At 43.7% G+C, this 60,948-nt stretch overlaps 3 protein-coding genes across 3 annotated transcripts in view; all 3 read right to left on the reverse strand.

Annotated features, from left to right (window-relative positions):
- Positions 1-9,664, reverse strand: part of LOC120916445 (chemokine-like receptor 1) — a 17,114-nt gene extending 7,450 nt beyond the window's left edge. Inside the window, exon 1 of the mRNA XM_040327418.1 lies at positions 9,540-9,664. Coding sequence (XP_040183352.1) covers positions 9,540-9,613 — 74 coding nt within the window. The 5' untranslated portion in view covers positions 9,614-9,664. The remainder of the gene's footprint in view (positions 1-9,539) is intronic.
- A 13,473-nt stretch (positions 9,665-23,137) lies between these two features.
- LOC120916446 (chemokine-like receptor 1) lies at positions 23,138-35,652 on the reverse strand. The gene is made up of 2 exons (XM_040327419.1): positions 35,318-35,652; positions 23,138-25,251 (listed from the first exon to the last, which is right to left on the reverse strand). The coding sequence occupies exons 1-2, from the start codon at positions 35,389-35,391 to the stop codon at positions 24,135-24,137; spliced, it is 1,191 nt and encodes a 396-aa protein (XP_040183353.1). The 5' UTR covers positions 35,392-35,652; the 3' UTR covers positions 23,138-24,134.
- Positions 35,653-49,191: 13,539 nt separating this feature from the next.
- Positions 49,192-60,419, reverse strand: LOC120916447 (chemokine-like receptor 1). The gene is made up of 2 exons (XM_040327420.1): positions 60,118-60,419; positions 49,192-50,942 (listed from the first exon to the last, which is right to left on the reverse strand). The coding sequence occupies exon 2, from the start codon at positions 50,894-50,896 to the stop codon at positions 49,733-49,735; it is 1,164 nt and encodes a 387-aa protein (XP_040183354.1). The 5' UTR covers positions 50,897-50,942; positions 60,118-60,419; the 3' UTR covers positions 49,192-49,732.
- Between the last annotated feature and the right edge of the window lie 529 nt (positions 60,420-60,948).

Below are 60,948 nucleotides of genomic sequence, written 5' to 3' on the forward strand. Positions count from 1 at the left end.
TGAGTGGCGACAATCGCGCATTAACGAGCACGCGCGCGTTCCCGCCGCACACATTTGGCACATATGCGTGTGCATGAGAGGCGCGCCTGCGCACATGAATAGATGACTGGTTTTGATTCAGACCATTAGTATGTGTGCGCATGCCTGCACGCCGGAGCCTATTGGCAGGTCCCTGACAGGCCCCAACGGTGCGTGGGAATCCGGCAATTCTGTAGAAATCCTGCATTGCCTTCTGCCGCAGATGCTCATGGGTCGGTTTGATGATGTGCGTGTGAGGATTGCGGGGACAACCTGGTGCACGCATCTGCTCATGGTGGATTGTGACATCCCAGACAAGACTCCACTTGTACGTTTGAAAGATCCACTGGCGAGGAAATGCAGTGTTGCCAGTACCTTGACTAGTGGCTGCACTGCATGTGAGCGTTCTGTCTGGCTGGTGATTTCATCATGCAGGGCTTTGGCTAATTCCAGGATGGCATCAGGGCTGAATCTGAAGATGCGATACACCTCCGATTCCCCCATGCCAAAGACGTTCATGAGCGTTCGGTATATCCTCTCCTGTGCCCTCCTCTGTGCCTGTGGACGCAGTAGTGCTATGACCATGGCTGCCCCTGGCATGTTGGCATACAGATGTGTTGTCCTGCAAGTGTGGTTGCTAAGCTCGTCCGTAACGGTGCTGCTGCTGCAGCTGCTCTCCAGCTGACCTGTGCACGTCTGTTGCCGGGTTGCACCTCCTTTATGGGGAATAACTTTGCGCCGGACGTACAACTTACGCGCACCCCGCGTAGCATGCACCGGGCGCACGCACGTTCGTGAATCGCTGTATTTCTCTCATTTGCATATTTGAATGCCTAATCAATGGGAGAAGCAACATGCGTCCAGCCCATATTTGCGCCCACGCTACGCCGGCGTGTGCAAGATATGTCGGCGTAGGGTGGCCAGTTTTTAGGCGTATATTGGTTTGTGACTCTGGCGCACACATACGCCGGCGCACATTTGCACTTACAGTACGTTGGCCTAACGTGATTTACGTCGGCGTAAGTGCTTTGTGAATCTTATGCAGAATTATAAATATATTGGACTAGATTCAGCAAGAATTTACGCTGCGTAAATTCAAACCTGCGCCGGCGTATCTTCTTTCTGTATTCAGAAAGCAAGATACGCCGAAATTAGGCTAAGATCCGACTGGCGTAAGTCTCTTACGCCGTCGTATCTTAGGGTGCATATTTACGCTGGCCGCTAGGTGGCGCTTCCGTCATTTTCGGCGTAGAATATGCAAATGACCTAGATACGCCGATTCACAAACGTACGTGCGCCCGGCGGAATTTTTTACGTCGTTTGCGTAAGGCTTTTTCCGGCGTAATGTTGCTCCTGCTTCTATGAGGCGTACGCAATGTTAAGTATGGACGTCGTTCCCGCGTCAAATTTTGAATTTTTTACGTCGTTTGCGTAAGTCTTTCGCGAATAGGGCTGGACGTAATTTACGTTCACGTCGAAAGCAATGACGATTTGCGGCGGAATTTTGAGCATGCGCACTGGGATACAATCTAAAGTAGTGAGTGTACAGCTTGTATAACAGTGTAAATTTGCTGTCCCCTCAAATTAACTCAACACACAGACATTAATGTCTTAAACGCTGGCAACAAAAGTAAGTACACCCCATAAGTTAAAATTTCCAAATTGGGTCCAAAGTGTCAGAATGTTGTGTGGCCACCATTATTTTCCAGCACTGCCTTAACCCTCTTGGGCATGGAGTTTACCAGAGCTTCAAAGGTTGCCACTGGAGTCCTCTTCCACTCCTCCATGATGACATCACGGAGCTGGTGGATGTTGGAGACCTTGCGCTCCTCCACTTTCCGTTTGAGGATACCCCACATATGCTCAATAGGGTTTAGGTCTGGAGACACGCTTGGCCAGTCCATCACCTTTACCCTCAGCTTCTTTAGCAAGGCAGTGGTTGTCTTAGAGGTGTGTTTGGGGTCGTTATCATGTTGAAATACTGCCCTGCGGCCCAGTCTCTGAAGGGAGGGGATCATGCTCTGCTTCAGTATGTCACAGTACATGTTGGCCTTTATGGTTCCCTCAATGAACTGTAGCTCCCCAGTGCCAGCAGCACTCATGCAGACCCAGACCATGACACTCCCACCACCATGCATTACTGTAGGCAAGACACACTTGTCTTTGTACTTCTCATCTGGTTGCCGCCACACACACTTGACACCATCTGAACCAAATAAGTTTATCTTGGTCCCATCAGACCACAGGACATGGTTCTAGTAATTCATGTCCTTAGTCTGCTTGTCTTCAGCAAACTGTTTGTGGTCTTTCTTGTGCATCATCTTTAGAAGAGGCTTCCTTCTGGGATGACAGCCATGCAGACCAATGTGATGCAGTGTGTAACACTAACAAGTCACATGACTTGGGCCCAATTTGGACATTTTCACTTAGGGGTGTACTCACTTTTGTTGCCAGCGGTTTAGACATTAATGGCTGTAAGTTGAGGTTTTTTTATATTTATACAAGCTGTACACTCACTACTCTACATTTTAGCAACTTATTTATTCAGTGTTGTCACATGAAAAGATATACTAAAATATTTACAAAAATGTGAGGGGTGTACTCATTTTTGTGAGATACTGTATATGTGAGAAGGGAAAAGGAGGGATGGGGGATTATTGCAGTGCCAGCAAATAGGAACCAAACACAATAGATATACAAAAATAAAAAAAAGATTTATTGATTACAAAAGGATAAAAACTTTTTTTGGTTCAAACATATAGGCAGTACAATGGAAACGTGGGAGCAAAACAACGAGATACAGGCCATCGGTCAGGTCTTCCCAACTAGTTTCACCAAAACTTGGCTTCATCAGGGGATTTATGACATGACCATCTCAGTGAGTGGCTCTGAAGGGATGAAACAAAGGATTATTTATCAATTTATTCAAATCCATTAGATACATATACAAGGTTTATTTGACAATATTTAACATATATAGTTTGGCTGGGCATAGTGCGGGGCACTATGGGAATTGTAGACGCTTTACGCGCATGCGCGGCAGTGTCTCTGGTCCGCTCGCAGAGTGATGACGCCATTCACCGGCGCATTGATGGGGCTATAAGAAGCCTCTCCAAGCTAGCCATAGCGCAGCTATACAGGGACGCTGACACGTACAGCTAAACACCTCTTTGGGTAAGTTCCTCTCACCGAGCATATACTCACACTCTGTGCCATTACTGGCACTCTTTTGCTCATTCCAATATCTAACTATTCACTTTATTCCTTGCTAATTCCCATAATCCCTTTTTTTTCTCTTACAGCTGGGCAATTCATTTGCCAATCGCTGAATAGCCCTCAATTCATATTTGGGCTCTCTCATCTATCCAGTTCATCTGGAATTATTTTGTAAGTTTTTTCCACCATTTTTTAGTTACAAGGCTTCTTTCTTTTGAGCCTGCATTTGTGTCAATGAGTGTGTTAATCACACTTTTACATATTATCCTCTGATTGAGTATTGTTTTTTTTCTTCTATTTTTAGATATAATTGTACCCGTAACTATTTCAGCGTCCCTGCATTTTCAAATTCTTTTTATTTTAATTGCCATTTCCTCCAGGTAGGTTTTCACCACTCATCAGTGTTGCCTTATATATTATATTCAGTATAATGATTTCTATTTTTATGATTATTGGTGAAGGGCTTTCCCTTAATGTGACTATTTGTATTATTTCTCAATAGCCACGGCTGGGGACCTTAGGATCCCACCTGTTCTCAGGTGATTTTCCGGCTTGGTTCGCATAGGGAGCATTGGGTAGGTATCAATCTTTATCCTGCCCTACAGGGTTGTTTGTGCCACCATGCACTATATGGGGGGTTTTCTTTGGACCTTACTGTGGTGCCTTGGCCTTTGCTGCTCCGCTATATTTCCCAGCCAAATTATATATGTTAAATATTGTCGAATAAACCTTGTATATGTATCTAATGGATTTGAATAAATTGATAAATAATCCTTTGTTTCATCCCTTCAGAGCCACTCACTGAGATGGTCATGTTATAAATCCCCTGATGAAGCCAAGTTTTGGCGAAACTAGTCGGGAAGACCTGACCGATGGCCTGTGTCTCGTTGTTTTGCTCCCACGTGCTCCCACGTTTCCATTGTACTGCCTATATGTTTGAACCGAAAAACTTTTTTATCCTTTTGTAATCAATAAATCTTTTTTATTTTTGTATATCTATATCTATCTATCTATTGTGTTTGGTTTCTATTTGCTGGCACCGCAATAATCCCACACCCCTCCTTTTCCCTTTTCAATTCAATTAAGGGATGAGGTGCCGTATCCTCATTAGGACCATCGACCACTAACTACCCATTTTTGTATATGTGAGAACTGGCCTGGGAGTTAAGTGGTAAACAACATAGGCACTTATTTTAATATTATACCTGCAAACTGGGTCAGCCAGAAGTGATCTAAGAGAACTTAATTTTCTTACTAAAGTTCCACTTTAAGTATTACTTGGATTTACGAAAAGTGTTTCTAAGTAAATAATTTTAACAATAAATTTGTATTGAGTTTGAAAAATGGAACATAACAAAAACAAGTGACATACGACACAGATCAAATCTAGAGTTGACATATTCATTACATTCATGTAACAAGGAATCAATATATGAAGAAAGGTATAAAATGAGTATCATAACAGAAACAGCACCACAAGGTATATCCTGAGGGGTTATTTGGGAAGCATTGGAAGCCAATATTCCCAAGTTTTTTGTAATTTAGGGAAAGTGTTAGTGCCAAGCACCAGAGCTTTTTCATGTTCAAAGGTTAGGTTGGGGTACATGGGGAGTTCAGAGACATTAAAAGCATTGGTTGTGCGTCAGAGTCTGGTTATCAGAGTTTTGGTAGCTAATAAAATTAGCACAGTGACAGTGTAGAATTCCTTGGGGATGCGTTCTATACCCAGATATAATAAAGCTAATGCTGGGTCAGGTTTGGGAAGAAAACCTGTAGCTTGAGAAATTAACTGAAAAACCTTGTGCCAATAGCTTGTTAAGCTTTTGCATGACCATAGGATATGAAAATGGGTGCCAGTTTGGCCACAGTCCCTCCAAGGGGGGGATATATTGGGGGAGAAATTTGTCATGCGGCTGGGGGTCATATAACGTCTGGAGAGAATTTTCTGTGACGTTTCCCAGTGGTTGATACGGTGGGTTGTTTGTTGAGAGTAGGCAAAGCCATTGTTCCTCTGAGAATGATTGATGTAGTTCCCAAAGGCGCATTGGGGGTGTTTTGCACAAGGTAATTTTATTCTGCATGATAGAGTAGAACAGGGAAATTCCTCTTGATTTTTTGCTTGCTATTAACTAAAAACTTCCACACTGCAGAAGGGATGGATGAGTTCGGCTAAGGCCTCGTACACACGACCGAGAATCTCGTCGTAAATGAAAAGTCGTTTTCCTCGACGAGGTTCTTGTCAGGCTTGTCGAGAATCTTGTCAAGCTTTCTTTGCATACACACTGTCAAGACAAAATCTCGTCGTTCTCAAACGTGGTGACGTACAACACGTACAACGGCACTATAAAGGGGAAGATCGATTCTCACTGGCACAACCCTTGGGGCTGCTTTTGCTAATCTCATGTTACTGCGTGTTAAGTAACAGTTTGGTGAGAGACGATTTGTGCTTTTTAGTCTGTTACAGCGTGACGAATGTGCTATCTCCATTACGAACGCAACTTTTACCGAAGGTGCGCTCCCGTCTCATACTTTATTCTGAGCATGCGTGGGTTTCTAAGCATACACACGAACATGTTTCTCGTCGTAAACCAGCCCGACGAGAAACACAACAAGGAAATTGAGACTCCCGACAAGAAAAAAGAGAACATTCTCTTTTTTTCTCGTCGAGATCCACAACAGTTTTCTCGACGAAAAACATACACATGACCGTTTTTCTTGGTAAAAAAGCTCTGCCAGCATTTTTCTTGATGGATTTTGTCGAGGAAAACGGTTGTGTGTACGAGGCCTTAGAGTGTTGTTTTAGGAATGCTGCAGTCAGTATGTAGTTGAAAATGTTCCTAGATGGAATATGAAATTTAGATTGTATGTCTTGTGTTGGGCGTTGGCTAATATATACTCTACCCATTGGATTCCCTTTGAGGAGAGATAGGGGATTTGAAGTGTAGATATTGGCATGTGGGCCGAGATAAGTATTGATGTTGTCAAGCTTCCACCTAATGGAGCCTATTTGTAAACAAGGGTCTGTAAGTCAGAGAGGCAAGTGCTGTATTCACAAAGCACTTGCCTCCTAAGTTACGGCGGCGTAGCGTAAATGGGGCCGACGTAAGTGCGCCTAATTCAAATGAGGATGTGGGGGCGTGTTTTATGTAAATTATTGGTGACCCGGCATGATTGACGTTTTTTACGAAGGGCGCATGCGCCATCCGTGTACATATCCCAGTGTGCATTGCTCCAAAGTACGCCGCAAGGACGTATTGGTTTCAACGTGAACGTAAATTACGTCCAGCCCCATTCACGGACGACTTACGCAAACGACGTAAAATTTTCAAATTTCGACGCGGGAACGACGGCCATACTTAACATTGGCTACGCCACCTAGGGAGCAGCTTTATCTTTACGCAGCGTATCTCTTACGGAAACGGCGTATCTTTACTGCGACGGGCAAGCGTACGTTCGTGAATCGGCGTATCTAGTCATTTACATATTCTACACCGAAATCAACGGAAGCGCCACCTAGCGGCCAGCAGAAAAATTTCACCCTAAGATACGACGGCGCAGGCCATCGTATCTTAGCTAGGTTTAAGTGTATCTCAGTTTGAGCATACACTTAAACTTACGACGGGCTTAGATTCCGAGTTACGTCGGATTATCTACTGATATGCCGGCGTAACTCTTTGTGAATCCAGCCCAAGGGGTTTTAGGAGACTAGTAAAGAGGATGATGAAACACTTTTTTTTTTCTTTTCTTTTCTTGGTGGTTTGTGGAGCAATGTGACAGTTTCTAAAACCCTACTACACAATGTTGTCCTAGAGTATATTGAAATACCAAGAGCAAGAAATGTTTCCTAATCCATGTTTGTATGTTGATCATTACACCACATCATTACAAAGTGGATCGTTTATACATTTTATTTCTCTTGAAATGAGGCGTTGGTTTAATGAATAAAGCCAGGATCAATATTACACTGATGATCAGTCAAAAAGATGTTACTTTATGTTGGTGATAAAGGAAATATACCCTATACTAGTGGTGCCCAACCTTTTGAAGAGCAAGGGCCAATTAAGCAACTTGGTAACCAGTTGAGGGCCACAATGAGCGAGCAGGCAGATGGCAGGTCATGGCTACTCTATAGGCCCTCCAATACGCCCAGATGAAAGATGACAAATTCTCTTCTGTTTTTCAGATTGGAGGTAGGCGGGCGTAAACAGACATCTGTCACTCTATAGAGGTGAACTGAGGGTCCCATTTGGTCTGGCTGTTCGTGTGAAAAGGGCCTAAGACTTCTTTCACACTGATGTGCTGCGGTTTACCCACACCACGGGTGCAGCGTAGTGCACCTGTGTCTATCCTGCGGGTTAGCTGAACTTTGCCATAGACTCCACCTGTGGCAAAAGCCGGTGCTGTAGAGGAAGCATCGGTTTATGGGGCTCTGCTCCGCAGCCGCTTTCTTCCTCTACCACCAGCTTCATTCACAACACTGATGTTGTGGTATAGTGGGTCGGCAACCTACGATCTAGGCTTGCCAACCCACCATTCCAGAGCTGAAGGTCGCGGGCCAAATCAGAGGGCTCCGCGGGCCACATGTGGCCCCCGGGCCACTGGTTGGCCACCCCTGCCCTATACGTTGGACAACAAACGTTAAAAAAAACACCTCTTTTATATTAATGCCCATCAATAAATGTATCGATTATACCGGATATCAGTAAAAATGGGATTGGTCCAGTGATAGGTAGTGGAGTGCTGTTTTTTGCTACTAGAGTAACTCACACACCCCAATTAGCTGTGAGCCCCTTACAGGCAAAACAAATCGGAGAACAAGAGTTCCCATCATCCTGTGTGTTAGATGAACAAATGCAGGTCCAAATGGGCAAATTATCTGCTGAAAAGTAGTTGGTCCTTCTTAAAGTGGTTCTAAAGGCAGAAGGTTTTGCATTCTATGCATTAAGTTAAAAAAAACTTCTAGGTGCGTATAGCCCCCCCCCCCTTATACTTACCTGAGCTTCATCTCAATCCAGAGATGTGCATGAGAGCAGCGGCTCTCCCTCTCCTCATTGGCTCATACAGCAGCGGGGAGCCATTGGCTCCTGCTGCTATCAATCAATGCCAATGAGCCAATGAGGAGAGAACGGAAGGCAGGGCTGAGCCACGCCCTTTGTGCAAATAGACAATATCCATTTACAGGCTTGCTATTGGGGGCACTCAGTGGGGGGAAGGAGCCAGGACCACTGGCAGGGGACCCAAAAAGAAGAGGATCAGGCTGTTCTGTGCAAAACTATTACACAGAGCAGGTAAGTATAACATGTTTGGTTATTTTTGTTTTTATTATAGTCCAACCTTTAGAATCACTTTAAGCTCAGGTAAACGGAGTGGAGGAACCACTGACAGCCACGATTTCAACAAGGGTCAGTCACTTTATTGAAAGCATATCTAAAGCCAAAACTAGTTTTAGGTCAGTATAGAATAGAGAAAGGAAATCTGTACAAAGTAAGACAAAATCCTCTGTTGGATAGTTGTCACTGGAAACAGGTATCCTCATTGGACAATGGGGTTGATTTACTAAAATTGGAGAGTACAAAATCTAGTGGAGCTGTACATGGAAACCAATCATCTTCTAACTCTAAGCTTGTTCAATTAAGCTTTAACAAAAAAAAAACTAAAAGCTGATTGGATATTATCACTAGATTTTGCACTCTCCAAATCTTGTAAATCGACCCCAATATCTTCTCTAGTCCTCTGTAGGTAACTGTAAAAATGTGGATTTCCCGACATGGTCTGTTTCAATGACAATGGTCACCAGGAGAAGCTGAAAACGTGAATCTCCCTAGCAGTGACAGATAGCAATAAAGAAATTTCAACATATTTCCACACTTTACAAAACTTAAAAACATTTGGACTTCAGATTTACTTTAAAAATCTAAACCTGTCCATTACAACTCGAGTCGAGAGCCCCAAACACATGGGCTGCTATGGAGGTCGCTATGCTCACAAATCACCTATTCACTGCTTTGCCTGATTAACAAACTGGGGTTGCTTTACTAAAACTAGAGAGTGCAAAATCTGGTGCAGCTGTGCATGGTAACCAATCAGCTTCCAGGCTTTTTTTGTCAAAGCTTAATTGAACAAGCTGAAGTTAGAAGCTGATTGGCTACCATGTACAGCTGCACCAGATTTTTCCCTTTTCAGTTTTAGTAAATATACCCCACGAGTCATGTGCCACTAATAACTATTCTGTTGAGAACCTCCATTGTTTTTTTTTTTTACACAAAACTATAAATATACTGTATATATGTGTATCAGTTACTTACTTAAACTTTCCTAGTCCTGATGTTCCTCTCTGAATCCCTCTATGAATGTCATCGCTTCTGCTGTTGAGACACATGTATATATGCAGATGGGTTTGACATTGCTTGTTAAGTAAGTTCCTGTAACATCCTCTTTCAGATATTTTTATCACTGATGTAGAATTATCGGTAGTGAAGCCTCATCTATGTCACATAGTGCATTGCCCTGTCTGCCGGGAAGGTGGAAAACCTACATGTACCTTTAAATAAAAGAATCAGCAATTGGTGCAAATTGTATGAAGGACACCAATTCAAGGGTCCTAGTAGATGATAGGCGCAGCAATGCCATACAATGCCAAGCTGCTACAAGCAAAGCCAGCAGAATATTAGCATGCATCAAAAAGGGGATTCACTGCAGAGATAAAAGGATAATTCTCCCACGCTACAAGACTCTGGTTTGGCCACATCTTGGGTATGCCACCCAGTTCTGGGCACCAGTCCTCAGTAAAGATGTGCTGGAACTGGAGAGGGTCCAGAGAAGAGCAAAAAAGCTAATAAAGGGACTGGAGGACCTTAGCTAATGTATGGGGAAAGACTACAAGCATTGAACTTATTCTCTCTGGACATGAGTGAATTGAGAGGGGATATGATAGTGATGTAAAAAAAATGCACTGGTGACCCTAGCATAGGGAAAAAACATTTCAGGGGTTTAAATTTAAACTGCATAGAGGGTTCATTACTGTCAGAGTGGTAGGAATCTGGAATTCTCTTCCACAAGCCGTGGTATCAGCGGGAAGCATCGCAGTTTAAAAAAAAACGATTAGTTGGGCATCTTCACGATCGCAACATACAGGGATACAGGATTTATGTATCATAAACCCATACACACACTGCAGGCTGAAATTGATGGACTGGTGTCATGTAATGCTATGATTGGTCCTGAGTGCCGTGATCCACTGTGCCCTCAGAGGGTGCACCAGTGCACATGTGCTCAGCGACGTACGAGGGCATCACTGACCCAGTCGCAGTAAAAGTATGGTGGCAAGTGGTGAAAGAACCTCTGCTGCTATGTATAATTTTGGAAGAACTGATGACAACAACAGTTATGTGCAGTAACCCAGTGTCAAACTTTACCTATGTGCAGAAGCTTCCTGCACTAAAGACTGGTCACTGTTGCTCTCTCTACTTGTGCAGAGTGACTGGTCTTGTCCCCGCCCCCTCCTGTAGATTTCTGCAAGCAGTCCATAGTGGGTGGCGCGTGATGGACCCCTCCCACAGATCTGCACAGCACAGTGAGGATGTCACTGCTAACCGCATATCGGCCCGACATCAGTGCTTCAATTTGACAGCTCCACTCTCACTGCGCCCGCACGTCCCCAGCTTGCCCACCAATCACTGGATGTTTACACTGCTGAGGTATGTATCCCTGAGGCATTGGGACTCAGAGCTAGAAATTCTAAATGATAAATATGAGACCCTGGGCTTTTTAGGGACCCACTCAGGGCTATAGCCCCTGTCAGCCCCCCCTCCTGACACCACTGCGTGAAGGTCACGGCTGCGGCGGCAGCTCCCCCCCCCCACCGCCTCCGCCGTTGCTTCTCCTCCCAGCCAATCAGGTCTTTGGACTCCCAGCCAATGGGGTGTTAGGACTCCTGGCCAATGGGGTCTTAGGACCTGATTTGGCTTGCTTAGAGGTAGTGGATTAAATAATGTTGGCCATCAGATGGAAAAAAATAGCTCTGAAATGGAGGTGAGTATTACAGCAAAATCTGTTTCATTTATTTATTTATTTATTTATTATATCTGCCAATTAATTATTCACTTTATTATTTTTGATAGGAAGATTTTGTGTTGATATCTAAAAACCTTAGAAAACATTATAAATTGAGGTTGATTTTCTAAAACTGGAGCGTGCAAAATCTGGTGCTGCTGTGCATGAAAGTCAATTAGCTTCTAACTTTTTAAGCTTTGACAAATACTTGGAAGCTGATTGGTTTCTATGCAGAGCTGCAACAGATTTTGCACTTTCCAGTTTGAGTAAATCAATGCCTAGGTGATGACATCATTAGGCAATTTCCATTGACTCCTGGGATACCGGCGTCAGCTATCCCAATAGTCTTTGGCAAGCCTAATGAAATCTTGCAGTGTTTGAATGCGACATTACAGCCTGCAATCCACTGCGCTGCACGGTGTCATTACTGCACAGATGTGAGATCGGGAGGTGCATGCTGGGTAGCCAGTTGCACCGAATCTGGAAAAAAGACACAAGAGGGCTTCAGATGCCCACATCATAGATGGGCACTTGCCAGTTTCCGAGATCAGGGAAATTTTTAAAGATTTAAATCTAACCAGCATGAATACTGTTCTAACAGTATTCCAATTTAAATGTGCAAGTAATGACAGTCACAGGGAAGCTTTTTAATACATTTATTATGGGGACTGGAGCTCCGCTTTAAAAACTGTATCAGACCTTTTCTTTATTAGTACTGGTATTATTTGTATGCAGGTTGATAAGAGAAAACATGAAACTGGTCATTTTATTTTTCACTTTCTTACTTTGGTGTGAATGATAATCAATCACAGGTATGAAAATAGTAGGAAAATTTCTCGACCTGGTCAAGAGGGGAGCTGTACATTGACCAATGAAAAGGACAGATGGAGTCTACAACTACAAAGTTTGAGCGCAATCTTGTGTTAGATTTGGGCGAAGGGATTAAATTAGCTTTGTCTGTGAGGAAATGGTTTTATCAAAGGTAGTGGCTGATTCATTGCTTAGTTCTATGCTGTAAATAAACAGTGGACTACGTCAAAACTCATCCCGAAAGTTACCCATACCCAACAAAGTGTCTGACGTTTGATTAAAATTTGGTTGAAAGACCTACAGCCATGTTCACAGAGTGTTATCTGCCCAAGAACAATGAGTGGGGAGAGTCACTATATGGCCAAAATGTGGACACTTGACCATCAAATTATATATAGTCAAAGATATGTGAGCACCCCTGCACACTGCATTTAGGTGTTTTCAGTGACACTGTTCTGTTCATACTAAAATATACAAAAACATTGTAGACATTTGTATGATTTCAACCTTGTTATAACAGTTGGGGAATGCCATTTGCTGTTCAAGCATTACTGTTTCCCTGTGTACAAAGCCAGCTTTATCAAGACATGGTAAGAGGAATTTGACGTGGATAAACTTGAATGATCTGCACAGAGCCCTGACCTCAACCCTACTGAACACTATTGAGGTCAACTGGAACACCAGTTGTGAGCCAGGTCTTCTTATCCAACTGTAGCGCCTGTGTACTTTTCAGTACAGGTGCTATTTCAAATTTAGTGGGATGAGAGAGTTACTTGCTTTCATCCATGTCGATTTTTCTAAATTTGGCTGTTGCCAGCCCTGAACTGTTCCCTGGGTCATTCTGTGCCCAGGGATGTAGTTCCATCTCTGGATGGCAGGTGGCGCCAGAGAGGTCCAGGCGGAGGCACCTTTTGTCCAGCAGCCAATCAAAGGGGTGTTTCCCTCGCGGGGCATGCTGGGGGAGGGTATTTCTGTGGCAGACGCTGTTTTTCGGGGGGTTTTCGCAGGTTCCTGGTTCCAGGTGCGGCACCCACCTTTAGGGTGTGCGCACATCACGGGCCCCGGCGATATGGCCTACCAGGCTGGGGCACACGTGCTACATGGAGTTCCTGACTCTGGGCCCTCATGGCCCTGAGCAACTTGTCAGAATCATTGACTTATCTCGGCATAGAGCCTACATATACCGTCAGAATGTTTATTCTGAACTATAAGATTATTGTATCTATGAAAATATGTAATTCTGTGCTTTGGGAGATATACAATTTTCCTACAATACAAGATATCAAAATTATTTTATCCATGCTATTTTGAGGACAAGCAACACAACTGAATATTTAAAATATATATATTTATTAACTAAAGATATAGTGCAAAATTAAAATCAGGTACAATTCGTATTACAATAAATAATTGGTATGCTTCTACGATCAGAAATAAACGAGGTTGAATGTTCAGATAATATTTACATTCTATGACAAGGTATATTCATAGCTCTTATTTAAATCATCCTGTCGTATTTAAAACCTTTTAGCTCTTAGTGACATAACCTTGACATTGTATTATCTCTTCTCAATCCCAAACAGATCTTTTGCTACTGCTTCTTAAAACACAAAGACAAGATGTCCTGTGGACAGTTCTTGGTAATTTGGCCAAGAATGGGCTAGATTCAGATAGCCCGCCGTAAGTTTGTGCAGACGCAGCGTATCTCAGATACGCTACGCCGCCGTAACTTAGTGAGGCTGGGGCTGGATTCACAAAGAACCTGCGCCCTAAGTTATGGCGGCGTAGCGTAAATCTGCCAGCGTAAGCGCGCCGAATTCAAATTGAGAAGAGGTGGGCGTGTTTTATGTAAATGACGTCTCTAACGAACGGCGCATGCGCCGTCCGTGAACGTATCCCAGTGCGCATGCTCCTAATCACGCCGCAAATAGTCAATGCTTTCGACGTGAACGTAATTTACGCAAAGCCCTATTCGCGAACGACTTACGCAAACGACGTAAACGACACAAAATTTGACGCTGTCCCGACGTCCATACTTAACATTGGTTACTCCTCATATAGCAGGAATAACCTTACGCCGGAAAAAGCCTGTGTTTCTGTGTCTTACTATTCCCATACTGAAATCTCTCTCAACGGGGGGCCACCAGAACAAACACACTGGGACTGCCTAAAGTCAATCAGCGCCAGTCTGCACCCCTACAGGGCTCTGATTTTCTTTTACTAAATCACAATGCATTTCTGCTACAGTTCTGCAGAAATCTGCTTTGCAAAACACTGTTGCCTGGTAGGAAGTTTGTTCTCAAAGCCAGAGTCCAGTGAGCACGGGGAAAGTGACCCCCCTGGTCTTCCAGTTGGATGGTATTATAGAGTCAAGTGAGCATGGGGAAAGTGACCCCCTAGTCTTCCAGTTGGATGGTATCATAGAGTCCAGTGAGCATGGGGAATGTGATCCCCCTTGTTTTCTAGTTTGATGGTATCGTGTCCCTTTATCTGCTGAATCACAGTTGTGCTTTGCTCCACATTTATTTCCTGGTGTCGGTATAGAGTTTGCCAGGATGGATTTTTAGATTCCAGTATCTTTTCAGAACCACCTTATCAGAAATTTGTATACTGTTTATGTGATTCAGTTGTCCTTGGGCTTTATAGTGTTTGTATCGGGCATTATGCCTATGAGCAGAATTTTACTAGTGGGCTGGGTGCTTCTCATCTCTGGCCTTAAATTCCCTTATTGGCATGTTGGTTTTGTTTGAAGGTAAAAAAGTATCTAATGGTTTTGGCGCAAATTTATTATTTCAACTTAAAATGTTAGCTTGTGGCAGGTGGAATTAGTTTTAGATGAACATTTTCTAGTTATCTACAGATGCAACAGAATATATTGAATGTGGTAATTTCCGGTCTGGCAAATAATGTTCAGCGTTTTGATCAGAATATTGTATTTTCATGGTATCCCTAAGAATATTGTTCACTTGGGCTCTTCCCTGTTGTTGTGGCTTTGGCACTTTGGAGCAAGCAGTTCAGCCGCCAGAGCCTCTTATTGATGCATGTTAGAATAGAGTTTTTATGCAATTAATTGTCTAAGATATATGGTTCTTCCTAGTCTTCATTTAAGGTTTAGGTTAAAGTAAGGGTAGCCAAACATTTAATAGTAGATGCTTTGTTTTGCTATGTTTTCAGTGTTTCAGGACAACGGTTACCTAGGGTGACCACGTGTCCCGGATTGCCCGGGACAGTCCTGCATTTTGCAGGTCTGTCCCGGGCACATTCATTCCAGGACAATACAGTGTCCTGGAATGAAACTGACACAGCCACCCCCCAAGCCAAACTAATGCCCCCAAAAAAGGCTGCCACATCACCACTTTACTCACTGACAGTACTTGTCCTGGCCGGGAATGCCTGGAGGAGCACGATCCCCGCCCCCTGCTTGTGATTGGAAAAATCCTAAATCCTGCCTCTTGTGTCCAATCACTGTGCTGTGTTTCGTTACAGCACAAGCTGATTTTTGGGAAGGGGGTGTCCCTGAATGGTATTTTGGAAATGTGGTCACCCTACGGTTACCCCAGCAGTGAGCAATGGCCTACAATGTCCTTAAAACCATTTTTTTGCTTGCAGTTATATCCAACATAATATTCCATTCCCTTGCTGAAACAACCTGCATTATCTATGCAACTGGTTGCTTCTCTTTAGAGGACTCTGCAGAACTTGTTTGGCCTTCATATGACATGTATCAAAGTGGTTGTTTCCACACTCTTTCACCAAAACAAGTAGAAGTTTGAGACATGATGACTTTGCATATAATTCTCGCTTTTGGTTAGGAGTTCTTAAAAGGATTTTAGAAGCAATGTTTATATGCTGCTATTGGGTCACAAATTGCATTCAACATGTCATGTAATTTTGCTACTGCTATGAAATCAATTTGTTTGTCTGCATATAAAACACATTAGAACTGCTTTCCCACTCAGTTCAGTCTGGTTAGTTGAGGTAAGCTGTTAACTTGCTGGACAAAAGAGTTTGCAGAATTAGATTAGCAAAACAAGACATTTCCATTGCCCAGTAGAGCTGATTCAGCAATTTCCACTATTCGCAAAGCATTCCTTTTTTTTTCACATATGAATGGCTCTCCTTTATCAGAATCATAATTTAAATCTGTCCCTAAAAGATGTTTATGGTGCAGGATATGCAGCCTCTGCATAGGGAGTACATCAGGATGTGGATGGGCGCCCTGCTCTTTATGTCCATCCTGCTCTTTGCATTTATTACGCAAGTCCCCGCCAAAAAAAAAAAAAAATAATAATAATAATAATAGTATGAATAAGTTGACATTCATATGTTGTCTGGTGTAGAGGATTTAATTGTCCTCCTGTTTAAAATCCAGTTCTCTTGCAGGGTATATGGGGTATGTATGTGGAATAGTTCGATGATCATATTCCCTAGTTGCAAGTGTGAGCTGTGTTGGATATCCTTCTTGTTCACCTGAAAGGGATGAAAAATCTTAGACCTTCTAAAAAATAAATACAAATGGGAACTGTCCTGTCTATAAATAAGTGGTTTTCTAGGCCTGGGCTTCAGTTCATGGTACAGTTACCATAAAATTGATTGATATGCTAATTTACTGTATACTCATTATTAGTGACTTCATTTTATCCCTATTGTGATCTGGAGAGTTACATCAGAGGTCTAGCAGTATTTGTCATAGTGCCCAATTGTCCCTCCTTTGGGACCAGATTCCCTCTGTCCCTCATATAGCTTTAGTTGTCCCTCTTTTTAGTCTGATATGTACAGAAGTCATGCTGCACTAAACTTTGTATCCAGCCTCTATATTACTGCATTTGTTATTTTGAAAAATCATTATAATGGAAAAGTAGAGGTAAGTAAAAAGCACATGTATTGTTTAGCCAATCATTTTCTGCATATTAGATCCTTGAGGTCCCTGTAACCGGGGACATGTCCTTTGCTACTTACTGTGCAGAAGAGTGCCCCTAAATATAATTTTAGAAATTTGGGAGGTATGTTTTTGGTACATTTTTTTCATCAATGGTAAGGGCATTCAATGCTAGATTGTGAAGAGTGATTTTTTTAGGCCGCGGTGGTGGGGCCAGGTTGGTAACCTGGCTTTTGGGTAATGTCGCCCACTTTGTGGGTGGACATTGGTTGGTAAACTGGTATTTGGTTGGTATAATATATTGCTGCTTGAGTCTAAGGCCCTGTACACACGGTCGGACAAAACCGATGAGAATGGACCGAGGTTCAGTTTCATCGGTCCAAACCGACGGTGTGTATAGCCCATCGTTCTGTTTTCCATCGGTCCAAAATTTTAAAACATGTTTCAAAACCGAACCGATGGACCGCTGCCCGATCGGACCAAACCGATGGTTAGTACAGAAAAGCATCGGTTCAAAACCCACGCATGCTCAGAATCAAGTCGACACAGGCTTGGAAGCATTGAACTTTGTTTTATTCAGCACGTCGTGTGTTTGACGTCACCGCGTTCTGACCCGATCGGTTTTTGTAACAATGGTGTGTACACACATCAGGCCACTTCAGCGGTGAACCGATGAAAACGGTTGGTCGGATCATTCTCATCGGTTTTGTCCGACCGTGTGTATGTGGCCTTAGTGACTAAGCATGTTGGTCTGTTAATGGTTAACAGTGATTCTGTTTGGTATTAAAGGTTAAAGTTCATTTTGATAATTAAAATAGTTTTAAACCCATTAAAGGGGCCGTGGCCTAAACTTCTCCACAATCCTTGTTGTGTTTTTTGTTTTATATTTTAGGTATGTTCTTATGGTATGATGGGTGTTAATGGGGTGTACAATCCCATAGAAACAGGAAATCTGTACAAAGTAACACACAATCCTCTGTTGGATATCTGTCACTGGAAAAGGGTATACTCATTGGACAATGAGGTTTAGTATATCGACCCCAATGTCTTCTCTAGTCCTCTGTAGGTAACTGTAAAAATGTGGATTTCCCGACATGGTCTGTTCAAATGACAACGGTCACCAGGAGAAGCTGAGAAGGTGAATCTCCCCATCAGTGACAGTTAGCAATAAATACTCAACAGGAATTTCAACATTTCCCCACATTTTACAAAACTTAAAAACATTTGGACTTTTAAAAATCTAAACCTGCCCATTACAACTCGAGTCGAGAGCCTCAAACACATGAGCAGCTATGGAGGTGGCTATGCTCACAAATCACCTATTCACTGCTTTGCCTGATTAACAAACTGGGGTTGCTTTACTAAAACCTGGTGTGCAAAAATGGTGCAGCTGTGCCTGGTGGCCAATCAGCTTCCAGGTTTTATTTGTCAAAGCTTAATTGAACAAGCTGGAGTTGGAAGATGATTGGCTGCCTTGCACAGCTGCACCAGTTTTTGCACTTTCCAGTCTTAGGCTGGGTTCACACTACTACACTACTTTCATCCTACTTTGCTCTGCTACATTGGTCCTACATTTATCCTACATTGGTCCTACATCCATCCTACTTTCATGAACAGGATACTACTTTGGTCCGACTTCAATGATATTCAATGGGCCTGAAGTAGGATCAATGTAGGACCAAAAGTAGTACAGGGAGCATTTTCAAAGTCGGACCGACTTGTGTAGGACGCTACAAGACGCTCTCATAGGGAAACATTGAACACAGAGCAAAGTAGGATGAAAGTAGTGTAGTAGTGTGAACCCAGCCTTAGACCGCATTCACACCTGAGCGTTTTGTAGCTTGAAGCCTGAAGCTACAAAATGCTGGAAGGGAAAACATCTATTATTCTCTATGGAGATGGTTCACATCTCCACTACAAAACGCCTGAAGCCAGAAGTTCAAAAACGCCTGAAGCTCAAACAAGTTCTGGGACTTTTTTTTAGGTAGATTTTGGCGTTTTTCTGCTTTTAACATTGGTGACCTTAGACCTGTCCAAAATCGCGGTAAAAAAACGCTGCAAATATCGCGTCAAAATGCGGTGAAAAATGCTACGCTCAGGTGTGAATGCAGCCTTAGTAAATCAACCCCACCAAGTCATGTGCCATTAATAACTATTCTGTTGAGAACCTCCATGCAAACTTTTTTTTACACAAAACCATAAATATACTGTATATATGTGTATCAGTTACTTACTTGAAATTTCCCTGTCCTGATGTTCCTCTCTGGATCCTTCTATGAATGTTTTTGCTTCTGCTGTTGAGCTGCATTTATATATGCAGATGGGTTCGACATCACTTGTTATGTAAGTTCCTGTAACAAGCCTCATCTATGTCACACATAGCATTGCCCTGTCTGCTGGGAAGGTGAAAAACGTTTAAATTAAAGAATCAGCAATTGGTGCAAATTGCTTGTATGGAGGACACCAATTGAAGGGTCCTAGTAGATAACCGGCGCAGCAATGCCATCCAATGCCAAGCTACTACCAGCAGAATATTAGCATGCAACAAAAAGGGGATTCACTGCAGAGATAAAAGGATAATTCTCCCACTTTTCAAGACTCTTGTCCGGCCGCATCTTGGGTATGCCGTCCAGTTTAGGGCACCAGTCCTCAGGAGGGATGTGCTGGAGCTGGAGAGAGTCCACAGAAGGGCAACAAAGCTAATAAAGGGACTTGAGGACCTCAGTTATGGGGAAAGCCTACAAGCATTGAACTTATTCTCTCTGGAGAGGAGAGAATTGAGAAGGGATATGATGGTGACCCTAGCATAGGGAAAAAACATTTCAGTGGTTTAACTCTAAACTGCATAGAGGGTTCATTACTTTCAGAGTGGTAAGGATTTGGAATTCTCTTCCACAAGCAGTGGTATCAGCGGGGAGCATCGGTAGTTTAAAAATAAATGATTAGTTGGGCATCTTCACGATTGCAACATACAGGGATATGGGGTTTACTTATCATAAACACACACACACTGCAGGCTGAAATGGACGGACTGGTGTCTTTATTCAACCTTACTGACTATGAAGGTTTTTCTTACTATTGAGATCTGTGATTGGCTACAGCCAATCATGCTATGTAACAGACCTGGTTAGCCATGCCCCTCTTCTCTGCAATACGAGTCTGTAAGAACACTTGAACTGAGAGCTGTGGCTGTTACTTAACTCTGCCAGCATAGAACAGTAAATAGATAGACATAAAGCATCAATGATGTTAAATGTTACATTGAGGTTTATTTATCTTTTGATGGGGGTGTGGTACATATGACAATTACAGTAGCCTGTCCGTGTATAGAAAAGATATACAGTAAGATGGTAATTTGGCAAAACACCCAGAACTGGTGTTTGGCCAGTTCTTTACTCAGATCACTGACACCGCCAGTTTCATGGAAGTCTTAGCCCACGTCACCGTAAGCGGACTGGTTATCATATAACTGCAACAAACATTTTACAAACATTATAACCTTTCTTTCCTAGTATATTTAGTTAGACCAGACTTTTTCCACCAATGTTCCTTAGAACCCTAGGGTTCCATCAGGGTTACAAAGGATCCTTGAGCATTGAGCAACTTCTGCCTCTCAGATGAGTAGTAACCAGTATGAACATTGATCTTTTTAGCCTTCTGCAAAGGGGAGAATCTTCCCAAAGAACACAGATGTAAGACACACTCTTCTAAGTGACCATCACATTATTAGTAGGGGTTCCCTGAGCCTGGGGAGTTACAGTGCCTTGAAAAAGTCTTCATACCCCTTGAAATTTTCCACATTTTGTCATGTTACAACCAAAAATGTAAATGTATTTTTTGGGGATTTTATGTGATAGACTAACACAGAGTGGCACATACAGTATATTGGCTAATTGGGTAGAAATGGACAGCCAACTCAGAAAAGTTGGTCCTCAGCTGTAGGAAATGTCATTGACCTTTTAAGTGTCCCTGTTGCTAGACCACACATTTCAACAAAACCTTCCTATAAGAATAGAAAATGCATTTAACAAATTGTTTCTTTACCTGTATAATGCTCCCTTGTGTAGAAGTCCAAAAGCCATGATACTGCTGCTGGATGCCGCCATCTTGAATGTGATGTCAGCAGTCCCAACAGACTTAAAGGGTCACTAAAGGACATTTTTTTTGCTAAATAGCTTCCTTTACCTTACTGCAGTCCTGTTTTTATGTCCTCATTGTTCGTTTTTGCTATGATGTTGCTGTAATCCTTCTCTGTTTTGAACAGTCTGTTTCCTGATGAAAAAAGTCATGGGAGCTTTCTCTCTGTGGCACTAATCAAGGAAGTGTGATTACTGTGTGTCTTAAACCCCTCAGAACCAATCACTTTCGTTTTACAAACCATCACTGCCCTCTATTGGCTCTTTGTCTCTGTACTTCACAGAAGCATGAAACTAGGGGGCAGATCCCCATACATCTGCGCTGGGCACAGCGTATCTAAGATACGCTACGCCGCTGTAACTTACTTTGAGTTGGATTGAATCCTCAACAAATCCGCGCCATAAGTTACGGCGGCGTAGCGTATCTCTCGCGCCGTAAGGGCGCGGAATTTAAATTCGGCGGGTAGGGGGCGTGTTTCATTTAAATGAAGCGCGTCCCCGCACCGAACGAACTGCGCATGCTCCATCCGTAAAAACTCCCAGGGTGCATTGCTCCAAATGACGTCGCAAGGACGTCATTGGTTTCGACGTGAACGGAAATGGCGTCCAGCCCCATTCACGGACGACTTACACAAATGACGTAAAGTTTTCAAAATTATACGTGGGAACGACGGCCATACTTAACATTGAGTACGCCACCATATAGCAGCTTTAACTATACGCCGGAAAAAGCCGAACGGAAACGGCGTAAAAAAATGCGATGGCCGGTCGTACGTTCGTGGATCGTCGGAAATAGCTCATTTGCATACTCGACGCGGATTACGACGGGAACGCCACCTAGCGGACGCCGAAAAATTGCATCTTAGATCCGACGCCGTACGAAGACGTACGCCTATCGGATCTAGCCGAGATGCCGTTGTATCTTGTTTTGAGGATTCAAAACAAAGATACGACGCAGGAATTTTGAACTTACGCCGGCGTATCAGTAGATACACCGGCGTAATTTCTTTGTGGATCAACCCCTAGATGCATAAACGAAACTGAAACTACAGGTACATTATATGATTGATTTTTATCTATTTTTGATTATTTTTAAAAGGAATCAGTTAACTATTATGGCCTGGATTCACAAAGCATGTGCACCGACGTATCTCCAGATACGCCATGTAAGTGCAAATATGCGCCGTCGTATCTGTGGGCCTGAGCCACAAACTAAGATACGCCTAAAAATCGGCTTCATCCCACCAACGTAACTTGCCTACGCCGGCGTAGAGTGGTCGCATATTTACGCTGGACGCATGGTGGCGCTCACATTGATCAGCTATTCAAAAATTAGGAAAATACGGCGATTCACGAACATACGTGCGCCCCGACGCAGGCTACGAGTGGTGCGCGTAAGTTGTACGTCCGGCGTAAAGTTAAGCCCCATAAAGGAGATGTAACTCAGCAGCAGACATGCAAAGGTCTGCATCTGGGAACAGAAGCCGGCGGATTTCACGTAGTTTACGCTGGACGTGAATATGACTAGGCGTAGGTTACGTTCACGCCGTAGGCAGTGATCCAGCGTATCTTAGGCAGTTGTTCCGACGTGATTGTGAGCATGCGCACTGGGATGCGTCCACGGGACGGCGCATGCGACCTTCGTTATACGTATCTGTCTGGCGCTCGGCCCAGCATTTGCATGGGGTCACGCCTCATTTGCATGGCTCACGCCCACTTCTACTTACGCCGACTTACGCCGACTTACGCCTTGGAAACCCAGTACAGTTTTGGGAGCATTGGCTTTGTGAATTCAATGCTTGCCTCTCTGCGCTGCGTCGGCGTAGCGTACAGGAGATACGCTACGGCGGCATAAATGTGCGCCGTTGTCTGTGAATCCGGGCCATAGACTCTATACCCTGTAAACAGTCATTTCAGCAAAAAAATTATTACACCCGGAAGCCGCGGTGAACATATATATATAAAACGGTATGTACGGCAAGGATTAAAAAAAAAACAGCCTAATGTCATTATCACAACTCGCCTGAATGTAATGTTAAAAAATTTTTTTTTGGGTGCACCCCCGCTTTAAATGATAGTCTATAGCATTCTAATTCACTCCTCTCCTGACTGCAGCATAAAAGGTTATGTAGGGAGGAGAGGGGAGGGACAGAGGAGCTGGACCAACACAGAGAGTAATTAGGCTCTCCCAAAGGAGGAGAGGGCAATGACATGTAAAGAACAGATTACTAGCCTTTTTAGAACGAGGTCACCAATGGTATCCTCTGGATTTTTCTATGTACAGGTTAGGTGGATATGAAATGCAGTTTATAGCATCTTATTACATTAATACAAACTGAAAAAAGGAATCTTAGTTTATAAAATATATTTGTGATAACTTTATTTATTTTAAAGCTGAAATATGGCTAGACATAAAAGACGCAAACTAATGCAGTTCTGTATTTATAAATACATCATTACTTTATTTTTAACTCAAGAACCTGAATCCTGATTTGGCATCAGCATCTTGCAATCCATTATATAGCAGAGCTCAGACTGGAAATTGATGATACAATACAAGGAGCTGATCAGTTGTGCTAATAAGGAACACAGTGATAGGTGGAGAGAGCAGAGTGACTCATCAGTTTACTGCTGCTCTGTTCACTGTCCAGTCACAAGGTTGGGTAGGGACAAGACCTCTAAGTCTGCTCCCTTATATGTTATCTGATTGCCTGGATTCAGCTCCTAACATCTTCTCTTAGAAATTGGCATGCATAAAAGTATGTATTGGTCCTTGTAATATCAGTTGTTTGTTACCTGATTTTAATTGTGGTGGTATGGTAGTAAATGGTAGTTCTGAAATTTACGAGACAGGATATGATCTTCTTGAGCAATTGGCAAATTCAGTATTTGACAAACGTTATAAAGCTCTCTGCTGGAGTCAACAAAGTCTTGGGAACAATATTATAGCACGGACATATCCTAAAAAACACCTTAAAGCCGAGTCACCATAGTATGTATTGTTCCATAAATGTAGTCCCGTCTCACACCAGCTGGGGAACTGTCGTTAATTTGGTTTTGCTCTTGGAGTCTATAGGGGCAGATTCCTCGGAAAAGGCTCTCTCAAATATTGACCGGAGGGAGCTCTGGAATTTCTGTTTGAAATCTCGACCCATAAAGACATAGAGAATGGGGTTGATACAACTGTTTATAAAAACCAAACTAGTGGCAATAGGTATTCCAACAAAAGTTATGTAGTAAAGGTGGTCATTTTCACCATAATTTGCAGACAACTCCAAAAAGGAGAAGAAGTGGTAGGGAAACCAGCAGACAAAGAATGACAAGATAACAGCTAGGGCAACTTTGAAAGGCTTGTTTGATGTGGTCATGTGATTTATTTGGATACGCAAAAGAATTACTGAATAGCATGAGATGATTATGGTGAAAGGAATAAAAAAGCTGACGATAAATCGAACGATTACTGTAGCCTTGTGCCTTGCATAGGCAACTGTTTCATTCTTGTGAAAGTAATTATAGCACGTAACATGATCTTTTGCAGCATTGTTTATATCTCGGAATATAAAATAAGGTAAACTGAAAATGAATGCTAAGATCCATACTGCCACGGCTACAAAAGAGGCCAACTTCGGAGTTCGGTGATTCTGACACCAAACTGGAAACACGACGGAGATGAATCGATCAATGCTGATCACAGTGAGCAGGAAGATGCTGGCGTACAGATTCATGAATAGAATAGTGCTATTCAGCTTGCACATGAATTTTCCAAAAGGCCAGTGATAGTTAAGAGATTCATAGGTAATGTTCAACGGCAGGAAAAATGTTAAGATAAAATCAGCTATGGCTAAATTAAGGAACCACACAACATTGACAGTCCGTTTCATTACAAAGGCTGTAAAATAGATAACCAGACCATTCCCAGTGGTCCCTAGTAGGAAAGCCAAAGAAAAGATCACCAGTGAGAACACACGAAGAGAGAATTCTATACGTTCCTGTCTTTCTTCTTCTTCTGAAGAGACATATGGGGTAGATTTATAGTAAGCCCAGGGGATTGTGGTCTCTTCTTTAAGAGTAGCATTAGAGAATAGATAGACTATTCTAAAATTCTTCATATTCCCCGGATAGATTTGAGGCCAAAAAAATCTGTAAAAAGGAATATAGAAGCTCAAAATACATTTTTATTATTGGTCATGTACAAGAATAAAATCAAACATATATTCTATGGTCCACTTGAAAAATTGGTCAATGACTACAAACTTTTGAAAAACATTCTAACATGTATGTAAAGCCAAAAAAAAACTTTTTAGAGTTTTAGAGTAGGGAAGGCTTAGAATATATAAGGTTTTCATTGCTTTCTGTGTCCCCACTGGAGATTTTTCCCTTCTCGTGTGACCATGTCCCTGTGGCTGAATGTGCCTGGGAATCCTAAATTTTGATTTGGCACCAAAAAAGGAATACAGAGGGAATCTTCCAGTGGAGACACTTTTTCCAATGATGACTGCCACGAGGCAATTTTCCCTCTCACTGCTTTCACTTGAAGTGGTGTCTACAGGACAAGAAATTAAGATACATTTGGGCACAGATGGAAAAAAGAAAGTGTCATGGGTATAAACCAGTGGTCTCCAAACTGAATGCAGCTCTTTATCCAGCCCTCGGGCACCATTCCTCCCACTGACACCAGCAATGGGGCATTCTTCCTCCCAATGACATTTACGATGGGGTACGGGACAGGGCACATTCCGACTCCTACTGACCAAAGGTGGTATGTCTTTTTTTTGTTTGTTTTTTTATGTTTTCATTTGTTTTTATTCAAAGTTTTTTTAAAAACACAGATATAATTTACATTACATTTCCAAAAAGCGTACACAAAAAGAAAAATCACATTTAAAATACATACAGCATTAGATAAACATAAATAACAAAAATAACAACAATGATAACATTAATGCCATGGGTCTATCCTGGTCTTTCATCTCTTTTTTCTCCAATTTTCCCTTTCCCCTCCCTTTCTTCTTCCTCTGACCCCCACCTTCCCCCTTCCCTCCTCCCCCCCGGAGAGAGAGAGGAAAAGAGAGGAAGAAAAAAAAAAAAAAGAAACACACAACCCCACCCCCTACCCATAACCACCTATTTAAGTGATATATATTCAATTTCCATCTTTTATGACTGTGACCTGTAACCCCTGTGACCTCCATTTTTGTTATTATGAGGGGATCCGAGTATCGCTCTCTTACCCCATTACTTGGTTACCTCCCAAATAAATAAATAAATAAATAAAAAAGGAGGAAGGTGGGGGACTAGACCCACCCTCCCTCCCCTACTATATTATTTAAAGTGCTGCGTGCGCATTTACCCAATGTCTTATCCTTTAGATTTTCCCTGTGACTTCTAAGTATTTCTATTTTAGGGGGGCAAAAAAATTCCATTTTTACCTCAAAATCTCCTCATGAAGGAAAGAAAAATAAATAAATAAAAAAATTAAAAAAATTAAAACATTTCCCCTTTTACCTCGAAATTTCCTCGTGAAGGAAAAAAAAAAGAAGAAAACCCCCTCTCTCCTATTTTTCCTTTCTTTGCTCTCCCTCCTTTTGGGGGGGGGGGAGTGGAGAACCCACTGCTCCTAAATTAAGCTAGACAAGCCAACGTTCCCTAAATACTATCTTCCCTACTCATGTAATCTACATAGACCAGGGATTGTCTGAACTCCGCCCAACCCCTCCAAGTCCCGACATCTCCCTGGTTAGGTTCCTTATGTTGGGATATTTCCTCCTCCATATTTCTTGTCCTTTCTACCTCCCTCAACCATTCCTGTATCGATGGGGCTTGCTTTTCCTTCCACCTTTTCCGGATCACTGTCTTCGCTGCATTTAATAGGATTGGGATAATTGCTGTTTTGTATTTCTTCCTAGGGATAGCTATTGCATGGAACAAACATTGCCAAGGGTCCAAACCGATCTCAATTCCACTGATCTCCTTAACCACTTAAGCCCCGGACCTTTAGGCAGCTAAATGCCCAGGCCAGGTTTTGCGATTCGGCACTGCGTCGCTTTAACTGACAATTGCGCGGTCGTGCGACGTGGCTCCCAAACAAAATTTTGTCCGGAGGATAGCGGTGAACCCTTTTGATTCTTTTTATGTTCAAGACAAGTGTTTACATTGTACGTGCATTTAAAGTGGGATTGCATTTTCTAGGGGGGCATCTATTAAAACAGGATTACACTATTTCAGTACCTTTGTTTTTTATGTGCCCTGATTGAAATTAACCCCTGTTGTCCGTGGAGAGATGATGAAAGTCTGAGTAAGAGGAATTGCTATTCAAGGCTCTATCTTATATATCTTGTGGTGAGTTTGAACCCCGGAGGGGGAGTGTGACCCACGTTCGAGGTGAAGACTGGGAATTGGTGTAGGGTGCACTACATTATTTGTCCTAGGATCACTTATCACCCTAGAACTCTTATCTCTCTCTTTGGATTTTTATGAGGAATTGGACTTCATCCAACATATTTAGCGCTGTTTATCAAGTGGACTTTTTTGTTCTATGATTTTGATACTTTGTTTTGTGTTTTAAATGGTTCTCCATTTATTTTAAATAGCTGCTGCTATAGATAGACCCACTTCACTCTGTGGGTCTATCTCTGATTTATTAACTCATTGTGTGATATACACTCCTATTAGCTATCACTCACTAACAGTTGATACATTGTTACTGGGCGCCGGGAAGTGCATTGCAGGCCTCCTTTTTTGTGCACCTTTTTTATTTTTATATATATATATATATATATATATATATATATATATATATATATATATGTAGCGCCCCCTTACATTCAGTATGGGCACTACGCTAAAGTTAGTGGGGAATGGGAGAGTTACTTAGTTATTTTGCTCCCATTCACAATTTACTAAATTGTTCCTCCCTATCTCTTCATCAACCTTTCTTTTCCTAACTGATGTTGATGTTGGCCGGTTTGGCCTGGAAATGAAGCATTGGAAAAACCCTTTATTCACTGTCTGGACGTTCACTCACTGCTTTGTTTCTGCAATTACACCCCTGGGCCACATCAAGGTAACTTAATATGCCAATCCCAACAACAAATCAGCGTCTCCTGCGGGCACGTGACAAAAAAAAAAATCTTTAGCAAGAAACATACATTTCACAAGAATAATGATGCTACAAAAGTTTGTGTGAGCTGTAAATTGCTTCCAGCATTGCTCCTGTTTCTTCTTGCCGGAGGCTGCCATTTTGCTTAAGCCCAGAGCCCCTGAGCAGCAGTAAATCTTTAGGCTGCCAACAGAAAGGTGTCATTGATTTATGGCACAATGCAGTTTGAACAGATGCTTTGGAGGTCAGAGGGGACATCTGGGGTCTAATAGGCCCCAGATTTCTCCATAAATATGACCTGTCATGCTTATGTCTATCACAAGGGATATTGTTCATTCCTTGTGATAGCAATAAAATTGATAAAAAAACTAAAAAAAATAAAGGGACAGTGTGAAAAAAGTTTTAAATAATTAAAAAAAAATAACGTGCCCCCGTCCCCCCATGCTCATTTGAAAATCCAAATGCAAACTTAAGTCCTACATGCATATGTAAACGGTGATCGCACCACACATGTGAGCTATCACCATGATGGTCAGAGTGAGAGCAATCATGCTAGCGCCAGATGTCCTGTGTAACTCTATACTGGTAACCTGTAAAGGATTTCAAAGCATCACCTATGGAGATTTTTATGTACCGTAGTTTGGTGCCATTCCACAGGCATGTGCAATTTTAAAGTGTGACATGTAAGGTATCTATTTACTTGACATAATATAATCTTTTATATTTTACCAATAACTTGGGTATTATATTGTGTTTATGTGCAGAAATTTCATTAAAATGTAGTTTAAAAAAATTTAAAAACCTCTGTGCAAATACCGTGTGACATTAAAAAATTGCAATACCCACCATTTTATTCTCTAGGGCCTCTACTAAAAAGAAATATAATGTTTGGGGGTTCTAAGTAATTTTCTAGCAAAAATGTATGTAGCACTACCCCCAGAGGAGCTGCTGGATTTTTGGGCGACATATTACCTCATGGCTCCTCTGAAATCCCTGGGGGTGAATGATACGTATTGCATATAGTAGAAGTAAAGGAATGCCCATGACAGGTGCTCTTTGCTGTGCTCTTTATTACCCAGCCAGGTAAAAACAGTAAACTTGTGGTGAGGAAAGTAAAGTTGAAGAAGATTGGAGAATAGCAGATTCAGGCGCGATGATAGGAAACAGTCCTGCTCTTAAACATAACCCTTCTATGAGCCGCTCCTGCTGGAGTGGGCTTAGTATATCCGGACAGGCCTCTCTCACTGACCTGGCAGCCGGAGTATCACTCGGACAATTGTAGGATAAAGTCTCTGCCACAGACCCTCCTTGGTGAACTTGAACTTGAGAAAGAGCCTCTGCCACAGACTCCCCTTGGTGAGCCTCAGAAAGATACCTCTGCCACAGGTCCTCATTGTATTGAATTCTTGGAGATATCCCTCCTTAGATGAGTTACATCTGGATCTCCTTCAACTTGTCGCTCAGGTACCGACTGACAGGTGATCAATCCCTGAGTGTCCGGCTACCTCGATCCCCGGTGGTTTGTCCAGGCCCTTTTGGACCGCCAGCCTCTCAATGGCGCTCCTCAGACTGACTCCCCACCGAACAGCATTACAGCTTGGGATCCTCAAATGTGGGAACCCAGTCACTCACTGGGTCCCCGTCGCTGTTCAGATGCTCCGGGCAGGCATGGTCCCGGAACCAGGAACACTGTGTGGCACGCACGCCCCGGCCAGGTAGGCCATAGCGCCGGGGCGCCGTGGTGTGGCCACCCTAAAGGTGGGTGCCACACTGGACGAAGAACACCCAGACAAAATGGTGTCTGCCTCATAAAATACCCCTCCCCAGCATGCACAGCGAGGACAAACCCTCCGGATTGGCTGCTGGGAAAGAGCACCCAAACCTTGACTTCACTGCTGTCACCTGCAGCACCGGGGCTGGAAGAACACCCCAGTACAACAGAATAAGCCCACAGCACAGCCAAGCTGAGACAGAGACCCTATTTTGTATTTAACAATCTGGATCAGAGTTTAACTACACTCTGATCTACCCTTAAATTTAACTAGCACCCGTACTATAAAGTACATAGGCGCTAAATGTATATTTTTTAATTAAAATAAAATTTTTATGTGCCAGTAAGTTTTGGGTGTTGTGTCAGTAAATTTCAGTCTGGTAGGTTGGCAACTCTTGTTCAGAGACATTAGAAGCATGGGTTGTGCGTCAGAGTCTGGTTATCAGAGTTTTGGCAGCTAATAAAATGAGCACAGTGACGTTGTGGAATTCTTTGGGGATGCGTTCTATACCCAGATATAATAAAGCTAATGCTGGGTCAGGTTTGAGAAGAAAACTTGTAACTTGAGAAATTATCTGAAATATCTTGTGCCAATAGATTGTTAAGCTTTTGCATGACCATAGGATATGAAAATGGGTGCCAGTTTTTCCACAATCCTCCCAACAGAAGGTGGATATATTGGGGGAGAACTTTGTCATGAGGCTGGGGGTCATATACCATCTGGAGATAATTTTCTATGACGTTTCCCAGTGGTTGATACGGTGGGTTGTTTGTTGAGAGTAGGCGATGGCTTTAAGCCACTGTTCCTCTGAGAATGATTGATGTAGTTCCCAAAGGCGCATTGGGGGTGTTTTGCAAAAGGTCATTTTATTCTGCAAGATAGAGTAGAACAGGGAAATTCCCTTGCGTATGCGTTATCAGGGGCGGCCTGTCCATTAAGGGCAGATGGGCTCCGCCCCCTCTGTCACACCAAACCCTATATGACAAATGGATAGATTTATGCATTGCATGAATCTATCCATGGGTGCCACTGCCACCCCCTATTCAGGCGTCTGGACCCTTTTTGGACGCCGGGCACCTGAATTCCAGGGGAGGGGGTGATTTTTTGGAGCACCTAATTAGAACTGTAAGCTCTAATAGGCTTTAAAAAAGGTCATTGTGCTTGCAGTCCACGCAGGCGTTTTAGAAATGCAAATTAATATTTTATTTTCTTACACTAAACCGCCTCTCCGCCAATCAGGAGGCGCAGGTCTAATACTGGTCACCTGATTGGGTGAAGACACTGGCGATCCCATTGGCCAGCTAGCAGAAGCGAAGAAGAGATGCCTGGAGGACACAGAAGTCATTGCCTGACCCGCACTACCCATCCCACAGCTCTCCACCATCACCCGCTGCCTGACCCGCCACCAAGATTGGGGTAATTGCCGGTCAGACAGAAAGCAGGCGGGGGGGGCACAGTGGCTGCGTATGATGGGCACAGAGGCTGCAATTGATAGGGCACGGTAGCTGAATATGATAGGCACAGAGGCTGCAATTAATGGGGCACAGTGGCTGCATATGATGGGCACAGTGGCTGCAATTGATGGGGCAAAGATGCTGAATTTCATGGGCACAGGGGCATATGATGCACATTGGGTCTGCAATTGATGGGCACAGAGGCTGCATTCAATGGGCACAGTGGCTGCATATGATGGGCACAGTGGATGCAATTCATGGGCACAGTGGCTTTATTTGACGGGAACAGTGGTTGGATTTTATGGGCACAGTGGCTGCATTTGATGGGGCACAGTGGCTGAATATGATGGATGCAGTGGCTGCATTTTATGGAGCACAGTGGCTGCATATGATGGGCACAGTGGCTGCATTCGATGTTTTTGTTTTCATGACCCACCGCCAAGATGGGGTATATGCCAGTCAGGCAGCGAGCAGGCGGGGGGCACAGTGGCTTCATATGATGGTCACAGAGGCTGCAATTGATGGGACACGGTGGCTGCATATGATGGGCACAGAGGCTGCAATTGATGGGGAACACTGGCTGCATTTGATTTTTTTGTTTCAGTATTTTTCAGAATTTTTCAGTTTGCTAGTGACCCCCCTAAAATTTTTGAGCACCAGCCCCCACTGCTTGTTGTTAACTAAAAACTGTCATGCTGCAAAAGGGATGGATGAGGTAGGCTTAGAGTGTTGTTTTAGGAATGCTGCAGTCTGTATTTAGTTAAAGATATCCCTAGACGGAATATGAAATTTAGATTGTATGTCTTTAAAGGGTAAGGGTTGGGAGTTGGTACATTGGATTCCTGCCATCCTCCACCCCTTCGGGGAGAGGTAGGGGATGTTGAAGTCATATGTAGATGTCGGCGTGGGGGCTGAGATAAGTGTTGCTAAGTATTTATGTTGTCAAGTTTCTACCTAATTGAGCCTATTCGTAAACAAGGGGTTTTAGGAGACTAGTAAAGAGGATGATAAAAAGCTTTTTTTTTTGTGTGGTTTATAAAGCAATGTTTCAGTTTCCAAAATCCTATTACACAATGTTGTCTAGAGTATATTGAAATACCAAGAGCAAGAAATGTTTCCTAACCCATGTTTGTATGTTGATCATCACACCACATTATGACAAAGTGGATAGTTTATACATTTTATTTCTCTTGAAATGAGGCGTTGATTTAATGGATAAAGCCAGGATTAATATTATACTGATGATCAGTCAAAAAGATCTCCCTTTATGTTGGTGATGAAATATACTCCTTACATTGGACAAAAAACGTTAAAAAAAAAAATCTCTTTTATATTAATGGCCATCAATAAATGTCTCAATTAGATCGAATATCAGTAAAAATTACTTTTTAAAGCTGGAAATGGTCCAGTGATAGGTAGTGGGGTGCTGTTTGTTTGGGTATTAGAGTAACTCACACACCCCAATTAGCTGTGAGCCCCTCACAGGCAAAACAAATCTGAAAACAAAAGTTACCGTCATCCTGCGTGTTAGATGAACGTATGCCGGTCCAAATGGGTGGATTAATCTGCTGACAAGTAGTTGGACCTTTTTAAAGTGGTTCTAAAAGCAGAAGGTTTTTCATTCTATGCATTAGGGTATAAAACCTTCTAGGTGCGTATACCCCCCCCCCCATACCCCTTTATACTTACCTGAGCCCCATCTCAATCCAGAGATGTGCATGAGAGCAGCCGCTCTCCCTCTCCTCATTGGCTCACACAGCAGCGGGCGCCATTGTCTCCTGCTGCTATCAATCAAAGCCAGTGAGCCAATGAGAAGAGAGTGGGGGGTGGGGCCGCGCCACGTCTTGTGTGCAAATAGACAATATCCATTTACGGGCTTGCTATTGGGGGCACTCAGTGGGGGGGGGGAGCCAGGACCACTGGCAGGGGACCCAAAAAGAAGAGGATCAGGGCTGCTCTGTGCAAAACTATTACACAGAGAAGGCAAGTATGTGTGCTTGTTTTTTGTTTTTTTAAAGTCCAACCTTTAAAATCACATTAAGCTTTAAAGCGGGAGTTCACCCGAAAACATTCTTTTAACATTAGATTCATGCTCATTTTGTCAAGGGGAATCGGGTCATTTTTTTAAAAACGAAGCAGTACTTACCGTTTTAGAGAGCGATCTTCTCCGCCGCTTCCGGGTATGGTCTTCGGGACTGGGCGTTCCTATTTGATCGACAGTCTTCTGACAGGCTTCCGACGGTCGCATACATCGCGTCACGAGTAGCCGAAAGAAGCCGAACGTCGGTGCGGCTCTATACGGCGCCTGCGCACCGACGTTCGGCTACTTTCGGAAAATCGTGACGCGATAGATGCGACTGTCGGAAGCCTGTCGGAAGACTGTCAATCAAATAGGAACGCCCAGTCCCGCAGCCAATACCCGGAAGCGGCGGAGAAGATGTATCTCTAAAACGGTAAGTACGGCTTTGATTTTAAAAAAACTACCCGATTCCCCTTGACAAAATGAGCATGAATCTAATGTTAAAAATGAACATTTCCGGTTGAACCTCCACTTTAAGCTTAACAGAGTGGAGGCACCACTGACAGCCAAGATTTCAACAAGGGTTGGTCACTTTACTGAAAGCATAGCTAAAGCCAAAACTAGTTTTAGGTCAGTATAGAATAGAGACAGGAAATCTGTACAAAGTACGACAAAATCCTCTGTTGGATAGTTGTCACTGGAAAAGAAAATCCTCATTGGACAATGGGGTTGATTTACTAAACCTGAAGAGTACAAAAATGGTGCAGCTGTGCATGATAGCTAATCGCTTCTAACTCTAAGCTTGTTCAGTTAAGCAAAAAAATAACTGAAAGCTAAATGGTTTCTATCACCAGATTTTGCATTCTCCAGTTTTAATATATCCACCTCAATGTCGTCTCTAGTCCTCTTTAGGTAACTGAAAATTTTTGGATTTCCCGACATGGTCTCTTTGAATGACAATGGTCACCAGGAGAAGCTGAGAAGGTGAATCTCCCCATCAGTGACACAGATAGCAACAAATACTCAATAGGAATTTTAAAATTTCCCCACACTTTACAAAACTTAAAAACATTTTGACTTCAGATTTACTTTAAAAATCGAAACCTGCCCATTACAACTCAAGTCTAGAGCCCCAAACACGAGGGCTGCTATGGAGGCGGCTATGCTCTTAAATCACCTATTCACTGCTTTGCCTGATTAACAAACTGGGGTTGCTTTACTAAAACTAGAGAGTGAAAATCTGGTGCAGCTGTGCATGGTAGCCAATCAGCTTCCAGGTTTTATTTGTCAAAGCTTAATTGAACAAGCTGAAGTTAGAAGCTGTTTGGCTACCATGCACAGCTGCACCAGATTTTGCCCTTTCCAGTCTTATGGCCCGTGAACACGATCCGAATATCGGACGAAAACGATCGTCCGATGAAGAATCCTACGATTTTCGGATCGTGTGTACACTACTTTCGAGAGCCGATCACGACCGTTCATCCGATATTTTTCGATCAGACATGCACGAAAATTTTCCTCGTACGATGTAAGATCGTACGATTTTCGTTTAGTCAGTACAGTTGTCGTCCGACAATACAATACAAATACATTACAACACATGACATCACTTCCGATTATTTTTTTCGGTCGTACGAGAATTTTCGTGACTTTAATAACCTATTTCACTTTACTTGCGACTATTAAGCGAAAAAAGTCGTACGATCCGTCGTACGATATTCGGATCGTGTGTACGGGCCATTAGTAAATCAACCCCACCGAGTCATGTGCCAGTAATAACTATTCTGTTGAGAACCTCCATGCAAACTTTTTTTTACACAAAACCATAAATATACTGTATATATGTGTATCGGTTACTTACTTGAACTTTCCTAGTCCTGATGTTCCTCTCTGAATCCGTCTATGAATGTTCTTCCTTCTGCTGTTGAGCCGCATTTATATATGCAGATGGGTTTGATATCACTTATTAGGGAAGTTCCTGTAACATCCTCTTTCAGATACTTTCTTCACTGATGTAGAATGATTGGTAGTGAAGCCTCATCCATGTCACACATAGCATTGTGTAGGTGTGTGTGAATCTGCGCTAAGGATTTTAAATGATGGCAGAGGTTGTGAAAATATATAAAAGTGTGAAATAAATGTTAAATTAAATAGAACTGCAGCCTCTACTTGTTGCTATCACCATAGGTGAAGTAAAATGATTGGAGAAGAAGAGATAGTAGATGTGGCGCTGTTCTATGTGATGTCACAAATAATTAAAAAATATTTAAAAACATCATGCTAAATAAATATAAAATATAAATAGTCCAAAAGTGCATGCGTGCTAGGTGCAACTGATACAAGTGTGCAATATAACAAGGTGTGCAATGAATATAGAATTAGTGCACCTGTGCTGATTAAACTGTGCAATCAATCAGTTCAATAAACCTGTGCAAATCAGGAATAATAATAATCTGCTGAAATCAATACAAAACAGCTGGTGCAGACATATTAAAGTGCATATGAACAAATATCAATGAAAGCTATGAAAAAGTCCATTGTTGGCAGGTGAAAACAGCACAAATCGTGAAAAGAAATCTGAAAAGAATGTCCCTCGTGCTGGATATTTACTAGACATGAGTGCACTGAAATATTTTGTTTCGGATTTTCGTTTTCGGACGAAAAATAAATGTATTTAGTTACTCCCGAAATTTGTTTTTATTTATTTCGTTTTTCGTTGGAAATTGCATTCGTCCAAAAATCCGAACAAATTAAGGTTGAATCTGCCATTGAATACTTATGGTGTCTGTCGAATGTTCAAAGAAGATTCGACGGAGCAGCGAAACTGTATGACGCCACAATCATACTTTTCCAGTCGAATGTTCCGGCTTATTAATTATTATTACTATTCAACCAACATTAGAATTTTTCTATAGCCTATGGGCCAAGCATTGGACCGGAAATGTACGATTGCGGCGTCATACAGTTTAGCTGCTCCGTCGAATCTTCTTAGAACTATCAACAGACACCATAAGCCTTCAATGACAGATTCAATGTTTTTCGATGCTTTGTCGAATCTTCGTCCATGTTGAATTTTCAAGTTAGTTCTAGCTATTTTACTGCTCCTCCTTTTTGGTTACAATCAGCCAATAACATTCATCATCATCATTATTTTTATTTTACTTCCCCCACCCAATTCCAGCAGCGATCTTTTCTCTCTATAATGTCGAACCTTTTCTCTCTATAATGTCAAATCTTTTCTCTCTATAATGTCAAATCTTTTCTCTCTGGGGCGTGGCCTGACCGAGCGGGAAGATGGACGCTTGAACGCTGAGCTCCTGCCACCTCAGAGCGGAATTTGCCTCAATTAGCACCGATTCCGTACCCAGGGTGGACCTTACGTCATGGGGACTTCCTCTAGGCACTCTTCGGCCTCCCGTTCACGTTCCCCGAGGGAAACCGCCGGCTCCCAGGGTCAGAATATTCCGGAGATGTTCCGATCGGCTAGGGGGAACATGGCGTCGTCCCGCCAAGGACCTGCTGTGGGCCCCGTGCCCCTGTCCCTCTCAGCACCATCCGACATTGTACTGTCGGCACCCCAGGCTGTGAACTTCTCTCCTACGGCTGTGAGCCCGGGCGGTGCTGAGAACTCCCCGCTGCCTCAACTAAACATACTAGACCTACGGGCTATAGCGGCAGACATCAAGGACACTTTGTCCGCCGCCATTGCGGACCTGAGGATTGACATCCGCTCCCTAGCAGACAGAGTCTCTGTCACCGAGACTACCTTGGAGAACCACGACCAGGTCCTGCGCCGGTCCACCCATAAAATCGACCATACCCTTCAGCTTCGGGACGTCAACAGACACCTGGAAGACCTGGACAACCGCGGACGCCGCCGCAACCTACGGGTGAGAGGCCTGCCAGAATCCGTTGAGGGAGAACATATCCAGCGGGAGGTGGTCGCCATCTTCAATGATGTTTTGGGCAAGCCACCACAATCTCCGATCGCTCTGGAGCGGATTCACCGCGCCCTTCGCCCTAGAGGCCGGGATACGGATCCCCCCAGGGATGTGGTATGCTGCCTGCTAGACTTTCAGCTAAAGGAGGACATTCTCAAACGAGCTCAGAGCCACAGGCTTGTGTACGAAGGTGCTCAGATCCAGATCTATCAAGATCTATCAGGGATCACCCTCCAGCACCGCCGGGACCTGCGGCCACTACTGGAAGCCCTCAGAGCTAAGGAAATAAGATACAAGTGGAAGTTCCCCTTTTGCCTGGCTGCTTCCACCCAGGGTCGCAATGCCCAGCTTAAGGTGCCAGAAGACCTGCCTCGCTTCTGCGAGACCCTCGGCCTCCCGCTTGTACAGGTCCCGGATTGGTACGCGCCATACCGAAGGTCCGTTGGGAGATGGGGAAAATCCCAGGAAGTGCCCATGGAAACCCAAGCGACGCGCACTCGCAGGAGGAGATCCCCTTCAGAACAGAGGCGCCCACCAGGCCATCAAGAGTCCAGAGATGCCCGGGATTCATCGGATGCCCCGGGTCCCCGGAGAGCACGGCGGGATTATTGATGCTTAGTGCACAGAAATGGAACTGATCACTTTGTTGGGGCTCTTGTTTTTTATTTGTTACTTCTTCACACTGACAGGCGGTTTGGTTTTTTACTCTCTTATTATCCCGCTGGAAGTAATAGAGGCCCGCGACCAAACATGTTGTCTCCTACCCGCACGCTTTGGCGGGCTCGTAAATTCAGGACTCTGTTTCGCCTCAGCACAGCACTACACTACCCATAGTGCTTAGCGCAGCCTCCTAACTACGGTCGGAACCCCGCCTACGTATGACGTAGAGGCGCGGCGACGTGCCCTGTCCCAACTACGACCGGCTTGCGGCTGAGGGGCTTTCACCGCGATGGAGCACGCGTCCCAGAATACGGGGGGCAGACGCATTGGCGGCACGGTGGGCCATCTGGAGCTTTGTAGGAATAGACGGCAATCCCCGCGGACTACTTGGGCTGGCATCCTTTAACGCCTGGAACCTGCCTATATATGGACTTCACTGCCTGACACCTCCCCTAGTCGGCACCGGATGGCTTGGACGCTTATACGGGATGCCCACACGTGAATTAGGGCATAACTGGCTGACATTCTGGTGACAGTACTCCTGATTACATCTCCCGCCTGCAGACTTCCCAGCAAAATCTTTAGTGTTTGGACGGAATCAGGGGATTTTTTCTTCTTCTTTTTTTTTCTTTCTTTTTGTTTTTTTTTTAAGCCTGGACGGTATACGTGCTCGCACCCATTGGGGTATACCCTCTGCAGCACCCTGTTTTGCCCCATTGTCTGGTTATAACGTTAGGCTTCCCCTCGGCATGACCGGCTGAGAAGGGAAGAAGTGGTAGGTGCCCTAAGTGTAGATTCCTGATTTGCTCGCGGGGGTGCAAGCTCTGTTCTTTACTTGTTGTTCGGTTCTACAGCTGCACTCCCGTCAGACATCTGTTGTAAGTTTTCAATTTTATTATAATGTGTGCAGTCATGCCTTAATAATTAGTTTGCCCCGGGACTCGATGTAGGCAGCGCTGGATGTGTACCGGGTCTGCCACTGCTCTGATTCCCACATCGGAATGTCCTGGTGTGGGGAGGGGGGCATACACTCCACTCATTAAATCCCGCGTTGACCGACGGAACACACGCTCCTGTCGATAGTGCCGCCCAGGCTGACAGCTATATCCCTGTCAGGCTAATGTGGATGGGATGTTGCCTAGAGTCTTTTGACCTAAGCTGGAAAGGGGCTCGGGGTCTTACTATCGCTACTTTAGGCTCCCCGACAGCATGACTTGGTGGGCAGAGAGGTAATGGGGTGGGGTATAACTGTAACTGCACACGCTAGCTGACGGAATGTTCACTCTCCGCACCCTGCTCGACACCTGTGCACTCAAAGGAGCGGTACCCATGTTTGACAATACACTGCTGACACTTACTGTGCTGCCCCATGACTCAGTGGACTGGGGTGGACTGGGGTGTACTGCTCCGCGCGGTTGGGGGCCCGGACCTGCCCTGATGCCCATCTATACATGCCGCCACGGATATGATACGTCCTAGACCGTCCTGTCCCTCCCGTTGAGTTGAATAGTAAGCCCATACGGAAGATAGTGAGTGTAACGGGGCACTGGGAGATTGTTCTGGGCTACCCAGGTGACGTACATAGGTTGATCAGTGGCAGTCCTGGACCACACACCAACATACCAAACCAACCGGCTATATTACATTGATACATGGTTTAGTTATCTTTATTGCTCCTGGGGGCCGTGTTCAGTTCATTACTATTTATGTATACCTGACCGTTTTCATTGCATATTTCATATGTCCGTTCTGGGGTGGCACCCTGCTACCTATGTTATTTGTTATATACAAATCTGTTCTTCTATTTTGGAAATTGTCTTCCTTCCGGATCCTGGTCAACCCCCACGCAGTAGTGGGCCGTGTCTGCAACGCTCTTTCTGAGCGTTGGGGTCCGGCGTACTCTGTACCTTACCGATAGTTCTACCTATTTTAGGCGATTGGATACAATCCGATCGCTTAATCGGTTACTCCTGTTCCTGGATATTTAGATTCCCCCCCCCCTTCTTTTTTTTTTTTTTTTCTTTTTCTCTTCCCTCTCTCTTCTTCTCTCCCCCCCTCCCCCGGGGCATCTCTCACGAACATGACTGACAACGCTTCCCCCCACCCTCCGATCCATCTGATAAACAACCTTTTACGCGACTTAAATTGTACTCCCTGAATGTGCGGGGCCTCAATACCCCCGAAAAACGCGCGCGCGTCCTCCACGCTCTGTGGACGGAGAGACCCCACGTTGTAATGCTCCAAGAGACCCATTTTAGGACTGACAGCATCCCTAAACTATATGATCGTAACTTCCCTACGGTGTACCACGCCTCTAACGACGCTGCCAAATCTAAGGGGGTGTCCATCCTGATCTCAAAGCTGTGCCCATTTCAGGTCACGGACGTCCAAAGAGACCCTCAGGGTAGATACCTCTTTATTAAAGGTATGTTGAATGACCTACCTTTCACGTTTGCCAATATGTATGCGCCAAATTCACAGCAAGTGTCTTTCTTCCGCAACGCGTTTTATCAATTGACGGCGTTTCAAGCGGGCACGCTGGTAGTTGGTGGCGACCTCAATGTCCCACTCGCCCCGTCTATGGACACGTCAAATAATACTTCCTGTATGACATATAGGGCCCTGCGTGCGATAAAAACACAACTAGACACACTTACTTTACATGACGCATGGCGCACGTTATACCCGAACGTCAAAGATTTCACTTATTTCTCCCCTTTACACAAGAAGTACTCTCGGCTGGACTACTTTTTTCTCTCTCAAAACGCTCTCACCTCGCTGACGGCTGCTACCATTGAGCCCATGACACTATCGGACCACCATCCGATAACCGTGACTCTGACGATTCCCTCGCAACGCACCAGATCTATGATCTGGCGGCTGGACGACGACTCCCTGCTACTTGACCCGGAAAACTCTAGGCAAGTATCCGAGGCCTTATCCCATTACTTCCTCGAGAATACTGTGGCCGACTCCCCACCCACCATGATCTGGGCAGCACATAAGTGTGTAGTACGGGGGGTGTTTATCTCTCTTCTAGCCAAGCGTAATAAGGCCAGGACAGCACACATGAAGGAGCTCTCGGAACGAGTGAAAACGCTCGAACGAGTGCACAAGCTCACGCTGGCGAACAAAACACACACGGAACTACTCGCGGCTAGGGAGGAACTCCTGGAGGAACTCCAGAAGTCTGTGAAACGCAAATTCGCCCTCACTAATAAGATATTTTACGAATTTGGGAATAAGGCCGGGAAACTCCTAGCGAGGGCTCTTCAGAAAAAAAAAGCATCCCATACGATAAACACGATTACTTCCCCGTCGGGGGACTCAGCCACGAAAACGGAGGATATTGCAAACCGATTTGTGCAATATTACTCTACGCTATACAACTTACCAGAACACGGGACACCGTCGGCCGCATCGAATAGGATAACACGTATCCGCGAGTTTCTGTCGAACTATGGCCCGGTCATCGGTCCTCAAGTAGACGTGTCGAGCCTGGACTCCCCTATCTCGTCAGATGAAGCACTCCAAGCTCTTAAACAAATGAAAGCCGGGAAAAGTCCGGGCCCGGACGATCTTCCGACGGGCTACTACAAATCCTTTGCGGAGGTATTAATCCCGAATTTTTTAAACGCTTTTAATGCGCTCCCGGGCGCCGTCCCCCACAATAAAGACCTCTTGGAGGCACATATAACACTTATCCCTAAACCAGGCAAGGACGCCACGTTGGTTTCGAACTATCACCCGATATCCTTGCTGAACGTCGACGTGAAACTGTATGCGAAAATTCTGGCAAACCGTCTGTTACCTCTGCTCCCCGACATAGTTTCAGTTGACCAGGTTGGTTTTGTCCCTGGGAGGGAAGCCAGGGACAACACTACCAAGGCTCTTAATGTACATCACTGGCTGACTTCCTCGCGCAATCGGGGTTTCTTTCTATCTTTGGACGCTGAGAAGGCGTTTGACAGAGTGGCTTGGGACTACATGGAAGCTGTGCTGGTACAGCTGGGGCTCCCACCAGGAGCTATCCAGATGATTATGGCTCTGTACTCGGTCCCCACTGCTAGAGTTCGGGTAAATGGCCAACTGTCAAGCGCCTTCTCAATATCTAACGGAACCCGACAGGGTTGCCCCCTATCCCCCATTGTTTTTGTGCTCACGATGGAGCCTTTTCTTCGCAGATTGAGAGACAATCAGACTATCAAGGGTATTGAGGTGCAGGGGAAGCGGTGCAAAGTTGCGGCCTATGCGGACGACGTTCTCTTATTCCTCTCGGATCCCATCACCACGATCCCTAACCTGCTACAGGACTTCAAACTGTTTAAATCACTTTCGAACCTCCAAATTAATTTTGACAAATCATTGGCACTGAATGTCTCCCTTCCAGAATCGCTGGTCTCCATCTGCAAACAAAACTTCCCGTTCCGGTGGGAAACCCACAGTGTCACGTACTTGGGCATTAAGATCCCCCATGATCTAAAAGACCTTTATGCTCTCAACTTTCTCCCGACCCTCCAGGTCATTAAGGAGGACTTGAGACGGTGGAATAAGGGGCACTTTTCATGGTTCGGTCGTGCGGCAGTGCTTAAAATGAATGCTCTCCCCAGATTGTTATACCTCCTGCAGGCTATACCGATTAAAATCCTGCAGTCTTTTTTCACCGCATTCAAGAGATGCTGCAGGGAGTTCCTTTGGTCCGGCCACCTGATCCTCCCAAAATTGAAGGGGGGTTTGGGACTACCTGATCTTGCGCTCTATCATAAGGCCTGCCAGCTCACGAGGATTGTAGACTGGCACCTTCACAAGAGGGGCAAAGACTGGGTGGCGATAGAAAACACGTTCCTTCAATTCCCCATTTCTCACCTACCATGGATCGATCCGCATTCCGTTCCTAAAACTTGTCTAGACCTCCCTTTAATTGGACCTTCTATCCTAACCTTTCAGGCAGTGGCTCGTGCGTTCAAGTGGAACCCCTCACCCGGACCTATGACACCACTCCTCCGCAACCCCGACTTTCCACCGGATATGACTGTGCGAGACCCGACCGTGGACTTTGACCTAACACAGATAAGGGCTAGTAAATTCTTTTGTGATGGCACCCTTCTGGACCATGTGGAAATGTCTGCTGCCCTCCCACACATCTGTATTCCATTTTTTAAGTTCCTGCAAATCCGTCACTTCCTAGGTAAGACCCCGAAGCCAGAACTCTGGTACAGAAATCTGACTCCGTTTGAACACATATGTAGCTCTCAGGAGCCCCAACGCCATTTGATATCCTCCCTGTACTCCATGCTACTGTCCAAAACGACATCCGGGCCTACGTACCGATCCGTTTGGAATACGGATCTGTCCTTAGACCTCTCGGATGATGACTGGGCCAATATTTGGGAACACACACACAAGGGATCGATTAACGTATCCGCGCAGGAAAATAGGTTTAAAATCTGTTCCCGCTGGTACCGAACTCCTGACAAATTGCACAAAATTTTCCCGACGGTACCCCCTGAATGCTGGCGGTGTGGCTCGGCTAAGGGCTCGCTACTCCACATTTGGTGGGACTGTCCCGTACTACAACCATTCTGGAAAGAAGTGCACAGCCTCATTGCCAAGATTACCTCATATCCCTTAGACTTCGCCCCAGCGCAATTCTTGTTGCACCACACGACCTTGCCGAAATCTTGTTACCGCAAGTCACTCACAATTCACCTCGTCAACGCAGCCACCCAGTGTATCCCCTTGAGGTGGAAATCTACTACACCCCCCACTGTGCCGGAATGGCACCTCAGGGTGAAGAAACTGGAGGAAATGGAACAGCTCATCCACCGTGCCAATGATACGCATGCTAAGTTTATGGACACTTGGACCTGCTGGATTCAGTACAGAGAATCATTGAACCCAGCGGATCCCGCTGCTCCAACTGGCGTACCCCACTGATTTCCTAATTAGTCCCCGACAAGACTGTCTAACTTACGACCACATCTTTCCCCCTCAGCGGGCCCCTCCTTTCTCCCCCCCCCCCGTTTTCTGCTCCCTTGGCGATGTTAAAAGCAACTCGTTGCCTCCTGATAGTGGCGAGATACCGCCTTTTCTCTTTCATGGAATTCATACTTAGAAACATTCTGATTGGATAAGTCTCGTATTTTATTGTATTGCTTCCCGTTTGCAACGGTGTAAGTTTGAATGTAAAGGCTTTGGAACCCTCCCACACATGCTACTGGTTGCATCCAGGTCTGATATGCTCTGTTGTTGTATGTTTGCTGAAAACCCAATAAAATTGTTTAAAAAAAAAATAAAAAAAAAAATCTTTTCTCTCTATAATGTCAAATCTTTTCTCTCTATAATGTCGAATCTTTTCTCTCTATAATGTCGAATCTTTTCTCTCTATAATGTCAAATCTTTTCTCTCTATAATGTCGAATCTTTTCTTTCTATAATGTTGAATCTTTTCTCTCTATAATGTCGAATCTTTTCTCTCTATAATGTCAAATCTTTTCTCTCTATAATGTCGAATCTTTTCTTTCTATAATGTCAAATCTTTTCTCTCTATAATGTCAAATCTTTTCTCTCTATAATGTCAAGTCTTTTCTCTCTATAATGTTGAATCTTTTCTCTCTATAATGTCAAATCTTTTCTCTCTATAATGTCAAATCTTTTCTCTCTATAATGTTGAATCTTTTCTCTCTATAATGTCGAATCTTTTCTCTCTATAATGTCAAATCTTTTCTCTCTATAATGTCGAATCTTTTCTTTCTATAATGTCAAATCTTTTCTCTCTATAATGTCAAATCTTTTCTCTCTATAATGTCAAGTCTTTTCTCTCTATAATGTTGAATCTTTTCTCTCTATAATGTCAAATCTTTTCTCTCTATAATGTCAAATCTTTTCTCTCTATAATGTTGAATCTTTTCTCTCTATAATGTTGAATCTTTTCTCTCTATAATGTCGAATCTTTTCTAATAGAGTTAAGGTTAGGAACATTCGACCAACGAAAATGAAAATAAAGCATTTTTTTATGTCGGATCTTTCGGTTTTCGTATTCTATGCGTTCGTTTTCGTTTTTGTTAAAACGATAATACCTGAAATTCAGACAAAAATGCATTCGGACAAAATCGAATGCACATGTCTAATATTTATAGATGCGTGCTTGAGCAGCAGAACGCCACAACACTTCCCAATAGGATACATGCAATTTTTTTTTCTCCACTAAAGTGTGAGTACCCATTTTAAAAGCTTTATCAATAAACTTTTTAAAAAACAATAAAACACTATGTGGGGATTTTTCTCTTGTACATGGGCTGGAGTGGAAAAACCAGAACAGCAAAAAGGTTGGTTTGATTGCCAGAGAGGGACACAGTGGCTTGCACTGTGAAGGTTCCATACCCCAAGAGGGGGTGCATATCCGGTGGGTGCGGGCTTTGCAGGACCACTTGGATGAAAAGTGTCACTTTCACCAAGCACGCACCTATAAATATCCAGCACAAGGGAAATTATTTTCAGAATTTGTGCTGTTTTCACCTGCCAACAATGGACTTTCTCATAGCCGTTTGATATTTGTTCATATGCACTTTAACCACTTCATTACTGGGCACTTAAACCCCCTTCGTGCCCAGACCAATTTTCAGCTTTCAGCGCTGACGCATTTTGAATGACAATTGCGTGGTCATACAACACTGTACCCAAATTATATTTTTATCATTTTTCTTTTGGTGGTATTTGATCATCTCTGCGATTTTTATTTTTTGCGCTATAAACAAAAATTTTGAAAAAAAACCACAATATTTTTTACTTTTTGTTATAATAATATGCCAATTTTTTTTTTTTTTATATTTTTTTCCTCGGTTTAGGCCAATACGTATTCTACTACATATTTTTGTTAAAAAAAATCGCAATAAGCGTATATTGATTGGTTTGCGCAAAAGTTATAGAACCTATAAAATAGAGGATAGATTTATGATTTATTTTTTATTTTTTACTAGTAAAGGCGATTTTTTTTGTCAGGCCTGTGATATTGCGATGGACATATCGGACACTTTTGACACAATTTTGGGACCATTCACATTTATACAGCGATCAGTGCTATAAAAATGCACTAATTACTATATAAATGTGACTGGCAGTGAAGGGGTTAACACTAGGGGGTGAGGAAGGGGTTAAATGTATTCCCTGGGTGTGTTCTAACTGTGTGGGGGGAGGGGACTGACTGGGGGAGGTGACCGATGCTGTGTCCCTATGTACAGTAGGTTCACACGATATTGTGTCAATCTCGCTCCCTTTCTCGGCGAGATTGAGTACCTACGAGCCCCATCGCGGGAGCCAGCGCCGAGCTGGCTTGCCGCGATAGAGACAAAGCCGTCATAGAAGCGACGGGAGATCCGACTTGGATTCCCGCCAATTCTACACGTGTGCGGCGTTTGTGATGAATCCTGAGGGGGAAGTCCCCGCCGGATTTTAAATAAAAATCCGGCATGGGTTCCCCCCTCAGGAGCATACCGGGCCCTTAGATCTGTTATGGGTTGTAAGGAGAGCCCCCCCCTACGCCGAAAAAACGGCGTAGGGGGTCCCCCTACAATCCATACCAGACCCGTATCCAAAGCACGCTACCCGGCCGGCCAGGAAAGGAGTGGGGACGAGCGAGCGCCCCCCCCTCCTGAGCCGTACCAGGCTGCATGCCCTCAACATGGGGGGGTTGGGTGCTCTGGGTCAGGGGGGCGCACTGCAGCCCCCCCACCTCAGAGCACCCTGTCCCCATGTTGATGAGGACAGGGCCCCTTCCCGACAACCCTGGCCGTTGGTTGTCGGGGTATGCGGGCGGGAGGCTTATCGGAATCTGGGAGCCCCCTTTAATAAGGGGGCCCCCAGATACCGGCCCCCCACCCTAAGTGAATGGATATTGGGTACATCGTACCCCTAACCATTCACCTGTAGGAAAAATGTCAAAGTTAATAAACACACCACACAAGGGTTTTTAAAATAATTTATTTTTCTGCTCCGGAGGCTCCCCTTGTCTTCTTTATTAGCTCTTCTACCAGGGGGAGCTTCTTCTTTGACGTCTTCGGGTGGGTGGGGGCCGCCGTCTGGTTCTCTTCCACCGCCGGGGGGGTCGCTTTTAAAAAAGCCCCCACCCCCGGCGGGTTTCCTCCGGCGTCTTCGGCGGGGGGGCTTCTTCTTCCGCTATCCCGACGGGTCTTCTCCGCTATCCGGGGGGTCTTCTCAACTCTCCGGGGGTCTCCTTCTATGTTCGCCGCTCTCCGCTGTTGACTCGGCGCACCCCGGTTCTTCCTCCAGCTGTCCGGTGCCTTCTCCTTCAGCGCTGAACGTCTATCTTCTTCTTCCGTGCTGTGACGTATTCTTCTTCTTCCGGGCTGTGACGTCATCTTCTTCACTTCTCCAGATGTTGACACGCCGGCTCTTCTCGCTGAAATGGCAGGTGCGCTGCTTTCATCGGACCTATATAGGCCTCACAGTCCCATCATGCTCTGTACCTACCCATGTGATACCTACCCACGTGGGAAAAAAAAATTCAGTGGTTTAACTCTAAACTGCATAGAGGGTTCATTACTGTCAGAGTGGTAAGGATGTGGAATTCTCTTCCACAAGCAGTGGTATCAGCGGGGAGCATTTGTAGTTTAAAAATACATGATTAGTTGGGCATCTTCACGATCGCAATATACAGGGATATGGGATTTACTTATCATAAACACATACACACACACACTGCAGGCTGAATTTGATGGACTGGTGTCTTTATTCAACCTTACTGACTCTGAACTATGAAGGTTTTGCTTACTATTGAGATCTGTGATTGGCTAGAGCCAATTATGCTATGTAACAGACCTGGTCAGCCATGCCCCTCTTTTCTGCAATACGAGTCTGTAAGAACGCTCGAACTGAGAGCTGTGGCTGTTACTTAACTCTGCCAGCATAGAACAGTAAATAGATAGACATAAAGCATCAATGATGTTAAATGCTACATTGAGGTTTATTTATCTTTTAATGGGGGTGTGGTACATATGACAATTACAGTAGCCTGTCTGTGTATGGAAAAGATATACAGTAAGATGGTAATTTGGAAAAACGCCCAGAACTGGTGTTTGGCCAGTTCTTTGCTCACATCAAGGACACCACCAGTTTCATGGAAGTCTTAGCCCACGTCACTGTAAGCGGACTGGTTATCATATAACTACAACAAACATTTTACAAACATTATAACCTTTCTTTCCTAGTATATTTAGTTAGATCAGACTTGTTCCACCAATGTTCCTTAGAACCCTAGGGTTCCATCAGGGTTGCAAAGGATCCTTGGGCATTGAGCAACTTCTGCCTCTTAGATGAGTAGTAACCAGTATGAACATTGATCTTTTTAGCCTTCAGCAAAGGGGAGAGTCTTCCCAAAGAACACAGATGTAAGACGCACTCTTCTAAGTGACCATCACATTATTAATAGGGGTTCCCTGAGCCTGGAGAGTTACATTTCCTTTAAAAAGTATTCATACCCCTTGAAATTTTCCACATTTTGTCATGTTACAACCAACAATGTAAATGTATTTTTTGGGGATTTTATGTGATAGAACAACACAAAGTGGCACATACGGTATATTGGCTAATTGGGTAGAAATGGACAGCCAACTCATAAAAGTTGGTCCTCAGCTGTAGGAAGTTTCATTGACCTTTTAAGAGTCCCTGTTGCTAGACCACACATTTCAACAAAACCTTCCTATAAGAATAGAAAATGCATTTAACATATTTTATTTACCTGTAAAATCCTCCCTTGTGTAGAAGTCCAAAAGCCATGATGCTGCTGGATGCCGCCATCTTGAATGTGATGTTAGCAGTCCCAGCATACTTAAGTGATAGTCTATAGTATTCTAATTCACTCCTCTCCTGACTGCAGCATAAAAGGTTATGTAGGGAAGAGAGGGGAGGAACAGAGGAGCTAGACCAACACAGAGAGTAATTAGGCACTCCCAGAGGAGGAGAGGGCAATGACATGTAAAGAACAGATTACTAGCCTTTTTAGAACGAGGTCACCAATGGTATCCTCTGGATTTGTCTATGTACAGGTTAGGTGGATATGGAAAGCAGTTTATAGCATCTTATTACAGTAATACAAACTGAAAAAAGGAATCTTAGTCTATTAAATATATTTGTGATAACTTTATTTATTTTAAAGCTGAAATATGGCTAGACATAAAAGACACAAACTAATGCAGTTCTGTATTTAATAATACATCATTACTTTATTTTTAACTCAAGCACCTGAAACCTGATTTGGCATCAGCATCTTGCAATCCATTATATAGCAGAGCTCAGACTGGAAATTGATGATACAGTACAAGGAGATGATCCGTTGTGCTAATAAGAACACAGTAATAGGTGGAGAGAGCAGAGTGACTCATCAGTTTACTGCTGCTCTGTTCACTGTCCAGTCACAAGTTTGGGTATGGACAAGACCTCTAAGTCTGCTCCCTTATATGTTATCTGATTGCCTGGATTCAGCTCCTAACATCTTCTCTTAGAAATTGGCATGCATAAAAGTATGTATTAGTACTTGTAATCTCAGTTGTTTGTTACCTGTTTTTAATTATGATGGTATGGAAGTAAATGGTAGTTCTGAAATTCCGAGACAGGATATGATCTTCTTGAGCAATTGGCAAATTCAGTATTTGACAAACGTCATAAAGCTCTCTGCTGGAGATAACAAAGACTTGGGAACAATATTATAGCACGGACATATCCTAAAAAACACCTTAAAGCCGATAAGGTCACCATAACCAGCTCGGAATCTGATGTTGATTTGGTTTTGCTCTTGGAGTCTATTTGGGTAGATTCCTCGGAGAAGGCTCTCTCAAATATTGACCGGAGGGAGCTCTGGAATTTCTGTTTGAAATCTCGACCCATAAAGACATAAAGAATGGGGTTGATACAACTGTTTATGAAAACCAAACTGGAGGTAATAGGTATTCCAACAAAAGTTATGTAGTAAAGGTGGTAATTTTCACCATAATTTGCAGACAACTCCAAAAAGGAGAAGACGTGGTAGGGAAACCAGCAGACAAAGAATGACAAGATAACAGCTAGGACAGCTTTGAAAGGCTTGTTCGATGTGGTCATGTGATTTCTTTGAATACGCAAAATAATTACTGAATAGCATGAGATGATTATGGTGAAAGGAATAAAAAAGCTGACGATAAATCGAACGATTAGTGTAGCCTTGTGCCTTGCATAGGCAACTTTTTCATCCTCACTAAAGTTGTTATAGCACGCAACATGATCTTTTGCAGCATCGTTTATATCTCGGAATATAAAATAAGGTAAACTGAAAATGGATGCTAGGATCCATACTGCCACAGCTACAAATAAGGCCAACTTCGGAGTTCGGTGATTCTGACACCAAACTAGAAACACAACGGAGATTAATCGGTCAATGCTGATCACAGTGAGCAGGAAGATGCTGGCGTACAGATTCATGAATAGAATAGTGCTATTCAGCTTGCACATGAATTTTCCAAAAGGCCAGTGATAGTTAAGAGAGGCATAGGTAATGTTCAACGGCAGGAAAAATGTAAAGATAAAATCAGCTATGGCTAAATTAAGAAACCACACAACATTGACAGTCCGTTTCATTACAAAGGCGGTAAAATAGATGACCAGACCATTCCCGGTGGTCCCTAGTAGGAAAGCCAAAGAATAGATCACCAGGGAGAACACACGAAGAGAGAATTCTATACGTTCCTGTCTTTCTTCTTCTTCTGAATAGACATATGGGGTAGATTTATAGTAAGCCCAGGGGATTGTGGTCTCTTCTTTAAGAGTAGCATTAGAGAATAGATAGACCATTCTAAAATTCTTAATTTTACCCGGATAGATTTGAGGCCAAAAAAATCTGTAAAAAGGAATAGAGAAGCTCAAAATAAATTGTTATTATTGGTCATGTACAAGAATAAAATCAAACATATATTCTATGGTCCACTTGAAAAATAGGTCAATGACTGCAAACTATTGAAAAACATTCTAACATGTATGTAAAGCCAACACCTTTTTAGAGTTTTAGAGTAGGGAAGACTTAGAATATTTAAGGTTTTCTTTGCTATCTGTGTCCCCACTGGAGATTTTTCCCTTCTCGTGTGACCATGTCCCTGTGGCTGAATGTGCCTGAGAATCCAAAATTTTGAGGTGGCACCAAAAAAGGAATACAGAGGGAATCTTCCAGTGGAGACACTTTTTCCAATGATGACTGCCTACGAGGCAATTTTCCCTCTCACTGCTTTCACTTGAAGTGGTGCCTACAGGACAAGAAATTAAGATAAATTTGGGGCACAGATAGAAAAAAAAGGAACTGTCATGGGTAAAAAACAGTGGTCTTCAAACTGAATGCAGCCCTTTATCCAGCCCTCGGGCACCATTCCTTCAACTTATACCAGCAATGGGGCACTCTTCCTCCCACTGACACTAACGATGAAGAACTATTCCTTCAAAACCAATGACAGGCCACATTCCCACTTCTACTGACCAACGGTGGTATCTTTTTTTATTTAAATCCCACTGACCACAAAATCAGTGGCACTGTTTACTCCCACTGACACTGGGGCATTTGCTACTTCTGGGGGCCCCCTAATGTCTAAAGGACAATAATCTGGCCCTTTGTTTAGAACGTTTGGAGACCCCTGGTATAAACCAATCCTTATTTCAGCCAAAAACTAGCAAAAAAGTTTTGGCTTAGATGCATATTATGCAAAAGTATAAATATATCCTTTATATGACCCCTCCAGCTCAAAGCTAGCCCCATAAATACATGATTTAATGAGTATGGTGTGGAGGAATTCAAGTTTCCTGACATTAAAAGGTTAGTTCACCTTTACAGAAGAAATCTAAGGGTGAATTAACACCAGACATCCTCTCCAAGCCCCCGGTCCCCGCTATTATTCCCTTTATGGTTGCTTAGCTGTCGGTTCCCTCGCAGCCACTCCAGTGGTCCAGGGAGTCCTCACTCTTTTTTTCTGAAAAGGCAAACTAACAGTTTAACCCTACTGAAAACCTTGAAGATGCTTTGGTCAGTCAGGTCTTCTCATCCAACATCAGTACCTGATCTCATAAATTCCTACAGACATACTACAAAATAACATGAAAAGCCTTTCCAGAAAAGAGGAAGCTGTTAAAGCTTCAAATGCTTGAGGGTGGCTGTTATCTTTATATTAATGACTATGTTTTTGGAATGGGAAGTCCAACAAGCTCATATACAGTAGTTGTGTTGGCCTTGTGTCCACAATCATTTGGCCATATAGAATATAAGTAAATGGGATCGATTTACTAACTAAAGAAATAAAGGCTGATCACTTTGCAAAGAGAATGTTGGTGACAAAGGCGAACCTACATTTACACTGAACACCCGAACCTACATTTACACTGAACATTCCTCATTTAATCTCTCTTGCACATGATTGTGTGCAAGAGAGATTAAATGAGGATTGGGAAATCATAGTGACCATAGTATACCTTATCCCCTTAGCGCCGACCGTACACACATTTGTGGCCTCAGCTTTAGGGGGTTATACCGGGATGATACCTGCAGCTGCCAATGGCGCTGTTTTTAAAAAAAAAAAATACAGTATTCAGAATCGCTGTTTTTGGCAATCTGAATACAATAAAGTGCAAAGGAGGGATTTGGGGTCTTTTAGACCCCCTAACCCTCCATAAACAGTACCTGCCATCGCCAATTACTGTCACAAGGTTCTTGTGATAGCAATAAAAGTGATCAAATTATTATAATTTTTCTTTTAAACACAATGTAAAAAAATAAAAAATAAGAAAAAAAAAATTAAAGCACCCCTGTCCTTGTGCAGCAAAGAAAACGCATACGTGAGTCGTGCCCGCATATGTAAACCGTGTTCAAATCACGCATGTGAGGTATAGCGGTGATCGGCAGAACGTGAGCAATAATTCTGACAGAAATCTTACGAGGAGCACCTGGTCGGGGTCAGTTTAGGGTGAAATTATGTTCTTTCCAACATTGAGAAGTTTAGAAATCCTTCTGTAACCAATGCCATCGGTATGTTTTGCTACAATAAGGTTGCAAAGTTCTTGGGAGAGCTCTTTGCTTTTACACATCATGAGATGTTTCTTGTGTGACACCTTGGTAATAAGACACCTATTTATAGGCCATCAGTTGAGCCTGAACCAGCTGTGATGAAATTCCCTTGTCAATATTTTTACCTAAAAAATGGTGACGTGTTCAATACTTATTTTACCCGCAGTATGTATATATATTTGTATGTGTATATATATATATATATATATATATATATATATATATATATATCAGGGCTCAAAATTTCAAGTCCTGAGCTACTAGCCAGGCCTCAAGAGTTACTCGCCACCAGTTGCCCCGCCTAATTCATACACTGCCCTGTGCCTAATTGCACCCGTAAACACGCCCTCGTAGATTATCTCATGGAATGACAATGTTTTATGCAGAATCAAGTTACAAAATTAAATATTACCAACAACAACTTTAACAAAATGGGACAGGGCACTGGGGGCAGACCAGAGGGACAGGGCACTGGGGGCAGACCAGAGGGAGAGGGCACTGGGGGCAGACCAGAGGGACAGAGCACTGGGGGCAGACCAGAGGGACAGGGCACTGGGGGCAGACCAGAGGGACAGGGCACTAGAACTGGGTCTCTTCCCCATTCTCTTGCTGTCTCCTCTGCAACTCCCATCCATCCTCTCTCTCTCTCTCTCTCTCTCCCCCATTCTTCTCATCATCAGGAGCCTGTGTGTGCGGCTCCACGCTTGCATGTCCCCACTTCCCCCTTTTATTCAGGCTGGCAGTGAGGAGAGGAGGTGCAGCACAGCGGGAGGGAGTACAATCCAGCGCTGAGATCCACACAACTGCACAGCCATTGACACCATAGCACAGCGCACACTGACAGCGCACAGCGCACATTGAGACCAGTCTGTTCACAGTGCTCAGGCTAAACTGTTGGACACTTACATAGAGCACAAGAAGAAAACTGCACAAACTAGAAGGCCGTCGCTCTCATGTCGGGGCAACTTTCAGTGAGCGCTGCACCGGAGTGGTAATTTTTGCAATCCTCCACCTCACTCATTACTTTCTGCTCTCCAGCTACATTGGTCGGGGCCCGGGGGAGGGGGGCAGGCTCAGAGAGGTCATACTGTTGGGTCCCATGGCTTAATGAGAATTGTAAGTAGAGCACCTGTGTACTGCTCTGCCTGTGCGCGGCTCAACAGACTACTTTTCCCGAGCATGCACCTTTCCTCTTCGGCCGCCAATCTCATTGGGACTCTAAGTGTAGGCACAGATTGGAGGGAGATTGGTCATGCAGCCCTGTCATCACTCGCCCCCAGCCTAAATCCACTCGCCAAATGCTAGTAGGCGAGTGGAAATTTTGAGGGCTGTATATATATATGAATGGTGCCTGACATTTTGTTGTAATGCAGTTTTGTTGGTCATTGCATTTGTTCATTTATATATTTATTTACCCATAACAACTTGACAAAAAAAAATTCTTTAGCAAGGAACATACATTTCACAAGAATAATGATGCTACAAAAATTTGTGTGTGCTGTAAATTGCTTGTAGCATTGCTCCTGTTTCTTCTTGCCAGAGGCTGCCATTTTGCTTAAAGGGGTTGTAAAGGTACAATTTATTTTTTTCCTAAATAGCTTCCTTTACCTTAGTGCAGTCCTCATTCACTTACCTCATCCTTCCATTTTGCTTTTAAATGTCCTTATTTCTTCTGAGAAATCCTCACTTCCTGTTCTTCTGTCCCTCGGAGCCTGTGGCCACCCAGCTGGGCTGCTCCTGGAGCCCTTGCCCGCCCTTTCAGTTCACAGCATGGCTGTGGGGCAGAGACTAGAGGTCAGCTGGCTGGTGAGAAATGTGAAGTGGGAGGGGCTCCTGATTTCGGCATAGGTGTCACTGCTGCGAGACACCACAAAGTCGGAGACACAGTGAGTAACACTACCTGTGATTAGAGTTGCCATTTAAAGTCCCCACTACAGTTCTCAGATCAGCAGATGATCTTGATCAAGAGCATCTAAGCTGGCTGATCAGAACTCCCAGCCAGCACTGCCAGCACTCCTAAAATGTACCATAAGGGGTTTTAATACTGTACGAGTGTAAGGGACTTGGGGAGCCCTAAATGTCCGTGGTCTAGGGGTGCAAATTACTTGTCTGGCCTTAGGTGCTAACAACCCATGCTACGAAAATTCTACTGTTAGGGGTCCCAACAACTTGGGAAATTTTATCAAGGTGTCACGGCACTAGAAAGGTTGAGAACCACTGCCTTAGAGTGTTGTTTTAGGAATTCTACAGTCCGTATTTAGTTAAAGACATCCCTAGATGGAATATAACATTTAGATTGTATGGCCCGGATTCATGTAGATCGGCGCATAGTTATGCCGGCGTAGCGTATCCCAGTGCGCATGCTCAGAATCACATCTAAAATACTCCATAAGATACGTTGAATCACTGCCTACGACGTGACGTAACCTACGCCCAGCCCCATTCACGTACTACTACGTAAACGACGTAACATACGACGGCTGTTCCCTGGTCCATACTTAACATGACTTACACCTGCTTTATGAGGTTTAACTTTACGCCGAACGTACGACTTACGTAAACCGCGTATGTGAATGCGCCGGGCGCAAGTACGTTCGTGAATCGGCGTATCTCCCTCATTTGCATATTCAAATTGTAAATCAATGGAAGCGCCCCTTGCGGCCAGCATAAATATGCGCCGATGATACGACGGCGTAGGAAACTAACGTCGGTCAGATGAAGCCTAATTTCAGGCGTATCTATTTCTATGGGCACGGCGCATAGATATGACGGCGCACATTGACACTTACGCGGCGTATCTCGAGATACGTCGGTGTAAGTGCTACATGAATCCGGGCCGATGTCTTTAATGGGTAAGGGTTGGGAGTTGGCTCATTGGATTCCTGCCATCCTCCACCCCTTCGGGCAGAGGTAGGGGATGTTGAACTCAAGTGTAGATGTCGGCGTGGGGGCTGAGATAAGTGTTTCTAAGTATTGATGTTGTCAAGCTTCCACCTAATTGAGCCTATTCGTAAACAACAAGGGGTTTTAGGAGACTAGTAAAGAGGATGATGAAAAGCTTTTTTTTTTTTTTTTTTGTGGTTTGTAAAGCAATGTTTCAGTTTCCAAAATCCTATTACACAATGTTGTCTAGAGTATATTGAAATACCAAGAGCAAGAAATGTTTCCTAACCCATGTTTGTTGTATGATGTTCATCACACCACATTATGACAAAGTGGATAGTTTATACATTTTATTTCTCTTGAAATGAGGCGTTGATTTAATGGATAAAGCCAGGATTAATATTATACTGATGATCAGTCAAAAAGATCTCCCTTTATGTTGGTGATAAATTAAATATACTCCTTACATCGAACAACAAACGTTAAATAAACATCTCTTTTATATTAATGGCCATCAATAAATGTCTCAATTCGATCGGATGTCAGTAAAAATTACGTTTTAAAGCTGGGATTGGTCCAGTGATAGGTAGTGGGGTGCTGTTTTTTGGGGTATTAGAGTAACTCACACATCCCAATTAGCTGTGAGCCCCTCACAGGCAAAACAAATCTGAAAACAAAAGTTCCCGTCATCCTGCGTGTTAGATGAACGTATGCCGGTCCAAATGGGTGGATAAATCTGCTGAAAAGTAGTTGGTCCTTTTTAAAGTGGTTCTAAAGACAGAAGGTTTTGCATTCTATGCATTAAAGTAAAAAACTCCTAGGTACTGTTACCCCCCCCCCCCCTATACTTACCTGAGCTCCATCTCAATCCAGAGATGTGCATGAGAGCAGCGGCTCTCCCTCTCCTCATTGGCTCACACAGCAGTGGACGCCATTATCTCCTGCTATCAATCAAAGCAAGTGAGCCAATGAGAAGAGAGCAAGGGGCGAACCAGGCCCTGTATGCAAATAGACAATATCTATTTACAGGCTTGCTATTGGGGGCAGTTAGTGGGGGGAGGAGCCAGGACTACTGGCAGGGGGCCCAAAAAGAAGAGGATCGGGGCTGTTCTGTGCAAAACTATTACCCAGAGCAGGTAAGTATAACATGTGTTTGTTTTTATTTTTTTGTTTTTTTGTTTTTATAGTCCAACCTTTAGAATCACTTTAACCAGTTGCCTATTGGGCACTTTCACCCCCTTCCTGCCCAAGCCATTTTTCAGCTTTCAGCGCTGTCACACTTTGAATGACAATTGCGCGGTCATGCAACACTATACCCAAATGAAATTTGTATAATTTTTCCCCCACAAATAGAGCTTTCTTTTGGTGGTATTTGATCACCTCTGCGGTTTTTATTTATTGCACAATAAACAAAAGAAGAGCGACAAGTTTGAAAAAAACACAATCGTTTTTATTTTATGCTATAATAAATATCCATTTTTTTTTATTCACAATAATCATATATTGATTGGTTTGCGTAAAAGCTATAGGGTCTACAAAATAGATTTATAGCATTTTTATTATTTATTTATATTTACTAGTAATGGCAGCGATCAGCAATTTTCATTGTGACTGCGATATTGCGGCAGACACATCGGACACTTTTGACACATTTTTGGGATTACTGTATAAATGTGACTGGCAGAGAAGGGGTTAACACTAGGGCGATCAAGGGGTTAATATATTCCCTAAGAAGTGATTCTTACTGTGGGGGAAGGGGAGTGACTGGGGGAGTTGACCGAGGTTGTCCCTATGTACAAGGACACACCATCGGTCCCCTCTCCCTGACAGGATGTGGATCGACAGTCCTGCTCAGTTACTGGGCAATCGCGGGTGCCCGGCGGCCATCGCGGCCGCTGGGCACGCGCATCAGGTCCCCAGTGACGCGCGCCCCCTAGTGGCTTAAAAGGGCGCAACGTCATATGACGTCCACCCAGAACAATAGGTTTGTGGTGGATAAGTGGTTAAACTCGGGTTAACAGAGCGGAGGCACCACTGACAGCCAGTGGCAGTTGGTGCTCAAAATTTTTTGGGGCGGCGCAAACAAACTGAAAAAAAAAACAACATAAATTGCAGCCACTCTGCCCATCAAACGCTCAACAAGAGGCCGGACACCTGAATAGTGGGTGGCAGTGGCGACAATAAATAGATTCATGCAATCCAAGAATCTATCTATTGGATATTGACAGGTGCAGGAGAAAGGGGGTATCGCTCCTGCGCCCACTATGGATGCACCACCACTGCTGACAGCCAAGATTTCGACAAGTGTCAGTCACTTTAAGGAGAACATATCTAAATCCAAAAAATTGTATAGGTCAGTATAGAATAGAGACAGAAAATATGTACAAAGTAAAACAAAATCCTCTGTTGGATAGTTGTCACTGGAAAAGTGTATCCTCATTGGACAATGGGGTTGATTTACTAAAGCTGGAGGGTACAAAATCTTGTGCAGCTGTGCATGATAGCCAATCAGCTTCTAACGCCAAGCTTGTTTAATTAAAGAGGTTGTAAAGGTAAATGTTTTTTCACCTTAATGCATCCTATGCATTAAAGGGGTTGTAAAGGAAAACATTTTTTTTCATAATAAGCATCCTTTACCTGCAGACATTCCTCTTTTCACTTCCTCATTGTTCGTTTTTGCTCAGAAGTTGCTCTATTTCTTCTCTGTTCTGTTCACTTCCTGCTTGTCTGATTTTACTGACCACCGTGATGGGAGGGTTTACTGCGGTGGTCAGTAACATGCTCACCCCCTCCTGGGAACTACATCTGTGCGGCAGGACGCTCTCTACATGTTAGAGACTTCAAGGAGGTGTGAATTACTGGGCGTGCCGCAATTCATACTGGGAAATGTAGTTCTTACATGAACGAGCGATGCAAACCAGGAAGCGAATGAGAGAACAGAACAGAAACTAGAACGCCGGAGGTGATATAGATGAAGGAATTTAATAGGTATTTACTCGTTTTTTAACAGAATCATTACACTATTCTGTCTGTCTACCTTGCAGACATTAATTTTCGGAAAATTTTTTTTTCCTTTACAACTCTTTTGAGGTGAAAAAACATCCGACGGTACCGCCCCCGCGGAACCCCAGTTTTACTTACCTGACCCCTCGAAGGTCCCGTGCGCGTCCACGTGATCCTCTTTGGTTCCCAGCCTGGCCGTTAATTGGCTAGGCTGGACGGATTGATAGCAGCGCAGCCATTGGCTGGCGCTGCTGTCAATCACAGCGGATGACGCGGCGCGCCGGGGGGCAGGGCCGAGTGATACAGTCGGCGGCTATGCCCGCCACTGTATCACGGGAGCGTGCTCGCAAAAGCTTTCCACCATGCAAGCTCGCATGAAGGTGGAAAGTATTTGTGAGGAGGAGCCGAGACAGCTGCCGAGGGACCCCAGAAAACAGGGTTAGGGGACACTCTGTGCAAAATGAGCTGCACAGTGGAGGTAAGTATAACATGTTTGTTATTTAAAAAAAAAATAAGTTTGCCTTTAGTGACCCTTTAAGCTTTAACAAAAAAAAAACTGAAAGCTGATTGGTTTCTATCACCAGATTTTGCACTCTCCAGTTTTTGTAAATCCACCTCAATGTCTTCTCTAGTCCTCTGTAGGTAACTGTAAAAATGTGTATTTCCCGACATGATCCGTTCCAATGACAATGGTCACCAGGAGAAGCGGAGAAGGTGAATCTCCCCATCAGTGACAGATAGATACCAGAAATACTCAACAGGAATTTCAACATTTCCCCACACTTTAGAAAACTTAAAAACATTTGGACTTCAGATATACTTTAAAAAAAGCTAAACCTGCTGTGCATGGTGGCCAATCAGCTTCCAGTTTTTTTTTGTCAAAGCTTAATTGAACAAGCTGAAGTTAGAAGCTGATTGGTTATCATGCACAGCTACACCAGATTTCGCACTTTCCAGTTTTAGTAAATCAACCCCACCGAGTCATTTGCCACTAATAACTATTCTGTTGAGAATCTCCATGCAAACTTTTTTATTTTTTTCACACAAAACTATAAATATACTGTATATATGTGTATCAGTTACTTACTTGAACTTTCCTAGTCCTGATGTTCCTCTCTGAATCCCTCTATGAATGTTCTCGCTTCTGCTGTTGAGCCGTATTTATATATGCAGATGGGTTTGACATCGCTTGTTAAGTAAGTTCCTGTAACATCCTCTTTCAGATATTTGTATCACTGATGTAGAATTATCGGTAGTGAAGCCTCATCTATGTCACATAGTGCATTGCCCTGTCTGCCGGGAAGGAATTAAAGAATCAGCAATTGGTGCAAATTGCTTGTATGGAGGATACTAATTGAAGGGTCCTAGTAGATGATAGGCTCAGCAAAGTCATATAATGCCAAGCTGCTCCAAGCAAATCCAGGAGAATAATAGCATGCATCAAAAAGGGGATTCACTCCAGAGATAATATTATAATTCTCCCACTCTACAAGACTCTGGTCCGGCCGCATCTTGGGTATGCCATCCAGTTCTGGGCACCAGTCCTCAAACAGAATGTGCCCTGAACTGGAGAGAGTCCAGAGAAGAGCAACACAGCTAATAAAAGTAATGGGGGAAGACTACAAGTATTGAACATATTCACTCTGGAGAGGAGAGGATTGAGAGGGGATTTGATAGCGATGTACAAATACCGTACTGCATAGGGAAAAAACATTTCAGTGCAAGGGAGTTTAAATTGACATGCGGCCATTAATTAAAATTGGAAGAGAAGAGGTTTAACCTTAAACTGCGTAGAGGGTTCTTTACTGTCAGAGCAGTAAGGATGTCAAATTCACTTCCACAAGCAGTGGTATTAGGGAGTGTCGATAGTTTAAAAAAACTATTAGATGGGCATCTTAACAATCACAACATACAGGGA

Source organism: Rana temporaria, chromosome 10 (assembly GCF_905171775.1).
Source record: "Rana temporaria chromosome 10, aRanTem1.1, whole genome shotgun sequence".
Taxonomy (NCBI): Eukaryota; Metazoa; Chordata; class Amphibia; order Anura; family Ranidae; genus Rana; species Rana temporaria.

What these genes read in the sequence shown, in the direction of transcription:
- LOC120916446 (XM_040327419.1), bottom strand. Translation starts at nt 35,391, where the DNA reads ATGCGGCTCAACAGCAGAAGGAAGAACATTCATAGACGGATTCAGAGA. An exon ending in TCAGGACTAGGAAAGTTCAA is followed by an intron (nt 25,252 to 35,317) that starts GTAAGTAACCGA and finishes TCCTTTTTACAG; the next exon opens with ATTTTTTTGGCCTCAAATCT.
- LOC120916447 (XM_040327420.1), bottom strand. Translation starts at nt 50,896, where the DNA reads ATGGTCTATCTATTCTCTAATGCTACTCTTAAAGAAGAGACCACAATC.